At 53.4% G+C, this 72,089-nt stretch overlaps 1 protein-coding gene across 1 annotated transcript; it reads left to right on the forward strand.

Moving 5' to 3' along the window:
• Positions 1 to 23,545: 23,545 nt before the first annotated feature.
• On the forward strand, positions 23,546 to 40,806 carry LOC144736499 (uncharacterized). Its single transcript, XM_078619045.1, has 4 exons — positions 23,546 to 24,016; positions 26,462 to 26,838; positions 27,818 to 28,008; positions 29,734 to 40,806. The coding sequence occupies exon 4, from the start codon at positions 33,800 to 33,802 to the stop codon at positions 35,039 to 35,041; it is 1,242 nt and encodes a 413-aa protein (XP_078475171.1). The 5' UTR covers positions 23,546 to 24,016; positions 26,462 to 26,838; positions 27,818 to 28,008; positions 29,734 to 33,799; the 3' UTR covers positions 35,042 to 40,806.
• The last annotated feature ends 31,283 nt before the right edge of the window (positions 40,807 to 72,089 follow it).

The raw sequence follows: 72,089 nt of genomic DNA on the forward strand, positions 1-72,089 counted from the left end.
AGAATATGTAGATCTAGACAGAGCCACGTACAACTGGCCATGGTAAAATACGGGTTCATTGAGATAAATACCCACATTTTCAAAAGTCTGACCCTGCGACTTGTTGATCGTCATCGCATATGCAGGAATTATCGGAATTTATCGCCGTTTCAGTACGAAAGGAAGAGTGCCATTACTTGGAGCTAGGTCGATTCCCGGGATGAAGACGATTTCGCCTCGGTTGCATTCCAATACAATCTCTGCGATGATAAAGCTATTTTGTAATGATTTGACCATCAAACGCGTTCCATTGCAAAGGTCGTTCTTCGGGTTAAGATTTCGCAGAAGCATGATGATAACGCCTGTCTTCATTGCCAATGTGTGTGGTGGCATTCCTGAAGGCGTTTTAGCGTGAAGAAATTCTGGAGGGTAATACAATGCTTCCGCAGGATCTTGCGACATGATCGAGTCGGAGCTGTCATAATTTTGGATATCTCTGGACAGCTGTGTGATGATGTTTCTGTTCATATCGTGTGTGTCCTTGTTGGTAGGTGCCAGAATCGCTATTTTCGCAAGCTCTTCGGCAGGCATATGTTGCAAGTTTTGACCGTAATTTGCGGTGACCAGATCATCATCCGTGATCATTTGAGGTGGAATTTCAATGGAATCTAACGGCGCTCCAGATAACTCCGGCAAACTTCCCAATCCAACTTTCAGCAGCCAATTGTTATGCTCATTTTGACCATTACTCTGAAGGTTTGCCATGAGAGTCAACTTGCAAAAATACTGCCATAATACGCTGGATTTGATACAGCACTCGACGACATCAACACGGGTGCCTTTTGGTACAACCGGCAAAGTCTGTCTGAAGTCGCCACCGATAACGACGACTATTGCACCAAACGGGCGTTCAATCTGCATGATGTCGCGCAGCAGCTGATCGATGCATCGAAGGCCATGCTTTGTCAGCATCGTAATGTAATCAATTATGATGAGCGAAGTTCGTCATATCGTTTCGCCTTCTGGCGAATTAAGTCGCATCGACGAAGAAGAGGTGTCAAGGAGGGGAACTGGAAGCTTGAATTCGCTGTGCACAGTTCGTCCGCATTTTCAATAAAGTAGCTGCGATTCCAGTGATGGCAAAAGGAAGAGCGATGTGACCTTTTCCACGAACAAATGAGAGCGGCGTGGAGTACAGGAAAGTCTTTCCAGAGCCGGCAGGACCGTCTAAGTAAAAAAGTCTGTTCTGGGCATGCTCATCGTCGACAGCTCTCGTTATTGCTGTGAAAGCTTCAAAGTGTTGGTCATTAAGGGAGGAAATTCTCGTTTCCGCTTCTCGTTCTTCATGCACTGCGTCGTATAGCTGAGCTTCGATTGGATGGCCTATTGGTTGCAGAATACCAATGCGTTGATATCGTGCAGAGCCATGTTCAATGCAACATTTTCGTCATGACGCCTTAGATAATCCAACGCATTTCACTAGTAGTAATCGCATATCTGCATTTCCCATAAATATGCAAAATTCCTATTGATATGCAAATTATTTTGTCAAGGCGCTCTTCCCCCTTCCATCCCAGCTTAAATAGACGCTCCAAGCCTGGGGTGTGTCATTCAGACTCTGTCTTCTTGACAGACCTGTTCTCCACCTGAGGACGGCTGCTTGCGTTGTGGCCATTATTTTATTACGTTTTATTTTAATTATTTTATTATTTCCATTTTACGTGACTTTACCGAAAGAACCAAGAAGAAGAAAAGATCCAGCGACATGTCAAGTGAATGGTTGTCCCACAACTCGCGAGTGTTTGGCATACAGAAGCAGCAAATGTACGCAAACGTCCGTCGCATTTGATTGGGCATTTGGTATGTCGCGAACTCCTGCATGCATCGAGCCCATTCTTCGTCTCAATCCTGCAAATGACGATGGAAGGCAGCTTTCTTGAATGTGTTGTAAACGACGCCATCGACGGTTCTGAGGAATTCAAAACTGGTAGCGCCTTTGACGTGCAGAAACAGCATCCTCGGGTAGAAGTGCCCCTCATCTTTGATCCCAACAATGTACAATCTCGCAACGATCTTAGTGCCTCCTCTTTGTCGCTGCTTCCAGTTGTTGTTGACATTCACATAATTGTAGGGAATGTCGTTGTAGATAAATTATTGGACGTGTGGATCTATGACGTTTAGCTGAAACCAAGCTTCGAGCTTCGTGCGACCTGTTCGTGCGACTTCCAACACCTCTTCTTCTCGACCCTCTTGGAACACAACGCATTGCTGATGTCGCAAATGCACAGGCAATCTAATCAATGCGAGCGATCGTGCATTGGCGACTCGAGCAAACGCTACATAGCTTCTCTTGCACTGACGTATCTTGCGTTGATGAAATTTGACAGCTCGTCGTGTGCAAGTAGAGGAATCTCGCCGGCAGTGATCGTCATATTGGCGCAGTCGAATCCTTTGTAAATATATTTATAAATATATTTGACAGCTCGTAGTGACGTGCAGACCTCGACGTTGATGTGAGCATTGTACCTCAGCAGCAGATATGGATTATACGGCACCACATATCTGTTACCCATTGACGATGTACGAACTTCAGCTGAAATTCCCTGTCGCCAACGATACAGAGGATATCTGTTAACATTGTGCGCTGTCATGGTAGCCAATTCCTTCGGGAACTCCTTTGAGCACGTTCCATCTTGCATGCAGGCTGGATTCGCAGCTGCGCATGGGCCATGCATCATGCATCTTGTGACACTTTCGTGCAATCGCGGGTTTTCATCCGCAACGGGAATTTCAGCAGACACAACCTGATCGATGCGCTCAGAGCTTGTGAACTTATCATCAACTCGCAATGTTACCAGGATGTGTGCGTGAGGCAGCCTACGTTTCTGGAACTCGATGGTGTCGACGAAAGCCGTTGAGATTCCCAGAACGCCATGGACAGTGAGATCCTGCATCAACGATTTCAGTTTCAACATGAAAACACGTGCCACTAAGTCAGGTCGATCAGATGCTTGTTCACCTTGCTGAAAATTGTTGTTTATTTCTTGCCACCTTGGATTTGCAGTGAATGTAATGAAGAGATCGGGAGCGCCTTGATTTACACTTCGCTCTTTCATGTTCCGCGGTGAACCTTCGAAAGATGAAGGCAGAATAACAGGAGCTCCGGCTTTTGAGAGGCATTCTCCATGTGATCGGCAAGTCCTTGATAAAGCTCAACTCGTAATGTCTGCTGATGTTGGCGAATGTAATTACAATTATTAGCTTCAACCTGCAGGTACGAATCGACAATCCACTGTTGCGTGATCTTTCCAGCACTGATTCGTGGGTTGAATGTGCCTCTGATCGCCGTTTGCGCTGCAATATATACTGTAATTTGGAGACATTCACTCGCGTTGCATTGACTTGAGCTCCAGCATAAGCCTCACATTGCCAATTTGGTTGCCATCCAGCTTTACCAAACGGATACAACAGTGGATGGGACATTGCCTCCAAATTTGGACTCAGAATGTTGAGATTAATTAAAGGCTGTTGGGAGTCGTCAGGATTCTTTGGATATGTAATGTAGTAACTCGGCGGGAGACGACTTCACGGGTAGCACACTCTTTTATTTCACCAACTATAGTTACACGGGTGACTAACACCAGCTATAGTTACTCGGGTGACCAACACCCACTTAGTTACACGGGTGGCTAACACCAGCCTAACCCACACGGTTCTCCTGGCTACACCAACACGGGCTCTTACTCCCCGTAGCCTCTCGGAACACACCCAGCCGGGGTGTCCGTCTCGACTCTGGGTCCCACAGTCCCGACCCACATGGGCGTTGGACCACGGGTCCCACAGTCTCGCCTCCGAGCCACACAGGGCCCCGGTCCTGACAAGGACAGCGGGACTAGGGGTCTCAGGGCACTACTTCTTCAACTCCGTCTTCAATCTTCAACTGGTTAACAACAACCCCGAGTGCTCCAGCGCATCCTCTTTTATGTCCATCCTGCGGACGTCGCTGAGAGCACCCATCCCATTTGACCAATCACTGCGCGCTGCCCACGATCCCCTTTTCTCACCTCGTGTCAGCGCGCACAATCCCCTACGCCGCGCCGCCCCGTACTCACTCACTCCCGGCGCGCGCGTCCACACCACGCCCACATGCGTGCCCAACCCCGCACCCCGCGCCGCCCCGTAATCCATCACTGTCGGCGCACGTCAACACCACCACTACATCACCCCCTACCACATAGCTCGCAGCCGACCCGGCTGCTATAAAAATGTATTACTCCCCCCCCCCCCCATGTGTGCCCCGTAACACAACAACAATCACAACAACACAACAAGAACAATATGTACAATCCGGCGAGTGACAACAATAAATGTGTATGCAAGAAAATTTTTTTTTCTGACTCGTGCAGCGTCCCATTCTTTCCGAGCGCCCCTTGAACGGGACATTACCCCGGCAGAGGGGGAACGCGGCGGCGAGCTCGGGTTTGAATTTTTTTTTTCATGAAAAGTGTTGTGTCCTAGCACGAGTCCGCCTTGCCGGTCCGTCGTACGACACCCGACGCGGTTGACCGTCCGGTGGTGCCGGCAGTCCAGGAAGGCACGGGCCAGGCATCGGAGATCCGCACGTGCCGCGGGGTTCCGGTTCCCGACGGTCAACAGCCGTCAGGTCCGAGACACCTGGGGGTGGGTCAGGCGGAGACACGTGAGGATCAGCCTGCGACACATCCCTCCCCGAGTCGATGGCCACATCACACACTCGGTCGCCACGGCACAAAGTGGGGTCACGCGGTGCCGCAAAGGGTTTCAGTCGGGAGGGGTGCACGTACCAACGGCGTTTTTCCCATTTAATCTGTATACTCTGGGGTCGTGCAACACGCACAATTTCCACCGGTCCCCTCCATGGTCTCAACAATTTAGGGGACGTAGCCAACGGTGTATGTGGGCAATGCAGCCAGGTCTTATCGCCTGGTTTCCAATTGTGCGTATGCACCCTTCGTCCATGCAACCTTTCGTTCGCGATCTGCCGAGACCGCGAATTCAATCTCGCAGCCTCTCGCGCTTCAGCCAGTTTGGCGATATTAAATTTGATGTGGTCTGCCAATTTAGATTTTTCGCGTGGCTGGGAAATCCCCAGTTGGACGTCCATGGCCGGATCGGCCTCCCGCCCATACATGAGAAAAAATGGGGAAAACCCCGTCGCCGCATGAGGGGCCATTCGATAGGTCGCGAGTACCCCAGGTACCTGTAAGTCCCAATCAACCTGATCGTTGCAGACCTGTTGGCACAGCATAGAAGTAATGGTCCTGTTCAGACGTTCAACCATTCCGTCAGTCTGCGGGTGGTACGGGGAGGTACGCACTTTCTTTGTACCCAACAGGTCGCACACCTCGCGCAACAAAACACTCGAAAAATTTTTCCCTTGGTCCGTCAGCAAGCGTTCGGGGGCGCCCTTGTCCAAAACATAGCCCTGGACAAAGGCGTCCGCCACTGCCGCAGCCGAATGGTTGGCGAGTGGCCATGCCATGGGCCAACGGGTGAAGTACTCTACGCCAACCAGCAGGTACTTATTACCCCTAGGTGTAGCGGGAAAAGGCCCCAAGATGTCGAGTGCAACCAGTTCGTTTGTGCGTGAAACCTGAATGGATTGCAGCGGTGGATTAGCCGCTATCGGTGGCGGTTTTCTTTGGGCGCACCCTACACATCCTTTAAGGATGTTCGCCACGTCGTTGCCCATCCCCGGCCAATAATAGTCTCGCTGGATTAGGGCAAGCGTTTTGTGAAAACCCAGATGCATGAGTCGTTCATGAGCAGCCAGAACGACCCTACCCCGCATAGCAAATGGCACAACGAGCGCGTGACGCCGAGACATGTTGTCCCACTTCATCAAGAGGCCCTGTCTGCACACCCAGGAACCGACCCGCGTTTCCCCCCCTCCGGGAGCGTCAACCTTCCGACGTAGCGTGAGTAGGGAGCTGTCGGCCATTTGGAGACGGCCCCACTCGATGAGAGGCAACGCTAGTAACGAGTCCGTCCCCGTGGGAGTGGCGACCCCCGTAGTGTCAGTGGCTGCGAGCAAAACTTCCGCGGGGGCGGCGACAGGGGGTTTACACCGCGCCGATCCCAGCAGACATGCGCATTCCGTGCGCGGCGGCAATCGCGACAAGGCATCCGCATTCGAGTGGCGCAATCCCTTACGGTAAATCGTCGTGAATTGGTAGTCCTGAAGGACCTCCAACCATCGGGACAATTGGCCGGAGGGTTGCGCCACCCGCATAGCGTTTTGGAGAGCCGCATGGTCCGTACGAACCACAAAAGGACGGCCGTAAAGATACGGCCAGAACTGCTGTATAAAAAAAACAATCGCCAGCAATTCACGACGTGTTACGCAGTAGCGTTGTTCCGCAGGTGACAGAACTCTGCTACCGTAGGCGACCACCCGTTCGACCCCCCCGACCACCTGTGAGAGCACTCCCCCGATACCCGTGTTACTGGCATCCGTGTCGAGCAGAAACGGTTGCGTGAAATCGGGGTAACACAAGGGGGGAGCCCGCACCAAGGCGTCACGAAGGGAGCAGAACGCAGCCTCCTCTTCCGGCCCCCAGTGAAACCTCACACCCTTAGCCATCAGAGCGTGCAGGGGCCTGGCTATGGTGGCAAATTGTTTGACAAAACGACGGTAGTAGGAGGCGAATCCTATGAAGCTGCGGACTTCAGTCACCGAGGTTGGCGTTGGCCATTTGCTGACGCAGTGCGTCTTAGCAGGGTCTGTCGAGATCCCTGAACGGCTAACGATATGGCCCAAGTACCTGACCGAAGCAGGTAACATTTTGCCGGTTTAAATTTAAGTTTAGCGGAACGCATCCTGAGGAACACCGCTCTCAGTCGCTGGAGGTGCTCCTCAAAAGTCCGGCTGAAAACGATGATATCATCGAGGTAAATCAAACAGGTGTCCCATTGGAGTCCTGACAAAACCAATTCCATGAGCCTCTGGAACGTGGCGGGAGCGGAATGTAAGCCCATGGGCAATCGGTTGAATTCAAATAGGCCTCCCGGTGTCCGGAAAGCGGTTTTTGGTTTCGATTCGTCATCGAGGGGCAATTGCCAAAATCCCGAAAGCAGATCAAGCGTCGAAAAAAACTGTGCTCCCGCCAAGGCATCCAGCGACTCATCCATCCTGGGGAGCGGATATGCGTCGGCCATTGAGATTTTGTTTAGGCGGCAGAAATCGACACAGAACCGCAAGGACCCGTCCTGTTTTTTAACAAGGACGATGGGAGCACCCCACGGACTGGAAGAGGGCGAAATGATGTCGGCCGCCAACATGTCATTAACCGCCGACTGCACATGCTCCTTCTCGGCTGGGCTGAGCCGGAAGGGATTCTGTCGAATAGGGGCCGCGTCCCCCGTCGCTATGTGGTGGCGCAACAGGTCTGTGCAGCCAATATCATACTTGTGTCTGCTAAACACGTCAGCGAATTCGAGAAGCAAGCCCCTCAACGCACCCAACTGCACACTAGACAAGTTACTAGACCCAGCACACAACGAGTCCAACCACTCTGTCCCCTCCTCAATTTGAGGATGCGTATCGACCCTCGAATCTGCATGAGCAACGAGCTGTTCCTCGACGGGTAGCGGCGCCGCGTGAGCCAGCACTGTTCCCTGTGTTATTACGGCTGGCCGCGACCCCGTATTCAGGACCATAACGAACGGCTCACTGTCCGCCCGCACCATGGTCTGAGCCACCGCTAAGCCGAGGCCCCCAACAGCTCTGTTTGACGGCCCCAACAGAACTCCCTGTCCCCCCGCATCCACCCCGAGGGGTTTCCTCAATCGAAGGGGTACCAACATTTGCGATCCCGGGGGTACCCGTACAGTCTGAGTTGCCAGCGCCTGCACCGTCGCACAAACCGTGCGTATTTTAGTAGGACTCGTCAAAAATGCAACCCGCCGTCCCGATGGAAGCTCAATGCAGGCCTGATCTATGAGAATTTTGATGGGCATTTTAGCCAGAAAGTCCGTACCTAGTAAACAAGGAACTGCCAGCGATGATGATACAAAAATAGGACCCGCCAATTTGATATCGCCAATAGAAATAGTCGCCCGAATCTGGCCGATGATCCCCAAGGATCCCCCGTTCGCCACGTAAAATGGTACGTCCACCGGCAAAAGGGGTCGACATTGGACTGGAAGGATGTTATAAATAAGGCCCGAAATGATAGTGGCTGACGCACCCGTGTCCACAAGCACCCGGACCTCAACCCCGTCAATAAACCCCGTTACCACGGACGACCCGGCCGACGCAGCCACCATCCTGTGGGCCAATTCGGACCATTCGACTGCTTTCGGGCCGTGTACAAACCCCCCTCGCCGAACCGAATCCCCGGTACCCATACGCGTTCCCCCCACCGCGAAGCGGCGACCCGAGTGTGCCGTGTATGTGGACCGAGCGTGTGAGGTGCCGTGACTTGCCGGGTTTAGCTGGGACGACTTGTGGCCCTGGTCGTCGTCCGGACGTGGTCCCGTGGCGCGCTGACGCGGAGCCCGGCACCCGGACGCGACGTGACCCCGAAGGCTGCAGTTGTAGCAGACGACGAGGGACGTCGTAGGTTTCGGTTGCTCCAGCTTGCGGGATGAACGTGTGGGCGAACGACCTCCCGTTCTCCACTCCCCCGGACTTGATACGGCGAAGGCCTCCTCCCGAGCCTCAGCAGGCTGAGGCTCGGCGACCGTGGCGGCAGGTGCCGCGATCCCCGCCGATGCGCAGATGACCGTCCGCTTGCGCTTGAGGACCTCGTATGCGTGAATACTCGTGGCAATCCCCAGGGAGCAGATGTCCATTTCGTCCGCCGTATTGATGGGGACTCCCAGGTTGTGAGCCAACGCCAGCAGCTGCTCCATGCGGGGAAAAGCTGCGTCCGCCAGGGCGAGCAGCGCCGTGCGATAGGCGAGCGTTGTTTCTCCAACCACCTTGCGCCGTTCGTAGAAATGGTGGCGACAGGTCGAGGGCGGGCTGAACACCTTGGCCATTAGATGTAGCGTGGCCTGGAGCGTTGAGCGAGACGACCTTGGGGCAGATGTGAAGGCTGCAAGCGCGTCGTCGTCGAGCGTCGCTGGCAGCGCGTGTAGGGCAGTGGTGTCGGACCACCCCGACATTTCTTGATGCGCGAGGTACCTTCGTTGGAAGGCTCCCCAGTCGCCCCCGTCCGCCTTGAACGCCGTCAGCGCGGGCAATCGTTGCTGGAAGACCCGGTCGTCGGCCTCCGAGGAATGATTTTCCCGCGCGCCGCTGTGGTTATAGAAAATGTCGGCTCCGTCTGCAGGCGCATGATGGAGAGCTCTGGCACGCGCCGATGACGCGGGCTGCGCTGAGAGGAGATCTCCGCCCACGTGGTGTCCGCGCTTCCTGCCAACCGAAGGCGGACCCTCAAAAACGGCGCCAACTTCAAAACTTTTGGCGCGAAGCGCCTTCTGGCGGGATCCCTCCAGCCGCGCTCCCTCCTCCAACCCCGCAGCCGTCCCTCCGCCCGCTGAAACGGTGATGTCCGCCAAAATTGCAGCGGCGGCGAGCAGCAACTCCGCCAGGCGGGAGTGTGCGTCCAGTAGGCTGGTGTCGGAGGCAAGCGGTGCGTCGGCCATCGCCGCGAAGTGCTGCATCGGCGGCAACTCCTCGTCCTCTCCTTCCGAGGTTTGTGTCTCCGGTACGCCGTCGTCTTCCCGATCTCGCTCGTGGGTACGGGTAGTCTTCCTAGTATCCATTCTTTTCTTTGAAGACAGGTTTACTTCTGACGCCAGTTGTAATGTAGTAACTCGGCGGGAGACGACTTCACGGGTAGCACACTCTTTTATTTCACCAACTATAGTTACACGGGTGACTAACACCAGCTATAGTTACTCGGGTGACCAACACCCACTTTGTTACACGGGTGGCTAACACCAGCCTAACCCACACGGTTCTCCTGGCTACACCAACAGGGGCTCTTACTCCCCATAGCCTCTCGGAACACACCCAGCCGGGGTGTCCGTCTCAACTCTGGGTCCCACAGTCCCGACCCACATGGGCGTCGGACCACGGGTCCCACAGTCTCGCCTCCGAGCCACACAGGGCCCCGGTCCTGACAAGGACAGCGGGACTAGGGGTCTCAGGGCACTACTTCTTCAACTCCGTCTTCAATCTTCAACTGGTTAACAACAACCCCGAGTGCTCCCGCGCGTCCTCTTTTATGTCCATCCTGCGGACGTCGCTGAGAGCACCCATCCCATTTGACAAATCACTGCGCGCTGCCCACGATCCCCTTTTCTCACCTCGTGTCAGCGCGCACAATCCCCTACGCCGCGCCGCCCCGTACTCACTCACTCCCGGCGCGCGCTTCCACACCACGCCCACATGCGTGCCCAACCCCGTACCCCGCGTCGCCCCGTAATCCATCACTGTCGGCGCACGTCAACACCACCACTACAGATACACGCGAATATCACATTCAAAGGGCGGCTCACCGTCGTTGTTGACAAACACCATAGCGATCTCGTTAGCAGTTGGTGCATTGTCGCGACGCCGATCCGAATAAAGATCTCGCCGAAACACCAAATTCACAACTGGCTTCTGTTCAGCTTGATGTTGTACTTCGTGAAGCATGGCGTATGTGTTCGCGAGTGGATTGTGGATTCAATTGTAGCGGTCGATTAGATCGAGAAGCAGTGGATAGCACTGAACGTTGGCAGGATGATTTGTTCGCATTTCTGTTGCTTGTGTGTTGTCGACAACGTAAAGTTGAGCGTATTGTCTTGCTTGACCGTTAGTGGGTTCAAGATGGTTTGTCTTGTGGTAAATTTGCCCATGCACCTTGAAGACGTAAGGACCGCCTCCATGAAAGTCAACAACCTTAGCTCTCATCGAAACAAACGATAATGTGCTGTTGTATGAACGAACACAGGCACGGAAAATGTTGTAGTCAGGATGCTCAGGATGTGATAGAAGCTCACGCAGAAACTGAGGATATTGGAGCATGTCATTGGAGTCGATAGGCGTTTCCACTTTGGCAGCGAGGCGAGCTTGTGTCTGAGTTTCTTGCTTGCGTCGATTAGCTTGAGAAAGAGCGTCAGCTGCACATCGAATTTGCGTCTGACCCGGACTTTTTTGTTCTCGTCGATTTGCTTGCTTTTCAGCATCTATATATATAAAATCGCAAATCTGTCTGTCTGTCCGTCTGTCTGTGTGTGTGTCTGTGTGTGTGTCTGTCTGTCTGTGTGTCGCCGGACCATACGCATTTTCATTGGACGAAATGTGAGGGATTTGCGAGACACGATTGGTCCGTTTGGTTTTCCACGGCTGTTGCCCCTGGCAACGGGTAGCGACGCATTCGCTGTGGGGTGGACGCCATTTTTAATTCCCGTAAAAAATATGCGCACGCATTAACACGCGACTCTGAGGTAAATTCATCAAAGTTTCACGTCCTCTTCACTCCCCTCCCACCCCAATGTGTGCAATTACTATTATAGGGTCGGTAGATAATAAAATTATAGCGATTAGACAGTATTATTGTAGCGCGGGGGGGGGGGAGGGGGTAACGGCCCCTGTACCCAGCCTCAGCCGGGTGGGCAATTTAGGCGAGGCCAGAGGCTCTGCACGGTACTAGGCCTCGACACCCCACCACACTATAGGCCGTACATATTACTGCACAGCGGCCGAGGAGATCGTGCCTGTGGGGGGGGGGGGCAGGGGTAGCAGCCCATCTGTGTATATATGTGTAGTGGTGATACGCGCTGGGGGTATATGTCGTGTGCCAGCGCGTATGTACGGGTGTGTGTGTGGTGACGCGCGCTGACGGGGAGGAGCAGGCGTCAGTGCGCGGGTGGGGGTAGTGCTGCTGATTGGCTGTGTGCCGGTGACGCGCCCAGAGGGAGTGATCGGGTAGCAGCGCGGTGTGATTGGTCGGGGAGTGGAAACACGCGCTGAGCGGAACCGGATCGTAGGGATAGCGCGTGGGGATTGGGTAACTGAGGAGCGGTGCCGACGTTGAGGTCCGCATCCGCTCCGTCTCCCGGGAAGAAGGGGTATATAAGGTGATGCACAGAGGAGCAGGGGGCAGAAGTGGAACCATCTAAGAATGAAGACGAAGGTGCAGAGATAGAGCCCGGAGAGGAGAGTAATGGAGAGCAGCGAGAGAGAAAGGTCTACACGAGCTGAGTAATGTATAGTGTGTAGCCAGCGAGAGAGAAAGGTCTACACGAGCTGAGTAATGTATAGTGTGTAGCCAGCGAGAGAGAAAGGTCTACACGAGCTGAGTAATGTATAGTGTGTAGCCAGCGAGAGAGAAAGGTCTACACGAGCTGAGTAATGTATAGTGTGTAGCCAGCGAGAGAGAAAGGTCTACACGAGCTGAGTAATGTATAGTGTGTAGCCAGCGAGAGAGAAAGGTCTACACGAGCCGAGTATGCATACGGTGTAGCCAGCGAGAGAGAAAGGTCTACACGAGCCGAGTATGCATACGGTGTAGCCAGAGGGAGATGCAAAGTCTACACGAGGCGAGTGGAGAGTGTAGCAGAGGCGCAGAGTCTACACGAGGCGAGAGAGGAGTGTAGCCGAGGCGCGGAGTCTACACGAGGCACAGAGAGCCGGCAGCACAGAATCCAGAGTCAAGAGAAGCGCATTGTGAGAAGAGAGGCCACGCGTTGTATTGTTACGAGTCAAGATTTAATAAAAGAAGTGTGTTCCCGTCAAGGAGTTTCCTGCCGTCATTTTCCAATACTTCATCTGGCGTCAGAAGTGAAACGGGCTTCCAAGTATGGAGACGAGGAAGACCCGTAGGACCCACGGGATTGACCGCGAGGAAGACCTGGACGACTCGGGGCCGCTGGTGGCGGGGGGTGAGGAAGAGGACTTGCCCACGCTGCAGGGTCCGTCGACGGCGCCGGCCGAGCGACCGGGGACAGACGCCGGGCTTCGTGAGGCGCACTCCCGACTGGCGGAGCTCTGCTCGCCGCCGCGTCCATCTTGGCGGAGATCAGCTCGTCGGGAGGAGCGGGGACGGTGGGGGACATTTTACAAGGTCGCCCCGCAGATTCCCGCCAAAACGAATGGGGGATTCCCGCCATTGCGCCTGGGCCTACTTTTGGCGGGAACGGCGAGCGCCACGTGGTGGTGGGTTCCCAAGCGCGCGCATCGACGTCATCAGCGCGCGAGGGGGTCCGCCATCTTACGTCTGCTGCTGGAGCCGCCATCTTAGACACCGACGGACAGGCGGAGAGGAACCACGAGGCGGATGACTTCATTTTTCAGCAGCGCCTGCCCACGTTGTCAGCCTTCAAGGCGGAAGGCGGAGACTGGGGCCAATTTCAGCGAAGGTTTTTGGCCCATCAAGAGATGTCAGCGTGGTCCGATGCTACGGCGCTGCGGGCATTGCCCGCCATGCTGGACGACGATGCGCTCGCGGCCTTCAGGGCTGCACGGAAGTCGGACCGCTCCACGCTGAAGGATGCGCTGGGGTTGTTGGCCAGGGTCTACGGGCCTCCCTCTACGTGCCGCCATCAGTTCTACGCAAGACGGAAAACGGCCACGGAGACCGCGCTGGCCTATCGTACGGCGTTGCTGGCTCTTGCTGATGCTGCGTTCCCTCGGATGGACGAGGAGGGCCAAGACGCGATGGTTTTGGAGCAGCTGCTCAAGTTGGCGCAGGACCTGGGGGTCCCTATCAACACAGCTGACGAGATTGATATTTCTTCTTTGAGAGTCGCCACGAGTATTCAAGCGCACGAGGCCCTACAACGGAAGCAAGGCGTTGGTTGCAACGCTGCTGTCGTCGCAGCCCCGGGTTTGGTGGTCGCCGAACCCCAAGTCGTCAGCCCACGAGAGGAGGCGTTCGCCACGGGACGACCAGGGGACTGGAGGCCGGGGGCCCGGTCGCCTCTGCGATCGGGCCGAAAGTCGGAGCAACCAAGATCTACTCCGACCCTCGTCACGTGCTATAACTGCGGCCTCCGGGGCCACGTGGCGTCCGGGTGCCGCGCTCCGCGGCAGCGCGCCATGGGAGCTCGGCTGGACGACGACCGAGAGCCCAAGTCATCTCTACAATCCCCGGCAAGTCGCGGCACCTCACACGCTCGGCCTGTTTATTCGGCACACATGGGACGCCGCGTTGCGGCGGAGGAGGGCCGGTTAAGGTTCGGGGATTCGGTTCGGCGAGGGGGGTTCGGCCGGGACCAGGGAGACATTGAATGGGCGGAATTGGGGCATAGAATTGTGGCTGCTTCGGCGGGTTCGTCCGTTGTTACGGGATCTATTGATGGGGTTGAGATTAGGGTGTTAGTGGACACGGGGGCATCGGCAACTATTATATCGGACCTCATTTATAATATTCTTCCGGTCCAATGTCGTCCGCTGCTTCCAGTGGATGTGCCATTTTACGCCGCTAACGGGGGATCGTTGGGCATTATCGGTCAGGTTAGGGCGTCCATTTGCATTGGAGATATCAAATTGTCGGGACCCGTTTTCGTTTCGTCTTCTTTGGCAGTTCCGTGTCTTTTGGGCACTGACTTTTTGGCTAAAATGCCCATTAAAATTCTTATCGATCAACGATGCATTGAACTGCCATCGGGTCGCCGGATTTCATTTTTGACGGGCCCTACTGACATTCGGACGGCGTGCGCTACGATACAAGCGGTGGCGACGCAGACAGTGCAAGTGCCCCCGGGTTCACAGATGTTGATTCCCCTCCGGTTGCGGAAACCATGGGTGAGGGAGGCTTCGGGACAGAGTATGCTTTTGGGTCCTTCTAACAAGGCTGTCGGGGGTCTTGATTTATCGGTGGCTCACACTTTGGTGCGGGCTGACAGGGATCCGTTTGTGATGGTTTTGAACGCGGGGTCGCGACCAGCTGTCATTCCGCAGGGCACCGTGCTGGCTCACGTGGCGCAGGTCCCTGGGGATGATGGGTTGGTTGCGCAGGTGGGCTCGAGCCCCGCGCGGAACGTTGAGCCAAGGGAAGACCTTGAGTGGGTCCATTCGTTATGTGCCGCCTCGGACGATTTGTCGGCGGCGCAGTTGGGTGCGCTGCGCGAGTTGCTCATTGAATTCTCTGATGTATTCAGTAAACATAAGTATGACATTGGGTGCACGGATTTGTTGCACCATCACATTGAAACGGGCGATGCGGCGCCGGTCAGGCTAAATCCCTTCCGACTGAGTCCCGTGGAGAAGGAACATGTTCAGTCGGCTGTTAACGATATGCTAGAAGCCGATATTATTTCGCCCTCCTCTAGCCCGTGGGGAGCGCCTATTGTGCTGGTTAAGAAGCAGGACGGGTCCCTGCGATTCTGCGTTGATTTCCGTCGCCTGAATAAGATCTCTGTGGCTGACGCGTATCCGCTCCCCAGGATGGATAAGTCCCTCGATGCATTGTCTGGTGCGCGATATTTTTCGACTCTTGATTTGTTATCGGGGTTTTGGCAGTTGCCGCTCGACGAAGAGTCGAAACCTAAGACAGCATTTCGGACTCCAGGGGGGCTGTTCCAGTTTAACCGGTTACCCATGGGACTTCACTCCTCTCCAGCGACGTTTCAGCGACTTATGGAGCTGGTTTTGTCGGGCTTGCAGTGGGATACATGCTTGATTTATATGGACGATGTCATTGTTTTCAGTAAAACGTTTGAGGAACACCTCCGGCGATTGAGAGGGGTGTTCTTGCGAATGCGATCGGCTAAGTTGAAATTTAAACCGGCCAAATGTCACCTCCTTCGTAGGTCCGTTAGATACTTGGGTCACATTGTCGATTCTTCGGGGATCTCCACCGATCCCGCGAAGACGGATTGTGTCGGTTCGTGGCCGACACCTACGTCCGTTTCTGACGTGCGTAGTTTCATCGGGTTTGCTTCTTATTATCGGCGGTTCGTTGAGCACTTCGCCACTATTGCAAAACCCTTGCACGCTCTAACGGCGAAGGGAGTGAAGTTCAAATGGGGACCGGAGGAGGAGGCCGCGTTTCGCTCCCTCCGGGACGCCTTGGTGGGTGCCCCACCCTTGTGTTATCCCGATTTTGCCAGTCCCTTTTTGCTGGACACGGATGCTAGCAACACGGGCATTGGGGGGGTGCTATCCCAAGTCGTTGGGGGTGTCGAAAGAGTTGTCGCCTACGGTAGTAGGGTGTTGTCTCCGGCGGAGCAGCGCTACTGTGTCACCCGTCGCGAGCTGCTTGCCATTGTTTTTTTTGTGCAGCAGTTTAGGCCATATCTTTATGGTCGTCACTTTACAGTCCGAACGGACCACGCGGCGCTACAGTATTCATTGAGGGTCGCCCAGCCCTCGGGCCAGTTGTCGCGTTGGTTGGAAGTCCTCCAGGACTATCAGTTTACGACTACGTACCGTAAGGGGTTGCGACACACGAATGCCGATTGCTTGTCGCGGTTGTTGCCTTGTGATGAATGCGCGTGTTTGTCGGGATCGGCGCGCTGTAAACCGACGCTTGCGGGGGAGATGGGGGCACTGGCTGCGACAGCGGGCGCACCGATCGGGGATGATTCCACTGCCTCTCAGGGTCGGGACTCGCTGCTCTCGCTGTCGCTCAGCGAATGGGGCCGCCTCCAGATGGCGGACAGCTCGCTGCTAGCATTGCGCCGCAAGGTTGGGGGTCCCGAGGGGGACCAGGAGCGTACCGGCTCCTATGTACTTGAGCGGGGCGTGTTATTGAAATGGGACAGTTTGTCCCGGCGGAACGCACTCGTGGTGCCTTCCGCTGTGAGGGGGAGGGTTGTCTTGGCGGCACACGAACGCCTCTTGCACTTGGGAGTTAATAAGACGCTTGCCCTGCTTCAGCGTGACTATTACTGGCCGGGAATGGGAAGTGATGTGGTGCATATTCTGAAGGGGTGCGTTGAGTGCGCCAGGCGTAAACCACCGGCCGTGGCAGCTAATCCACCGCTGCAATCTATTCAGGTCTCGCGTACCAACGAGCTCGTTGCACTCGATATTTTGGGGCCCTTCCCAGTCACGCCGAGAGGGAATAAATATTTGTTAGTGGGGGTCGAATACTTTACCCGATGGCCTATGGCGTGGCCTCTCGCTAACCAGTCGGCAGCGGCTGTGACGGATGCCTTCGTCCAGGGCTATGTCCTGGACAAGGGGGCTCCCGAATGCCTGCTGACCGACCAAGGTAAAAATTTTTCGAGTAAATTGTTGCAAGAGGTGTGCGATCTGTTGGGTACCAAGAAGGTGCGTACCTCCCCGTACCACCCGCAGACTGACGGGATGGTGGAGAGACTCCACAAAACCTTGACTTCCATGCTGTGCCAGCAGGTGTGCGAGGCACATGTAGATTGGGACCTGCAGGTCCCGGGAGTCCTTGCCGCGTATAGAATGGCCCCCCATGCAGCTACGGGGTTTTCCCCATTCTATTTGATGTACGGTCGGGAAGCTGACCCGCCAATAGAAACGCAACTTGGCCTGTCCGCTCCACGAACTAATTCTAATTTGGCAGAACATATTAAGTTTAATATTCACAAGCTGACAGAGGCAAGGGAGGCCGCGCGGCTTAATTCGCGGGCTCGCCAAATTGCTAATGAACGGTTGCGGGCACGGAAGGTGTCCATGCACGAATGGAAACCAGGTGACAGGGCCTGGCTGCATTGCCCTCAGGCACCCTTGGCTACGTCGCCTAAATTGTTGAGACCGTGGAGGGGACCCGTGGAGGTCGTGCGCGTTGCACGGCCCCAGTGCGTTCAGATAAAGTGGGGAAAGCGCCGGTGGTACGTTCACCCCTCCCGACTGAAACCGTTCTCGCCTCCATATGGCCTCCCCTTGTGTCGTGATGGCCGGGCGTGTGACGTGACCGGCGACCCAGAGGGGGAAATGTCTCTGCCTGATCCACACGTATCTTCGCCTGATCTGCTCCCAGGTGTCTCGGAACTGACAGCTGCCGATCACCGGCGGCCGGATCTCCGCGGCGGGGCCGGCCCTTTCAGGCCCGTTCCGCGCCGTCTGGAGCAGCCGGAACCGCCGGACGGTCGTCAGTGTCCCGCCCCATACGATGGACCAGCCAGACGGACTCGCGCCAGGTCGTGCTACTTTGCATGACCTGCCTCGTGAGGAGTCGGGGCAGTTGGAGCGCCTCGTCACTGCGTGTAGTCGCAGGGACGTGGGGCGCGTTCGTTTCGAATTTGCTCGTATCGTGTTATTGTTGACTTTTCGGGTTCATTGTCAATCTGTACATAGTTATTCTTGTTGTTGTTGTTGTTGTGTTATGTTACGGGGCACACTCGGGGGGTTACGGGGTTTTTTTTTGTTGGTTGTCGTTTTATCGTCGCGGTTGGTTGTTGTTAGCAGCCGGGCCGGCTGCGAGCTATGTGGGAGGGGGTGATGTAGTGGTGATACGCGCTGGGGGTATATGTCGTGTGCCAGCGCGTATGTACGGGTGTGTGTGTGGTGACGCGCGCTGACGGGGAGGAGCAGGCGTCAGTGCGCGGGTGGGGGTAGTGCTGCTGATTGGCTGTGTGCCGGTGACGCGCCCAGAGGGAGTGATCGGGTAGCAGCGCGGTGTGATTGGTCGGGGAGTGGAAACACGCGCTGAGCGGAACCGGATCGTAGGGATAGCGCGTGGGGATTGGGTAACTGAGGAGCGGTGCCGACGTTGAGGTCCGCATCCGCTCCGTCTCCCGGGAAGAAGGGGTATATAAGGTGATGCACAGAGGAGCAGGGGGCAGAAGTGGAACCATCTAAGAATGAAGACGAAGGTGCAGAGATAGAGCCCGGAGAGGAGAGTAATGGAGAGCAGCGAGAGAGAAAGGTCTACACGAGCTGAGTAATGTATAGTGTGTAGCCAGCGAGAGAGAAAGGTCTACACGAGCTGAGTAATGTATAGTGTGTAGCCAGCGAGAGAGAAAGGTCTACACGAGCTGAGTAATGTATAGTGTGTAGCCAGCGAGAGAGAAAGGTCTACACGAGCTGAGTAATGTATAGTGTGTAGCCAGCGAGAGAGAAAGGTCTACACGAGCTGAGTAATGTATAGTGTGTAGCCAGCGAGAGAGAAAGGTCTACACGAGCCGAGTATGCATACGGTGTAGCCAGCGAGAGAGAAAGGTCTACACGAGCCGAGTATGCATACGGTGTAGCCAGAGGGAGATGCAAAGTCTACACGAGGCGAGTGGAGAGTGTAGCAGAGGCGCAGAGTCTACACGAGGCGAGAGAGGAGTGTAGCCGAGGCGCGGAGTCTACACGAGGCACAGAGAGCCGGCAGCACAGAATCCAGAGTCAAGAGAAGCGCATTGTGAGAAGAGAGGCCACGCGTTGTATTGTTACGAGTCAAGATTTAATAAAAGAAGTGTGTTCCCGTCAAGGAGTTTCCTGCCGTCATTTTCCAATACTTCATATGTAAGGTTATTAAGAAATATATTTTTCACCCGGGCAACGCCGGGTACTTATGCTAGTTCTCTGTAAGAATTCTGTGCAAAGTGTCTTGGCTCTGGCGAACTCTCCATCTCTGCTGTCTTTCTCTTTGCAAACGGCGTTTCTTAGCTGCGGTATCTTCGTCCTTAATGTTGTTTGGCTATCCTGGGCTGACGTATTTAGATCTTATGTATTTAACGTGCTCCAGCAGCTCGAGCACTGCAAATAAGGTTGCCCCGCGCTTTTAAGACACTGTATAGGGATAATGTGATCTGCAGATGGGCCAAATTTAGCTAACATAGAGGCAAACGGAGCATTCAAATTGGACATTTTTTTTACCAGGGACTCTTCGGTATCTTACACAATAGTAAAAGGTGAACAATCTATGTGGCTGTATAATTTAAAAAAATCCGTAACTTCACTTTAGCACTGTTTTAAAATCCCCTGAAGCTGTTAACTGACAAATGTATCTTCTCCGATGGATGTTTGATATCGGAGAGTGAAGAAAGTAGAGTGCTGATGTTGTCTGAAGTAACTTAGCAAACAACGAAGACCAAAGAGAAGCATTAGAGTTACGAATAAATTGATCAGAGTATAATTTTATCTTGTCTAAATATAATGGCAGGAAATATAAAAAAAATGTCATCAAACACTTCACTGCACTGTAGTACTGTATTAATGGCAGTGAATGTTGCACAAAAGGAAGTAATAAAACACCTGACAGCATTTGACCGCAGCACTGCATTAATGGCAGTGGTTGTTGCACGCAACTACGTCATAAAACACCTGACGTAATGTCACAGTGGCACTGTATTTGTAAGACAGCTCTTGGAGACGACTTCTGGAATCCGTCTTTTATTCACTTAGGGTACAATTACTTCCCGCTGCTGATAGGCAACGTGAAGTGGACAGATAGACCAAGAGAGACGCACGGCCACGTGGCAACTCGGAGCCCCGCTCCCGCGTGGCCCCTTCCTCCGTTCGTTCCCATTCTGCCCCCGTGTCGTCCCTCTCTACCCCTATTTAATACCCGGGTCACGTGGTACGCTTCAGCCAATCCTCGTTAGCCTGCATCGAATCTTCCAGGCTCCCTCGTCAGCTCCCGGGACCACGCCCCTGACTCATTTCCCCATTGGCTGAGGCCAAAGCCAGCAGAACCAATCTCCCTAGCTGTCACCTCTCCATCACGTCAGGGCCATGCCCCCAGGCTTCCCCCCATTGGCTGTAACCCAGGACCGACAGAGCCAATCACCATGACGAGTTGTGATACGTCAGTGAGCCGGATATAGTCTCATATTACATATTTATCGGACCTTCAATTACTTGAAATTGACTGCTCTGATACTCACTTATGTTCCACTTTCGCTCTCTGGGGTTGAAAACAATTGGAATTCGATACAATGTCTGCAAAGTAGCAGAGAAATGTTTATTGTAGTATAATTTGGAAGCATAAAGTAGACTTACCTTGTGTTTGACGAGCCGAAGAAATAAATAAAGGCACAAAATGCACTGTGATGCGGCGTAAAATTATGTATTGACTTCACTTTCTATAAAGATACGTAACATCGAAAGCGAATTTGTGTAAACTAATTTTCATAGCTGCTCGACCTTCTTCTGCGTTAGTCTAAAAATCCAGGCACACATGAAAAATAATGAGGGGGGGGGGGGGGCGGCGCATGTGGAGTGATGTCACGTGCAGGACACACATTCTTGGCTTATTATATTAGTAACAATGAGCCGGCGCGACTGACAGTCACGCATCAGCGTTTTCCTTCCTGATAGTCTTGCGCCCTTTAGACTGGTCTCGCTAATACCAATGTACTCAATGACTATTCGTAATTATGATCATAAGTCATGGTCTGCCAACTGTTGATTGAAGACCCCACCAGCATCATTACATTATAAGTCATGGTTTATCCACTGCTAGATGAAAACCTCTTCCCATGATAATTATAAGTCACGGTCTATGCACGCACGGCTGACACGATGAACCAACTGAAAGACAGAGACAGTGACCGTGACATGGAAATTATGAAGCCACTGAGACAGAAATGGAGAGACGCCCAGACCCAGGGCTCAAACCCACGGCCTCAGTGACGTGTGACACGGCCATTATGAACCCACCAGAATCGTAGCATGTGGCCCATAGTTGCATGTGAAGTATAGTAAACTACGGCGGGAAACCACTTGACGGGTAGCACACTTTATTCACACTTGGGTTGTCACAATAACACGTGTTGTCACTACAGCTCACGCTACACGTTCCACCTGACACGGGTGGTAACTACTGCTCACGCTACACGTTCCACCTGACACGGGTGGTAACTACTGCTCACGCTACACGTTCCACCCGGCTACACACACACGGGCATTCCAGCTCCGTAGCATCCGGGGGAACCTCTAGACCCACCCAAGCTTGGGTACGGATCACGACCACTGGGTCCCGCGGCCCGGTCCTCACATGGACGTCCGGCCCCGGGGTCCCAAGGTCCCGCTTCTGAGCCACACAGGGCCCCGGTCCTTACAAGGACAGCGGGACTAGGTGCCTCAGGGCCCTATCTCTTCCTCCTCCGTCTTCCGTCTTCACTGGTCACCAACTTCTCCCCGAGCGCCCGCGCACACCGCCTCATATAGCCCTCCGCTCCAAGGAGACGGAGCCTATGCGGACCGTGATGCGAGCACCCACCCTAGCCGACCAATCATCACGCGCTGCCACACGATCCCTTCTTGTGCCAGCGCACATAACCAATCCCCACGCGCTGCCACACGATCCATCACTGTCAGCGCGCGTCACCAACACACAGCCAATCACCATCACATAACCCATGACCCCGCGCTGACCTACGATCCCTCACCGTCAGCGCGCGTCACCAACACACAGCCAATCACCACGCGCTACCCCACGATCCTTACTACCAGCGCGTATCACCACTACATCACCCCCCCCCCCCCCCCCCCCCACATAGCTCGCAGCCGGCCCGGCTGCCAAACAACAACAAACCAACAAAAAAAAAACCCCACTCCCGAAGTGTGCCCCGTAGCATCCGGGGGAACCTCTAGACCCACCCAAGCTTGGGTACGGATCACGACCACTGGGTCCCGCGGCCTGGTCCTCACACGGACGTCCGGCCCCCGGGTCCCAAGGTCCCGCCTCTGAGCCACACAGGGCCCCGGTCCTTACAAGGACAGCGGGACTAGGTGCCTCAGGGCCCTATCTCTTCCTCCTCCGTCTTCCGTCTTCACTGGTCACCAACTTCTCCCCGAGCGCCCGCGAGCACCGCCTTATATAGCCCTCCGCTCCAAGGAGACGGAGCCTATGCGGACCGCGATGCGAGCACCCACCCTAGCCGACCAATCATCACGCGCTGCCACACGATCCCTTCTTGTGCCAGCACACATAACCAATCCCCACGCGCTGCCACACAATCCATCACTGTCAGCGCGCGTCACCAACACACAGCCAATCACCATCACATAACCCATGACCCCGCGCTGACCTACGATCCCTCACCGTCAGCGCGCGTCACCAACACACAGCCAATCATCACGCGCTACCCCACGATCCTTACTACCAGCGCGTATCACCACTACACATGCATCGTCACCCTTGGCCTGTCTGATGATGCTGGACAAAAGTTGCCTCTGCCTAACGGGTTCTTTATGTCTGTGCTCAACGAGTCTCGCCCATCTTGCGCATGCACACACTCAGAGTGCATTTGTCTCCCTCTCTGTGTGGACATAGGATATCTTGATGGCCCGTGACAAAAATTCTGACCTTTTCTTTTAATGATTGACAAAGCCCCATCCTCTTTCCTGTGTAGTTTTAGCAGTTACCAATACATCCAATAGTACAGCCTACACAGCACCTATGAAGGCCGGCACAGCACACAAGAGGGTGGGTGGCAAACACTGTGCCCGGCCGCCTTTGTCTCCCCAGTGGCGATGTTTACATACCGCACCAGGTACTAATTTGAGGCCGAGTCGACCTAGCGGAGGCCCCCAATCGATTCAGATCATCGTCACTGGTGTTGGCCGTGAGCGGGAACCGAACTCGGCTTACTGGGTTCGCAGCGCAGTGCTAACCACTACACTACCGCTCCCCAGAGAGCCTCCTCACACACACTCTGCAGAACAGGGGGAGAACAACAAAAAGGGCCGAGAGAAACGCCCCCGCGTCGGTAGTCAAACTTAGGCGCTTCTTGTTGTGAGACGCGCGTGGCCACACTGCTCTGGAAACCGTGCCGCCCCAACTGGATGGTGGTGACTTGGGTCACGGATTAATGAAACGAGAATTCTCCTCCGATTTGCGAGAGGAAGGCCTCTGCGTCAGAAAACTGTACTTGAACCCTGGGTGGCTATTCGGCAACTACAGAGAAGCAGGAAGCTTTCAAATTCGCAACCGTCGAAGCCTCATTTTGAGGAAGTGCCGACACGAAACTGGTTTTGGTTCCGTGTTGCCACTCTGCGTGTTTTTCACGTCGTTGTTTATTCGGCACCTCGATGTGGAGACTGCTCTCTTAGTTGCGCACAATTCTGCCTTTGGGTTAACCTTGACCCAGTCTCCACGTGACGGTGGGCGTCTCGCGTGGGTGAGAATTCGACACCGGGACGTGCTGGGGCTGCTGCTTCTGCTGCTGCTGGCGGTGGCGTGGACAGCTGAGGAGGTTTCAGGTGAGGGATGGTTTGGCATCACCGACGTTTAGCAAAAATAAATAACCACTAACACGCTTTTCTTTTGGGGGTTCCCCCCCCCATCGTTAAGAGATCAGTAAGAAGATTCATTCAATCACTCTTATTTATGTTCAAAAAACCGACTTGGTCAGATCAATTGTGAGTGGCTCAGGCCCCCTGCAGCACTGTCTACGGCGCACCTCCTGTTGTCCTTGCTCGACCTTCACAGCCACACTGAACCACGACATTACTGTGGGCTCGGGTTAGGGTCAGGGTTAAGTTAGGTTTGGTTTAGGGTCAGTGTACGGCTAGGTTTAGTTTAGGGTGGGTTACGGTCATGGTTGGGTCGTCGGAAATGCGTTGTGGCTGAGAGATAATTCATAATCCATTGATTGTACGATGCTGTCGAGAACAAATAAATCATGTGGCAATGCCACAATCCGTTACAAAACTGCAGAACTGCATGTCTTCATGTCTTGGTGTCTCTTTGTGTCTGTCTATGTGAGTCGATTTGTCTGTGTCTGTATGTCGCTTGTCTGTCTCCGTGTCTATGTGACTATAATTGTATCCGCGTGTCTGCGTCTTTGTCTCTGTCTCCGTGTCTGCATTCGTATCTGTGTGTGTCTGATTGTGTTTCGTGGGTAGCGGTAGTGTAGCAGTTAGCGCGCTGCCCTACGATCTGCTCACGGCCAACACCAGTGACAATAATCTGAAACGGTCATGGGCCTCCCCTAGGTCGAATCAGCCTCAAATGAGTACCTGGTGCGGTGTGTAAACATCGCCACTGGGGAGACATAAACGGCCGGCCGTAATGTTGGCCACCCGCCCCTCGTGTGCCGTGCTGGCCTTCATAGGTGCTCGCTCACAGCACTTGCCCCAACAGTCTGTTCAGGCTTTCGGGGGGATCTTGGTCTTTGTATTTGTCTCTGCGTCTCCATGTATATTTTCTCTGTGTGTCTGTGTAGGTGTATGTGTGTCTGTGTCACTGTCCGTCTGTATCTGTGTGAGTGTATTCGTGTGTGTGTGTCACTGTGTGTCTCCGTACCTCTGTGTCTGTCTGTCTCCATATCTGTGTGAATGTATTCGTGTGTGTGGGTGTCTCCGTATCTGTGTATCTCTCTGTCTGTATCTGTGTCGGTGTATTCGTGTGTGTGTCTCACTGTGCATTTCCGTGTCTGGGGGGCTGACGGCTGTCTGTTACCGCACTGCGTCGCAACCAATGTAGATGGGAGGGTAGGAGGTGGGGGCTTTGTGATTTGAAGGTTTATTTTACTTGATGCTACTGGCAGCATGTGTATGGGTTGAATCTACTGGCAGCAGGTGCTTGATTTGAGTCTACTGGCATTCGGTATACGAGTTGAGTCTACTGGCAGCAGATATGTGATTTCAGTCTCCTGCCTGCATGTATATGGGTTGAGTCTACTTGCAGCAGCTATTTTATTTGAGTCTACTGACATTAGGTATATGGGTTGAGTGTACTGGCAGAAAGTACATGAGTTGAGTCTTTTCACCTACGCTGGTACAGTAATACCCCAATATACGTCTCCCTTATTTACGTCGTTTCGCAAATGCGTCATCACTCGATAAATACCACCACCTGGTTTGCGTCGCCTAAACCGACACTCATGTGTCACTGACAACATCATTCGTTCTTTCTTGTATCCGTCGCCTCTCAGCCTTCACTTCTACTTACTCTGTACATCTGCTACTTTGTAACGCGCGTAAAGCAAACCGTACAGTAGAATACAATTTATATATTATTTATGTACGGTATTTTGGTGATTTTGAAAAAAATCATCGATTAAAGTCGTTTATATATTCGTCGTCACACCTTTCAGGAATGCATCCCCGACGTAAAACTGGGTTTTACTGTGCCTTACTCCGTGCCAGAGTGGGTGTGAACGTTATCGATCAGAGGTCACTTGAAGGAATCTCAGAACTAGTGAGATATCTGCTTTTTCAGGAGGAGGGGGGTTGGTTGGTGGGGGGCATTCTGTGCGATGGGGGATTGCGCTGCTCTGCGAGAGCTCCGGTGGCTCGGGGATGTTTTCTCCCTCACCTGGTGTACAGGAGGTCCTGGGTTCTATCCCGACCCTGACGATTGTATATATGGAGTCTGCATCTCCATCTCTCTCTTCCCGTGGTCACGTGGATCTTTCACCAGGTCATCCGGGTTTCCCCTTCACATTTAGAATCAACGTCACGCGTTTAGAGTATTTTGCTGCTATACATTTTCACGTGATGGTAAGCCACTTCGCTGAGCTATCATTTGTGGACAGGTCGCTTCTGCAAAAGAGCTGCATAGCTCAGTGGGCCTTACCTGGTAAGATAAAACTAGTTTAGTTAGTTTAGTTTTAAATACTTCGTCTCATGCCATGACATCAAAATCACACTAGGAATGAAATTGGGGAACATTAAATTCCCATACTTGTCTTCTCTCCTTAGGCTTCGCATTGTCATGAGTTCAATGGGCCCAGCCACGCGACTCATCACAGAGAACCGCGTGGATCTCCAGGATATTCTCACCACGAGGGTGAACAATGTTCTTGACCATTCACATCAACAACAAGTCCTGAACCACAGTGACTGTCTCACCATTCGCAGTACAACATGTCCAGTTACACAGATGCGGCATCTGATTGACTTGATTATTGGGCTGGGGGAGGTGACCTGCACCGAGTTCCTGCTGAAGGTGTTGATGCCGCTGAGATCTGACTTGCCGCGTCTGAATGAGTGGATGAGTGTAAAGGCAGAAGAGTTGGCCCAGCTGGGTGCCCCAATGAATCGAGTTGGAGCCTTGGACCCCATCGGAGTTTCACCCGGTAAGTGTGGGAATGTTATAGTTAAGAACTGGCATCACACCTACACGATCTAACTCAAAATAATGTCAGTATGCATGATATTGGTTGTAAAAGCCTACGTACACCATATTTGTGCAATGTTTGAGTGGTGCATGTGCGTGTGTGAAAGAGTGTGACGATCCGAGTTCGATTCTTGCTCACGAGCATTAACAATGGCGAATAACTGTCCTGGGCCTCCCCTAGGTCGACTCGGTCTTAAACGAGTATGTGGTGCTGTGTAAACATCGGCACTAAGGAGACAAATGCAGCCGGGCATGGTGCTGGCCACACCACGCCTTTATGTGCCGTATTGACCTGAACAGTTGCTTGCAAACAGCGCTTGCTCCAACAGCCTGTGAAAGGATCTTTGTCTTTTTGATAGTGAGTGAGTGTGTTTCCATGTATGTGCTCTCCCTGATTTGCATGTGTCTCCTCTGGGTTCTCCAGTTTCCCCCCACGGCTAAAACACACACAAAAGCTTCCAATATTATTGGTTTTGGACAACAAAACACCGAATGCTGTAAAATTACACTGGAAATAATGAAATTGGGATGACATAAAGACACATTAACAGGAGCCTTCTACCCTGGCTCGCTAGGAGAGGGCAGTACAGCAAAATTGTGGACTCCACTTGTTCCATCTGTAAGGGAAAGTGTGTTTCCCCTTGCGCACCTGGGGTTTCACCAGGTGCTCCGGTTTCCTTCCACATGGTATAAACACTCCTTAATTGGTCAACAGCATCTTAATATGTCGAGGATCGCGGACCTTGGATAATCTTTGGTGCTGGCTCATCATGTGGCTGTTGCCTTCCTGCTTGTCTTTGGTTCTTCGCCCCTCAAATTAATGATCTCCCTATAACAGTATGCGAATACCGTGCGGCACGTTATAGTTTAAATATATACATTGCAGAAATCAAATACACAACTGCTATTTCACAAACCGTCATTTTTGTTCCTCTTAGGGAGGCAACCAGCGCATGGATCCGGTGCTCGGAATGGACCTCGTCCATGGACTCACAGCATCTCCACCGAGGAGCTCTTCCAGAAAATCTGCAGAGAGATGCCAACGTTAGTGGAGGCATTACAAGGAAACCTGACGCCTCTACTCATTGAGTTTTTATCAACAAATATTTTAACGATCGCAGAGATTGGGGTGAGTGTTTTCCACATGTTTCTAATCTAATTTAACTCAGGGCGCTCGACATAATGGAATGATGTAGTTGGCAGGGGCGTGCTCTGAGGATTGAGGAAGGAGTGACAGTTATAGAGGGTTCTTAGGGACGATGAAAGGGTAGGGGAGGGACTGTAAGGAGTGATGGGGCACGGGCAGGAAAGGGGAAGATAATAGGCAAAAGAAAAGAGGTGACGATATAAGAGAGGAATGGAAAGATGTTCAGAAGGGGGGCGATTAATGTACAGAGGCAGCGTTGAGTCTAGGGGTAGTGTTGAGTCTATGGACACTGCAGAGTTCATGGGCAAAGTTGAGTTTGAGCAGTGTGAGTTTATGGGCAGTGTAGATGCTATGGGTCTCAGTGTTGAGTCTATGGGAAGTGCTGAGTCTATTGCCAATGTTGAGTCTATGGGTAGTGCTGAGTCTATAAGCAGTGTGAGTCTACAGTCTACAGTCACTGTTGAGTCTGTGGGCAATGCAAAGTATAGTTGACGGTGATGAGTCTATGGACAGTGTGAGTCTATGTACAGTGCTGAGTCTATGTGCATTGTTGAGTCTATGGGTCCCAGTGTTGAGTCTATGGGCAGTGTTCAGTCTATGTGCAGTGCTGAGTCTATGGGCCGAAGTGTTGAGTCTATGTGCAGTGCTGAGTCTATGTGCATTGTTAAGTCTATGGGTTCCACTCTTGAGTCTATGGGTAGTGTTGAGTCTATGTGCAGTGCTGAGTCTATGGGCCGAAGTGTCGAGTCTATGGGCAGTGCTGAGTCTATAAGCAGTGTGAGTCTACAGTCACTGTTGAGTCTGTGGGCAATGCAAAGTATATCTGGCAGTGATGAGTCTATGGACAGTGTGAGTCTATGTGCAGTGTTGAGTTTATGGGTCCCAGTGTTGATTCTATGGGCAGTGTTCAGTCTACAGGCAGTGCTGCTCAATGTACAGGGGAAGTTGATTCCAGTGAAGGGGTGCAAGGAGGGAGGAGTGAAAACGGGATTGGGCACAGGGAGAAGAAGGGACAGAGAGAACATTGGGAATGAAGGGGACGAGAGGGGAGAAGAATGAGATGAGAGAGGCTAGATAAGGTGGGGCCAGGGTATAAAGAGATGTAAAGACTCATGGCAGGTATTTTAAAATACAGTGGTGTAGTGAACAGGAAGCAAGTGGAGAGGCGAAGTGTGATAATTAAAGGGCAGATTGAAAATAACTCGTGCATAAACAATTTTTGATTTGTTGTACGGGAGTGAGGGCAGAGGCAGGGAGAATATTAAGAAGAGAATTCCGGTATTCCAGACAAATAAAGATCAGGAGTTTGGCGGCAGAATTTGAAATTATATTGTGACGTGCCATATGCTTGACCGTGTACATTAAATATCACATGATGTAGCTTGAAATGAGTAGGCCATTGTGTTCCGGTGTCACGGTCCACATTTTCCAAATTTTTAAAATGACTCCTCAAATGATCCATTTGGGATTCCACACAGCAGCAACGTTGGACCATAGCTGTTGCAGACTGAAACATAGCGCCTTCGTAATAGCCTCGCACGATACAAACAGCATGCATTCCAGATGCGCTCATGATTTAAATGATATTATGATGACACAAGACACCAAACTGTCTGTACACAGGTGACACACGGTGCCACGTTCCAATTGCTAGATTTACCTTGCATCACCTTAATGACAAACGTCTGTGTGATTCCATGCATGCAGGAAGTGACAGCCAAGTCGTCCAGTCAAGGAGGCTATGAAGCTGCCAGCCACCTGATCCTTCGGCTCCTGCAGAAGGACCACAGGATCTCCGTGGCAGTGTGGGAGGCGCTCTGGAAAACCCGCAGCACCTATCAGAGGCTGCACGACCTCCTGCAAGACGTCTTCCCCAACAGAGCCTAACTACCAAGGGCCTGGCTGAACACTCTCACTAGCAGTGTCGAGCAGGGCTGGGGAACCCTTTTTTCTTACTGGGGGATCAACAGGACTTTAAAATACCTTTGGTGGGCAACCACAGCTTGACATATGGCTCAGCGGTCGCGCCTTTTGGTATTTGTTGTGAAAGTTCGCGGTTCTCATGCGAAATGCCGCCCCAGTGATGACTGTACTGCGTCTGCTTCACTCACAGTGGACGTCCATTCAAAATGAGTAGCCAATTGTGGTCCGGAGCCACGTTCTGAATTTGGACAAAATTTGAAATAATACACGGCAAAGTACTCAATTTGGAATACATAATAGGAAGAATCATCACCCTCCCAACCTTGAAATTACTGCAGACCGTGTCTGTGAAACACAGCGGTATATTCCTTGGTGAGAGCCTTGCGTTATAAGAATTAAAGCGGCAAATAGCCAAAGCAATATATTATTAATTAATTATTACAACACGCAACTTTGTCAGCTCCTGTCAGATTCAAGGGGCCCTTGCGGTAACAGAAATGACTTTGTGTGCTAAAGTAGGAACACATCTTTGTATGTTGTATGTATGTTGAAATTCTTTCGCACTCTACATAGCCAACCGTGATAATCAACAAACTTAATACAAAAATCAGTTTTAAAGATATGAGTTTAAAATTGCATAGCTCCAGTGGCTTCCTAATATTGGAAGGAAGAGCAACATCGTCGCTGTCATATCGTCAAAAACATTCTCCTCTAATACCTGATTAAGATGGCCAAGAAGCTTTCAGTGAAGGACCCATCATGTTTGCAGGTCTTTTCTCAAAGCATGAGGTCACATTTGGCGGTGGACTGCTATTCACGCACATACTTCACCACGCTTGTAGTAAGCGCATGCTGAACAAGAGGTGGTGGGAGCCCAAAACTGGTCCAGTCACTGCATCCCACGGCGCTTTCAGGGGCGCTTTTACGGCCATCTGTATCGCTCTTCCATTATTAAGTAGTCACTGGAGCTATGTACTTTTAAATAATCTAAATTGATAAGCTAATTTCTTTAGAACGGCTTTTTGTGTTTGGATTGTCCTTCCATCACACCTCATATTAGCATGGTTGTCTTATGTAGGGTGCAACAGAAGTTCAACATACATACACCATTTAACATATAGGCTTTCGCTACCAATATTATTCATAATATAGGTTTTTGGGTCAGATCGCGTTATTTATAAATGTGTCGTAACCCTCCACCACCTGACACGGCCAAACAGTAAAAAAATGTCACGTTTTTCAAAGGACAAAATAATTCACTTCTTTAAGCCCACCAGTGTGTTGAACAGAGAATCAACAGCATTTTAAAATTTGAGTACGCCGTTTCGCTGATAATTACAATCAGCTTCATCGGGCAAGAATGGTGAAGCTCTCCTGTTGCTTCCGGTCTTAAATAGAGCAGCAGCAGGATGACGTCATCATTTAATTCAATCTGGTGCAGTGATTCGAGGCAAAGAGGGGGAGGGTTTTGTAATTATATAGATTGGTAATCATGCAATTGCTATTCATTGGTATTCAAACAATTAAAATACCATACATCTCAGGAGTAACTGACAAATTAGCCCGGGTTTAGCAAAAGCAAAACATTAAAATAAGATTTGGTACAGTACACAAAATTCAAAAACTGGTATCTGGCACTAAAGACGAATTGTCTAAATTATTAACAGAAGGTGTATATCGGATTAATTGTTTATGTGGCAGATGCTATATTGGACAGACGGGACGCAACATCAGCATAAGACTAAAAAGAACACCAAAGAAACATTAAATTATCTCAAACACAACTGTCGGCAGTGGCAGAGCATGCTTGTCAACAAGGACACTCAATTGATTTTGATAACGTTGAAGTGTTGTGTAAAACTAATTATTACTGGCCGAGACTAATTAGAGAATCCATTGAAATTGAGAGAAACAGAAATAACTTCAATCGCTCTGACAGCTACAGGCTTAGTGCGGCCTGGAAGCGTATTATACTGGTAGGAACGAAGTGGAACAGCCTACAATAGATTATATCGTCCGTCCGTCTGTCCGATGTCCGATTACGTGTAGCAACATCGCCCCCTACTGAAAACACTTGGCATGACCCTACAAAAACCTTTAGATTCTGTGAGGCTTTCCTGGCTAAACAAGTGTAACATTCCCTTATAATTCCCTCAGAGAGCTTTTAATTAAAACATTGAAATTAATGAGGCTTTCCTGGCTAAACACGTGTAACATTCCCTTACAATTCCCTGAGATAGCTTTTAATTAAAACTTTGAAATTAAATAAAAAACTCACAGCGCCTTAAAGCTTACAGCTAGGCCTAAAGCCTAGAACTAGGCCTCAAAGTCTCCCTTCGTATCGTACCTCCGCTTGTGTGAAAGGGAGTTAATGTTTAACAATGTTACATTCCCTGATGTTTTAAAATAGAAACATTTACATTTAAAGCTTTTATATTAATAATTAAAACATTTAAATTATACATTAATAATTAAAACTTTTAAATTAAAAATTAACTCACAGCGCCCTAAAGCCTACAGCTAGGCCTAAAGCCTAGAACTAGGCCTCAAAATCTCCCTTTGGATCATCCCATTAGGTGTACCAACATCGCCCCCTACTGCAAACACTTGGCAGGACCCTAGAAAAACCTTTAGACTCAGTGGGGCTTTCCTGGCTAAACAAGTGTAATAATACATTATGTTTATATTCTTTGGTTATTCGTTCCTACCAGCCCACCCCGCAGGGTCCTGTTTAAATAAATACAATTACAATTCCTTATAAGGGAAACAAATACCAATAAATAACAATTTAATGATTACCAATCTATATAATTCCAATACCCTCCCCCTCTTTGCCTCGAATCACTGCACAATATTGAATTAAATGATGACGTCACCCTGCTGCTGCTCTCTTTAAGCCTGGATGCAACAGGAGAGCTTCACCATTCTTGCCCGATGAATCTGATTGTAAATATCAGCGAAACGTCGTACTCAAATTTTAAAATGCTGTTGATTCTCTGTTCAACACACTGGTGGGCTTAAAGAAGTGAATTATTTTGTCCTTTGAAAAACGCGACACTTTTTTTACTGTTTGGCTGTGTCGGGGGGTGGAGGGTTACGACACATTTATAAATAACGCGATCTGACCCAAACACCTATTTTATGAATACTGTACATACACCATGTTAGCCGCGTCCAGGAATCGAACTCGGGTCACTGCGTTCACAGCGCAGTGTGGCTAACTGCTGAACCACTGCTCTACTGCTCCAATGCTCTATCAGCCCGATCCACATATACATCTGGCTTATGGAACCATGCTGCGAGAGTAAAAACAACTTTGCTTGATAAATTATGATCTTTGTTGATTTGATGTCGAATACAATTGTAATGCGGGCGTAAACGGCTTCGCGGATATGACGTCATGGGGGGAGGAGTTAGGTCACGTGTGAGAGAGGGGTGAGGTCTTAAGGGAGAGATACCGGAAGAGACGGGGAGAGTGTGGGAGACAGAGTTAGAGTGAGGCCACGCAGGGCGGAGGTCGAGGAGTGGCGAGATCGCCACACACACAGGGGAGTAAGACTTGGCACCGTCGGCCAGCGGTGACCAAGCGCGGAGGAACGACGGGCAGCGGTGGAGCTGCAGTGAGGGCAGCGGTGGAGCTGCGGTGAGGGCAGCCGGAGGACTGCACAGGAGATCTGCAGCGGAGCTGCAGAGGTGTGGAGGCTACGGGAGCGAGAGCAGCTATGGAGCTGCCAAGGGGAGAGCTCTGAGCGAGAGCCGTGTGGGAAAAGTGTAAGAACCCGAATAAAGGACAACGGAGACAGACCCAGGATCGAGTCCTTTATTATACTGGTGTCAGAAGTGAAACGGCATGTCAAAACAGCTCAGAAGAAAGAATATTCCTGCGCCATCATCTGCTACGTCATCCGACGATGACGACCTTCCTCGGGCGGTCGACCTGCCTGCGATGGAGGAGGAGATCCGTGCGGGAACAAGTGCGGGTCCGGGAGTCCAAGATGTCGCCGCGTCGGTGGACCCATCTGCACCAGAGGACGCGGATTGGCGATGGACACAGATGGCGGCGCAGCTGGAGACACTGAAAATCGTGCTCGCGCAATTGTGCGAGCTCGTCACGCCGAGGACGGCGTTGGGGAGAGCCGATGGAGGTCCGCAGGTCGCTGCCTTGCCTCCGCTGTCGGCGCCATTGGCCACGCGGCAAGAAGACGCCATCTTGGGCGTGGCAGGAGAAAAACGGCGGGAAGCCGCCATCTTGCGCTCTCCGCGGCGAGAGGCCGCCATCTTGAACACGTTGCGATGCGACGCCATTTTGAATATGCCGCCTGGTGACTCATCGGCTGAGGACGGTGCAACAAGGAGTCGCAGTCGTCATCTCACGACCGTCAAAGAATTCTCCATCGGGGGCGATTGGAGTGCTTTCGCCTGCAGATTTCTGGCGGCGGTACGCTCAGCAAGATGGACGGACGCTGAGGCATTGGAGGTTTTACCGACTCTTCTCGATGACGAGTCGGTGAGATTCTTCCGCTCTATAAAGGCCGAGAAGAAGAAAACATTGAGAGGAGTTTTCGACGAGATGGCAGATGCATATGAGCCACCGGATGATGCTCATCGCCGGTTTGTTCAACGTCAGCGAGCACCCGAGGAGTCGCCGGTGGCATACAGGGGTGCAGTATTGGAGTTGGCCATGGCTGCATACCCGGAGACGGAGCCTGACCTGCTCGAACCTCTCATCTTGGGTAAGATGCTCGAGCTGTCCCGGGATTTGGGGATTCCTATGCCGGTGTGTGGCCACGAAAAGCTTACGTCCCGGGCAGCCGCTAAATGTCTTGATGCCCAGTTCAACCTGCGCCGTTGGAAGCAAGTCACGGCGTGGACGGGGGGGCCCATCGTCGAGGGAGATGCCGCGGGTTGGGATCCCAAGAAGGCGGTGTACGTTCCTGACGGGGGGGGGCCCGCAGGAGCTGACAGCCGCCTCTGCTCAGTGGTCGGCCCGCAGTACGCCGGGGCCGCGATCTGCGCCACCGCCATGGGAGCGTCGGGATGGGGTGCCTGCGGCGTGGTGCAACAACATCGACTGCTTACGCTGCGGCCGTAAAGGCCATTACGCCAGGGACTGCTGGGCCCGCGTCCCGGGTCCGCCCCAGCAGGAGGCCTCGTCAGCGGACGTGCCACGGAAGGATCCTCCAGGACAGGCAAGTCGGTGCGCACCAGACACCCGGCAAGGCTTGACACCTCACTCATCACCGTTGTCGTGCGATCCGGGTGTTGTTAATAACGGGGGGAGGCCATCGACTGGGCCACCTCGCTCGGTAACGCAGTGGCGTAAATTGGCACGGCGGGTCGTCGCGGCAGCTACTGGTTCGTCCACTGTACCTGGTTCTATACAAGGGGTGGACGTACGTGTGTTAGTGGATTCCGGGGCGTCCGCGACCATTATATCGGATGTCATTTTCCATCTGTTGAACATCCCACCTGAGGCCGTGCGTCCGGTTTACGATTCCTGCGTCGCTGCCAACGGGGGTAGCATGGGCATTGTGGGCCAGGTGGACGCTACAATATCTATCGGGGAAGTGTCGGCCTCGGGAATTGTATTAATTTCGAGGTCCCTCGCGGTTCCTTGCTTGTTGGGAACTGACTTCCTGGCCAAGATGCCCATTCTAATTCGAATTAATCAAAACTGCATTGAATTACCGGGTGGGCGAAAAATTATATTTCTACCGTCGCCCTGGGGGCGACCTGCTCCGGTCGCTCAGGTGCAGGCGCTGTCCGAGGTATCTGTTGATATTCCACCTGGCTCACAGATGCTTATCCCCTTGCGATATCGGAAGCCTGTACCTGGTCGTCAGGGTGCAATTGGGATTTTGTTGTCGCCCTCCGCCACTATAACGGGCGGAGCGGCGCTCGTTGGGGCGCAAACTATTGTCCGGCATGACCAGCAGCCGTTTCTGCAGGTGCTTAATGCAAGTTCCGAAAATGTGTGTGTGCCGGCTGGTACGGTTGTGGCACATGCCACTACGGCGTTCACGGCACAAGATCATCTGGGCAGCCAGGTCGTGGTTGGTGGTGTTTCAGGTCTTAGTGCCGCTGATAATCGCTGGATCGCCGAATTGTGTGGGGAAAATTCTTCCCTTTCCGGTGAACAACGTTGTGCGCTTCGTAAATTATTATTGAGTTATTCTGATGTGTTTAGCTCCGACGATTTGGACTTGGGACGCACCTCGTTGCTTTACCATCATATTGACACAGGGGACGCTGCCCCTATTCGGTTGAACTCGCATCGGATGAGTCCGGCGGAGCGAGATCAGGTTCGAGGGGCATTGGATGACATGTTGGCTGCGGACATAATATCTCCATCTAACAGCCCATGGGGCGCGCCTGTTGTTTTGGTTAAAAAGAAGGATGGCAAATTGCAATTTTGTGTCGACTTTCGAAAATTGAATAAAGTGTCTGTGGCAGATGCGTACCCCCTGCCGCGTATGGACGACTCCCTCGATGCCTTGTCGGGGGCGAAGTTCTTTTCAATGCTAGATCTCTCTTCGGGATTCTGGCAGCTTCCCTTTGACGAGCCCTCGCGGGAGAAGACTGCTTTCCGTACGCCGCAGGGGTTATTCCAATTTAATTGTCTTCCGATGGGGCTGAATGCTGCCCCTGCCACATTTCAAAGGTTGATGGAGTTGGTGTTAACGGGGTTGCAGTGGGAGACATGTCTGATATATTTAGATGATATTATCGTCTTCAGCCGCACATTTGATGAGCATTTACTGCGGTTGGAGGCGGTGTTCGCCAGGATGCGTTCCGCAAATTTGAAATTTAAGCCTAAGAAATGTCACCTACTGCAACGGTCCATGCTCTATTTGGGGCATATCGTAAGTGCGGACGGGGTGGCCACGGATCCGGACAAGACAGCATGCGTCCGCGACTGGCCAACCCCGGCCACGGTGGGGGATGTACGTCGCCTTTTGGGGTTTGCCTCATGCTATCGGAGGGTTGTTCCGGATTTCGCGACGATCGCGAGGCCCTTGCACCTCCTTACGGGTAAAGGAAGGAAATTTGCTTGGGGACCGCCGGAAGAGGCGGCGTTTCAGGGCCTGCGTGATCGACTGGCTACGGCACCGACGTTAGATTATCCTGATTTCGATCACCCCTTCATTCTGGATACGGATGCGAGTGAAACGGGCATTGGGGCCGTGTTGTCTCAATCAAAAGGTGGTGTGGAATGCGTGGTGGCGTATGGTAGCCGGGTTTTGTCTCCCGCAGAAACTCGCTACTGCGTCACACGCAGGGAACTTTTGGCTATTGTTTTCTTTCTCCGCCAATTTCGACCATATCTCTACAGTCGTTCGTTTATTGTTCGCACGGATCATGCGGCCTTGCAGTATGCTCTTAAGATGGACCAGCCATCCGGCCAGTTGGCGCGGTGGTTGGACACGCTCCAAGAATTTTCCTTCCAAATTCACCATCGGAAGGGGGTGCGTCACGCGAATGCGGACGCGCTTTCTAGGTTGCCGCAGTGATCCCCTTGCGCGTGCGCGTCGGGGACGCATAGATGTGCGCCGATTTAGCAACCCCCTCAGCCTGTTGCGTTGGCGGTCGACGTGCCGGAAGCTCCAAAGGAGCCGGGACCGGCTGATGGGATTCTGAATCTTCCAAGGGCTGTGTGGATTCGGGAACAAATGTTGGATGGTTCATTGGTCTCGTTACGGAATCGGACTGCGAAGAAGAGTGGGGGACTGGGTACGGGGGGTATGCCAGAAACCGCTCTCCGCGATGGTCTGCTGATGTGGAGGGAAGGGTTACAGGAACGCTGGCGTCTGGTTGTACCGGCATCCTTGCGGTACGAGTTGATTAGGACTCTGCATGGGGACACGCTTTTACATCTGGGGGTGCAGAAGACCCTATTGACGCTGCAGTGAGACTATTGTTGGCACGGCATGACAACGAATGTCGTCGGTCACGTTCGAGCGTGTCCCGATTGTGCCCAGTGAAAACCACCTAAACAACCATATGTGCCGCCCATACAGTCTATTCAGGTGTCTAGAGTTAACGAATTGGTGGCGTTGGACATTTTGGGACCCTTCCCGCCATCCGCTAAGGGAAATAAATACTTGCTAGTTGGGGTAGAGTACCTCTCCCGCTGGCCGATGGCCTGGCCTTTGCCTGACCAGTCAGCGGCGTCTATCACAGACGCCTTTCTATTCCGGTACGTTATGGACAAGGGGGCGCCGGAGAGGCTCCTCACAGACCAAGGCCGTAATTTTTCTTCTAAATTGTTGGGGGAGGTGTGCGCGGCTCTTGGAACTAAAAAGATACGGACATCTCCCTACCATCCGCAAACGGATGGTATGGTCGAATGGCTAAATCGGACATTGTCCGCCATGTTGTGTCACACCGTGAGTGAAAAAAAATCGGATTGGGATTTGCATATCCCTGGGGTACTTTCGGCATACCGAATGACGCCGCATGCGGCTACAGGATATTCGCCGTTTTTCCTTATGTACGGTCGCGAGAACGTGCCGCCAATGGATGTGCAGTTGGGAACTGGAGTGAGGGGACCTGCTAAGCCTCTTCCTGATTACATTCGGGATACCGTTCGCCGGGTTACTGAGGCACGGGAGGGGGCCCGCATGGCTACTGCCAAAGCCCAGGCCCGGAACGAGCGGTGTGCTCGACGCTCGAAGGGGGAGTGCCCCTGGAAGGTGGGGGACATCGCATGGCTCTATTGCCCGCAGGTGCGGCCAGGTACCTCTCCTAAATTACACAAACCATGGCAAGGGCCGGTCCGCCTCATCGAGGTTCCCAACCCACAGTCTGCGCGTGTTCGGTTTGGATCTCGGCGTTGGTTCGTTCACACGTCGCGCTTGAAACCATATGTGGCCCCTCGAGACGATGCGTCATCTCCCGATGTTGCCTTGCCGGGGTCTGTGGCTGCCGACTCATCCTTGCCTGTGCCTGTTCACCCTGCAAGAGAGCCTGTCGTGCCTTTTACAGACAAGCCGGCCGTGACGTTGCTGGAGACAGGAGACTCTGCTCGGGGTGTGCCTACCACGGCTGCGGGGACTCCGAGCCCCTCCGCCCTTCCGACCCCGTCGCAGACACGATCGCGACGCACCCCCGACGCTGGGCCTTCAGGGACATGGGACCGGGACGTTGACGGGCCTCCAATAGCGACAGGAGGACTTCAACCTGTCGCTCCTAAAACCCCGTCACGTTCCCGGTCTGCAGGAGGGCCGCCGCCCGTCCGGGACGGACCGGCGACCCGAACGCGCTCAAAGTCCCTTACATTTCGTTAAATTTTACTGTTGTGTTTTGTTGTTGTTGTTATATTTATTGTATGCTTCGTTGTCCTTGAATGTGTGATGGTTGTGTTCGCTCGCATTACTTGTCTCGTTATTGTTCAGCTGAGGTCGGCTGGATTTTCTCTACGGGGGAGGGTGGTGTAATGCGGGCGTAAACGGCTTCGGGGATATGACGTCATGGGGGGAGGAGTTAGGTCACGTGTGAGAGAGGGGTGAGGTCTTAAGGGAGAGATACCGGAAGAGACGGGGAAAGTGTGGGAGACAGAGTTAGAGTGAGGCCACGCAGGGCGGAGGTCGAGGAGTGGCGAGATCGCCACACACACGGGGGAGTAAGACTTGGCACCGTCGGCCAGCGGTGACCAAGCGCGGAGGAACGACGGGCAGCGGTGGAGCTGCAGTGAGGGCAGCGGTGGAGCTGCGGTGAGGGCAGCCGGAGGACTGCACAGGAGATCTGCAGCGGAGCTGCAGAGGTGTGGAGGCTACGGGAGCGAGAGCAGCTATGAAGCTGCCAAGGGGAGAGCTCTGAGCGAGGGCCGTGTGGGAAAAGTGTAAGAACCTGAATAAAGGACAACGGAGACAGACCCAGGATCGAGTCCTTTATTACACAATGAAACTGTTTTTAAAGTAAAGGGGCAGGACGGTTCTTGCTGTGAAAGGCAAGTGCCACCACTGCACCACCACCTTGACGCCCCGCATATATACAGATTAACGATTTATATTTTGCTTAAGTTGTAGCTCTTGCAGTTTGGTTTAACCAAACCTGTCCTATTTAACTTAACATCGCTATTAGACTCGCCGATAGAATGCTAATTTCAACTGCAGGCGCATACTTATGTGGTATTATTTTGGGCTGTTATATGTTCGGGTTTTGAATTCAGTGGTTTATATACTCTCACCATCTTCATTACGAAATCCCTTTTTATTCAAGCTGATATTTTCTATCGCTATTTTTTTAATGTAACATCTTTTCAACGTGTATTACTTTAAAAGTCACTGCATGCTAATTTAAATGTCATCAGACGGTCACTGCATTACGCGCTTTCAGATGCGCTTCTGAGGCCGTCTGACATACTCTTTCTTATAATATTAGTGTAATGTGAGAATATATCCGGGTTGCTGATAGATCACACCTCGTTACGATGATTGGCTCTACCGGTCCTGACCCATAGCCAATGGGGGGAAGTCTAGGGGCGTGGCCCTGACGTAATGGGAAGGTGACATCTGTTAGTAGAGGATTGGATCTGCTGGCTTTAGCCACAGCCAATGGGGGGACGAGTCAGGGGCGCGGTCCTGGGAACGTACAATGGAGTCTAGAAGATTCCATAGAGGTTAACCAGGATTGGTGGAAAGGTACCACGTGACCCGGGTATTAAAAGTGGTGGAGACGGACAGCAGGTGGTCAGATCTGGAACGAACGGAGGGTGAGGCCACGCTGGAGCGGGGTCCAGGCTACCACGTGGCCGCGCGTGTCTCTCTCTCTCCCTCTCACGTTGTCTGTCAGCAGTGTGAAGGAGTAAGATAGGAGTGTTGTGAACGAAAGACAAATAAAGACCGGATTCCAGAAGTCGCTTCCACGACCTTTATTACATTAGTAAGCCGCTGGGAGTTCTGCACTTTTAAATCTACATTGAAAACCCATTTATTTAAAACTGCTTTTTGTGCTTAGCTTCTTGTCCTTCCCATTAGCACAGTTGGCTACGTATGGTACGAAATAAGTTCAACATACATACAAAGTGTTTTACTTGCCAAGCATCTTGAGAATGTAGTTTAATTAAACGCCATAGAGATTGAGTGTGATGATTTCTGAACAACCAACTGATAGAACAGATGAAGACATGCGGGTACTTAATTCTAGATTTGAAGCTTTCGTGACTGCAAGGGTTCATATTCTTAGGTTTTTTCGGTAAAGTCACGTAGGTAAAACATCAAAATTAATAAAAGTAAAATAAAACAAAATAAAAATCACGACGTTTCGGAGGCAACACAAGCTTTCGTCTTCAGGTGGAACCGTCACAGCCACGACAAGTGCGGGTACTTGTTTGTGCTCATCGATTATCAAAGGTGAGTGGTGTGCATAGGAAATACAATCAAGGACTGGTGGCGAGAGGGTCGTTCATCGAGGAGAGGAGAGAGTTGCTGACAGCAGCGATGAGTTAAATTAAAAACGGAGACCGTCGAAACGAAGGTAGCATTGCCATGGAGTGGAAACCTGCACGATGAGAAAGGAGGAATGAGACAGTTAGAATGCATATAACCTTCTCTTTCCTCCTTTCTCATCGTCCTGCATTCACTCTGCATCTTTCTCCATATCAAGGTAGATATGGATAAAGATGCAGAGAGTGAACAGGGCAGAGACGATGATCAACGAATACATTTAAAGGCAACCACTAAATAAGAGATCCCATAGATATAACTGCTCGACCCGAGCTATAAATGCTCCGAAACGTGCATTGTCTTTGTGCTGTTCGCTTTTTGGCATTCTCTGGCCTAACACTGGTGAGACTAGGTCATAAAGAAGGCTGTCTTTAGTGTAGGCCAATCTGTTACAAAGACAATGCATATCTTAGCAAAGCATGTTTTCATGATTTTCCACGAGTTTGTGTGGTTAATGCAGACGATGTCTTGCCAATAGGTGTATTTATTTGGTGTTTGAACATCTTAACACCTGTTTTATTGCCCGAAAGGGTAAAACCCATTCTTATTTTTTTAAATATTTTTTGAGACTGCCAAAAAGGTCCCATAGATAAATATATAAAGAAGAATGATAATGGAAGTCATCAGAAGGAAGACATAACTGGGCTGGACACATTCTACGAGGGGATGGTTTTATGCATCTTATTTTGTACTAGCGGTCAGTACCCGGCGTTGCCCGGGCGAAAAAGGCAGACACACATGGACTTACACACAGACATCGACCCACACACAGAAACACATTGACTCACACACACAGACATCGACTTTAGACACACATGTAGTTATACAAATCGACTCGCACAGACACATAGACTTACACACACATATCGACTCACAAACACATAAATAGACTCAACAACAACCATTCGCCACTAAGTGGCGGTGACGTCACCACAACGCTTGTGTCAGGCTATGTGCACCTTAAGGCCACGTGAAGTGTCGAACGCCCACTCACGGGGCAGACCCAGATGGCACAGGTCGACTGACTAAGATGACTGGTTGATGCACCACCTGTGCCCCCTACTGTGGCAAGTTGCTGTGCTTTAGCCATGCGGCGCTCCGCTCGTTGTTGTGAGCGTCGTTCCTACGCCCTCCGTTGTTGCTGGAGGGCGACTGCCTCCAACTGCCCAGTAGCGTCCTTCACGAGCCTCCTCCACAGAGGCCGGTCTTGACACGACTGGTACCAGTTCACTCAGCTCCACGTCCTCCTGTACCACATCAGTCCATCTCTTCTCTAGCCCGTGCTGCGCCCGTTTAGCCCCCTCGATGCGGCCGAACAAAAGATGTGTAGGCATGCGGTGGCTGGGCATGCGGGCTACATGACCCAGCCAACGCAGCCTTACCTGCCGGAGGAGCTCACCGATGGGACTTTATCCACATCTTTGAAGGGTTTGTGAGCTCCTCACACAATCCAGCCTGGTTAAACCCAGGATGGATCGTGGGCAGGCCATCCTAAATGTTTCTAACCGGCAAAGAGGTTCCATTAGGGGGGTCCAAGTTTTGCAAGCGTAGAGAAGGGAGGGAATGACCGTGGCCGAGAAGACCTGAAGCGTCGTGCGGAGTGATAGACTAGGTAGCTTGCACACAGAGTTACGCAACCGATGAAAAGATAATGCCGCTCGACTGATTCGGAGTGAGACATCTGCTGTTAAACCGGAGCTGGTTATTAGCACACTGCCAAGGTATGGGAAACTTTCCACTCTCTCCACAACTGCCACATCACCAATTGGGAGTTGTGGGGGTGGAGTGTCCGATTATTTTATTTTATTATATAATATTATTTTATTTTTTATTAATTTTAATTATATTTTTTAGCTACTTGACTTTACCGAAAAAACCTAAGAGTATGTCCGATGGTACATAGACTCACACACACATTGACCTACACACACACATATGGACTTACAAAGACACACATCGACTAAGACACACACACACGGACTTACACACACACATGGATCCACGCACACACATCGACTTACAGACACACATCGACTCACACACATACATACTCACAGACATATGCACTTACACACACACATATCGACACACACACACACACACATGGACTGTCACACACATACACACATTGTCATACAACAACAACAACCGCCATTCGCCACTAAGTGGCGGTGACGTCACCACGACGCTTGTGACAGGCCATGTGCACCTTGAGGCCACGTGAAGTGTTGAACGCCCGCCTGCAGGAGGTCCCGGGGCAGACCCAACAGGTGACACGGGTCGACTGACTGAGATGACTGGCTGGGCTGATGCACCACCTGTGCCCCCTATTGTGCCAACTTGCTGTGCTTTAGCCACCCGGTGCTCCGCTCGTTGTTGTGAGCATCGCTCCTCTGCCCTCACTACACATACGCTCTGCACTTCCCATGATTCTTTCCTTTCATCGAATATCTACCCTAACACTACCCATAATTAAACTGATGGAACATATACTGTATCAAATTGTTTATGATTAATTGTTAACAGAAAACAGTTACTTTCCGAATGTTCCTTTACTGTGCATTAGGCTCGGCTTAGACTTCTCCGATCACTGTTGGCTGTGACCATAAGCAATTGAAGTGTGATCGTGTTAAATAAAGTAATACAATAAATAACTCATGAAATATAATTAAAATTAACGAAGTTAGCAATATAAACATGGGGGGTAATGATAGATCTAAGTGTAGTGGTGGTGTTGACGTGCGCCGACAGTGATGGATCACGGGGCGGCACGGGGTGCGGGGTTGGGCACGCGTTGTGGGCGTGGTGTGGACGCGCGCGCCGGGAGTGAGAGATCACGGGGCGGCGCGGCGTGAGTGGTGAGGCGCGCTGACACTGTGGGAAAAGAGGATCGTAGCCAGCGCCCAGTAATTGGTCAAATGGGATGGGTGCTCTCAGCGACGTCCGCAGGAGGTGTATAAAGGGTGGCGCGCGAGAGCACTCGGGGTGTTGTTGTTAACCAGTTGAAGATCGAAGACGGAGTTGAAGAGGTAGTGCCTTGAGACCCCTAGTCCCGCTGTCCTTGTTGGGACCGGGGCCCTGTGTGGCTCGGAGGCGAGACTGTGGGACCCGTGGTCCGACGCCCATGTGGGTCGGGACTGTGGGACCCAGAGTCGAGAGGGACACCCCGGCTGGGTGTGTTCCGAGAGGCTACGGGGCGTAAGAGCCCGTGTTGGTGTAGCCAGGAGAACTGTGTGGGGTAGGCTGATGTTAGCCACCCGTGTAGCTAAGTGGGTGTTAGTCACCCGAGTAACTAAGTGGGTGTTAGTCACCCGAGTAACTAAGTGGGTGTTAGTCACCCGAGTAGCTAAGTGGGTGTTAGTCACCCGAGTAACTAAGTGGGTGTTAGTCACCCGAGTAACCAAGTGGGTGTTAGTCACCCGAGTAACCAAGTGGGTGTTAGTCACCCGAGTAACTACAGTGGGTGTTAGTCACCTGTGTAACGAAGTTGGTGAATAAAAGAGTGTGCTACCCGTGAAGTCGTCTCCCGCCGAGTTACTACATTACAACTGGCGTCAGAAGTAAACCTGTCTTCAAGAAGAATGGATACTAGGAAGACTACCCGTACCCACGAGCGAGATCGGGAAGACGACGGCATACCGGAGACACCAACCTCGGGAGGAGAGGACGAGGAGTTGCCGCCGATGCAGCACTTCGCGGCGATGGCCGACGCTCCGCTCGCCTCCGACACCAGCCTACAGGACGCACACTCCCGCCTGGCGGAGTTGCTGCTCGCCGCCGCTGCAGTTTTGGCGGAGATCTCCGTTCCAGCGGGCGGAGGGACGGCTGCGGGGTTGGAAAAGGCGGCGCGGCTGGAGGGATCCCGCCAGAAGGCGCTTCGCGCCAAAAGTTTTGAAGTTGGCGCCGTTTTTGAGGGTCCGCCATCAATTGGCGGGAAGCGCGGACACCACGTGGGCGGAGATCTCCACTCAGAGCGGCCCGCGTCATCGGCGCGCGCCGGAGCTCTCCATTATGCGCCTGCAGACGGAGCCGACATTTTCTACAACCACAGCGGCGCGCGGGAAAATCGTTTCGACGACGTCGACGACCGGGTCCTCCAGCAACGATTGCCCGCGCTGTCGGCGTTCAAGGCGGACGGGGGCGACTGGGGAGCCTTCCAACGAAGGTTCCTCACACATCAAGAAATGTCGGGGTGGTCCGACACCACTGCCCTGCGCGCGCTGCCAGCGATGCTCGACGACGACGCGCTTGCAGCCTTCACATCGGCCCCTAGGTCGTCCCGCTCAACGCTCCAGGCCGCGCTACACCTAATGGCTAAAGTGTTCGGGCCGCCCTCGACCTGTCGCCATCAGTTCTACGATCGGCGAAAGGTGGTTGGAGAAACAACGCTCGCTTATCGCACGGCGCTGCTCGCCCTGGCGGACGCAGCTTTTCCCCGCATGGACAAGGAGGGGAAGGACGCCATGGTGACGGAGCAGCTGTTGGCGTTGGCTCACGGCTTGGGGGTCCCCATCAATACGGCAGACGAAATGGACATCTGCTCCCTGGGGATTGCCACGAGTATTCACGCATACGAGGTCCTCAAGCATCGGAGGGGAACGCGGCAGTGGCTGCCACGGTCGCCGAGCCTCAGCCTGCTGTGGCTCGGGAGGAGGCCTTCACTGTATCGAGACCGGGGGAGTGGAGAACGGGACGTCGTTCGCCACCACGTTCATCCCGCAAGCTGGAGCAACCGAAACCTACGACGTCCCTCGTCGTCTGCTACAACTGCGGCCTTAGGGGTCACGTCGCAGCCGGGTGCCGGGCTCCGCGTCAGCGCGCCACGGGACAACGTCCGGACGACGACCGGGGCCACAAGTCATCGAAACTAAATCCGGCAAGTCGCGGCACCTCACATGCTCGGTCCCCATACACGGCACGTTCGGGTCGCCGCTTGGCGACCCGAACGGTTCGGTTCAGCGAGGGAGGTTCGTACACGGCCCGAAAGCAGTCGAATGGTCCAAATTGGCTCACAGGATAGTGGCTGCGTCGGCCGGGTCGTCCGTGGTAACGGGGTTCATTGACGGGGTTGAGGTCCGGGTGCTTGTGGACACGGGTGCGTCGGCCACTATCATTTCGGACCTTATTTATAACATTCTTCCCGTCCAATGTCGACCCCTTCTGCCGGTGGACGTACCATTTTACGCGGCGAACGGGGGATCCCTGGGAATCATTGGCCAGATTCGGGCGACTATTTGTATTGGCGATATCAAATTGGCGGGTCCTATTTTTGTATCATCATCGCTGACCGTTCCTTGTTTACTAGGTACGGACTTTCTGTCTAAAATGCCCATCAAAATTCTCATAGATCAAGCCTGCATTGAGCTTCCATCGGGACGGCGGGTTGCGTTTTTGACGAGCCCTACTAAAATACGCACGGTTTGTGCGACGGTGCAGGCGCTGGCAACTCAGACTGTACGGGTGCCCCCGGGATCGCAAATGTTGGTACCCCTTCGGTTGAGAAAACCCCTCGGGGTGGATGCGGGGGCACAGGGAGTTTTGTTGGGGCCGTCTAACAGAGCCAAAGGGGGCCTCGACTTAGCGGTAGCTCAGACCATGGTGAGGGGGGACAGTGAGCCGTTCGTTATGGTCCTGAATACGGGGTCGCGGCCGGCCGTAATTACACAGGGAACGGTGCTGGCTCACGCCGCGCCGCTACCCGTCGAGGAACAGCTCGTTGCTCACGCGGATTTGAGTGCCGATACGCATCCTCAAAGTGAGGAGGGGACAGAGTGGGTGGACTCGTTGTGTGCCGGGTCTAGTAACCTGTCCAGTGTGCAGTTGGGAGCATTGAGGGGCTTGCTACTCGAGTTTGCTGACGTGTTTAGCAGTCACAAGTACGATATTGGCTGCACAGACCTGTTGCGCCACCACATAGCTACGGGGGACGCGGCTCCTATTCGACAGAATCCCTTCCGCTCAGCCCAGCCGAGAAGGAGCATGTGCAGTCGGCGGTTAATGACATGTTGGCGGCCGACATCATTTCGCCCTCTTCCAGTCCGTGGGGTGCTCCTATCGTCCTAGTTAAAAAACAGGACGGGTCCTTGCGGTTCTGTGTCGATTTCCGCCGCCTAAACAAAATCTCTATGGCCGATGCGTATCCGCTCCCCAGGATGGATGAGTCACTGCATGCCTTGGCGGGAGCACAGTTTTTTTTCGACGCTCGATCTGCTGTCGGGATTTTGGCAATTGCCCCTCGATAACGAATCAAAACCTAAAACCGCTTTCCGGACGCCGGGAGGCCTATTTGAATTCAACCGATTGCCCATGGGCTTACATTCCGCTCCCGCCACGTTCCAGAGGCTCATGGAATTGGTTTTGTCGGGCCTCCAATGGGACACCTGTTTGATTTACCTCGATGATATCATCGTTTTCAGCCGGACTTTTGAGGAGCACCTCCAGCGTCTGAGAGCGGTGTTCCTCAGGATGCGTTCCGCTAAGCTTAAATTTAAACCGGCTAAATGTTTTCTGCTTCGGGAATCGGTCAGGTACTTGGGCCATATCGTTAGTCGTTCAGGGATCTCGACAGACCCTGCTAAGACGCACTGCGTCAGCTCATGGCCAACGCCAACCTCGGTCACTGAAGTCCGCAGCTTCATAGGATTCGCCTCCTATTACCATCGTTTTGTCAAGCAGTTTGCCACCATAGCCAGGCCCCTGCACGCTTTGACGGCTAAAGGTGTGCGGTTTCACTGGGGGCCGGAAGAGGAGGCTGCGTTCTGCTCCCTTCGTGACGCCTTGGTGCAGGCTCCCCCCTTGTGTTACCCCGATTTCACGCAACCGTTTTTGCTCGACACCGATGCCAGTAACACGGGTATCGGGGGAGTGCTCTCACAGGTGGTCGGGGGGGGTAGAATGGGTGGTCGCCTACGGTAGCAGGGTTCTGTCCTATGCGGAACAACGCTACTGTGTGACACGTCGTGAATTGCTGGCGATTGTGTTTTTTATACAGCAATTCAGGCCGTATCTTTACGGCCGTCATTTTACGGTTCGTACAGACCATGCGGCTCTCCAGTACGCTATGCGGGTGGCGCAGCCATCCGGCCAATTGTCCCGATTGTTGGAGGTCCTTCAGGACTACCAATTCACGACGATTTACCGCAAGGGATTGCGCCACTCGAACGCGGATGCCTTGTCGCGGTTGCCGCCGCGCACGGAATGCGCATGTCTGCTGGGATCGGCGTGGTGTAAACCCCCTGTCGCCGTCCCCGCGGAAGTTGTGCTCACCGCCACTGATACTACGGGGGTCGACGCTCCCACGGGGAGGGACTCGCTGTTAGCGTTGCCTCTCATCGAGTGGGGCCGTCTCCAAATGGCCGACAGCTCCCTACTCACGCTACGTCGGAAGGTTGACGCTCCCGAGGGGGGGGAAACGCGGGTCGGTTCCTGGGTGTGCAGACAGGGCCTCTTGATGAAATGGGACAACATGTCCCGGCGTCACGCGCTCGTTGTGCCATTTGCTATGCGGGCTAGGGTCGTTCTGGCTGATCATGAACGACTCATGCATCTGGGTTTTCACAAAACGCTCGCCCTAATCCAGCGAGACTATTATTGGCCGGGGATGGGCAACGACGTGGCGAACATTCTTAAGGGATGTGTAAGGTGCGCCCAAAGGAAGTCGCCACCAGTAGCGGCTAATCCACCGCTGCAATCCATTCAGGTTTCGCGCACAAACGAATTGGTTGCGTTTGACATCTTGGGGCCCTTTCCCGCTACACCTAGGGGAAATAAGTTCCTGCTGGTTGGCGTAGAATACTTCACCCGCTGGCCCATGGCATGGCCACTCGCCAACCAGTCGGCTGCGGCAGTGGCGGACGCCTTTGTCCAAGGTTATGTTTTGGACAAGGGCGCCCCTGAACGCTTGCTGACGGACCAAGGGAAGAATTTTTCGAGCGTTTTGTTGCGCGAGGTGTGCGACCTGTTGGGTACAAAGAAAGTGCGTACCTCCCTGTACCACCCGCAGACTTACGGAATGGTTGAACGTCTGAACAGGACGATTACGTCTATGCTGTGCCAACAGGTCTGCGACGATCAGGTTGATTGGGACTTACAGGTACCGGGGGTGCTCGCGGCCTATCGAATGGCCCCTCATGCGGCGACGGGGTTTTCCCCATTTTTTCTTATGTATGGGCGGGAGGCCGATCCGGCCATGGACGTCCAACTGGGGATTTCCCAGCCACATGCAAAATCTAAATTGGCAGACCACATCAAGTTTAATATCGCCAAATTGGCTGAAGCGCGAGAGGCTGCGAGATTGAATTCGCAGTCTCGGCAGATCGCGAACGAGAGATTGCATGGACGGAGGGTGCATACGCACGATTGGAAACCAGGCGATAAGGCCTGGCTGCATTGTCCACATGCACCGTTGGCTACGTCCCCCAAATTGTTGAGACAATGGAGGGGACCGGTGGAAATTGTGCGGGTTGCACGACCCCAGAGTATACAGATTAAATGGGAAAAACGCCGTTGGTACGTGCACCCCTCCCGACTGAAACCCTACGCGGCACCGCGTGACCCCGTTTTGTGCCGTAACGACCGAGCGTGTGATGTGACCGTCGACTCGGGGAGGGATGTGTCGCAGGCTGATCCTCACGTGTCTCCACCTGACCCACCCCCAGGTGTCTCGGGCATGACGGCGGTTGACCGTCGGCAACCGGTACCCCCGCGGCACGCGCGGATCCCCGATGCCTTGCCCGTGCCTTCCTGAACTGCCGGCACGACCGGACGGTCAACCGCGTCTGGTGCCGTACGACGGACCGGCAAGGCGGACTCGGGCTAGGACACAACACTTTTCATGAGAAAAAAAATAATAAAAAAATAATAATAAAATGTTTAAACCCGGGCTCACCGCTGTGTTCCCCCTCTGCCGGGGTAATGTCCCGTTCAAGGGACGCTCGGGAAGAATGGGACGCTGCACGAGTCACTCGCCGGATTGTACATATTGTTCTGTTGTTGTGGTGGCATTTGCTGATTTTTGCGGATGGCGGTGTTCGTGTTGTGTTATGTTGTTATGTTGTTGTTGTGTTACGGGGCACACATGGGGGGGTAGGGGGTGTTGTATATTTTTATAGCAGTCGGGTCGGCTGCGAGCTATGTGGTAGGGGGTGATGTTGTGGTGGTGTTGACGTGCGCCGACAGTGATGGATCACGGGGCGGCACGGGGTGCGGGGTTGGGCACGCGTTGTGGGCGTGGTGTGGACGCGCGCGCCGGGAGTGAGAGATCACGGGGCGGCGCGGCGTGAGTGGTGAGGCGCGCTGACACTGTGGGAAAAGAGGATCGTAGCCAGCGCCCAGTGATTGGTCAAATGGGATGGGTGCTCTCAGCGACGTCCGCAGGAGGTGTATAAAGGGTGACGCGCGAGAGCACTCGGGGTTGTTGTTGTTAACCAGTTGAAGATCGAAGACGGAGTTGAAGAGGTAGTGCCCTGAGACCCCTAGTCCCGCTGTCCTTGTTGGGACCGGGGCCCTGTGTGGCTCGGAGGCGAGACTGTGGGACCCGTGGTCCGACGCCCATGTGGGTCGGGACTGTGGGACCCAGAGTCGAGAGGGACACCCCGGCTGGGTGTGTTCCGAGAGGCTACGGGGCGTAAGAGCCCGTGTTGGTGTAGCCAGGAGAACCGTGTGGGGTAGGCTGGTGTTAGCCACCCGTGTAGCTAAGTGGGTGTTAGTCACCCGAGTAACTAAGTGGCTGTTAGTCACCCGAGTAACTAAGTGGGTGTTAGTCACCCGAGTAGCTAAGTGGGTGTTAGTCACCCGAGTAACTAAGTGGGTGTTAGTCACCCGAGTAACCAAGTGGGTGTTAGTCACCCGAGTAACCAAGTGGGTGTTAGTCACCCGAGTAACTACAGTGGGTGTTAGTCACCTGTGTAACGAAGTTGGTGAATAAAAGAGTGTGCTACCCGTGAAGTCGTCTCCCGCCGAGTTACTACATTACATAAGCACGGAAAATAAACAACTATATAATGCTACAAAGGAAAATAATTACGTGTAATACGAGAGTTCACCGATGAGCGACGATCAGTGGATAGGCTCCGCCGCTTGGGCCATCACCCAATCAGAGGGATGGGCCGAGGTTTGGGGCGGAGCTCAAAGGGGAAGTAACCATCTCGAAGGTTCGTGAGGGGCGTGGCTGTAGGCGGGGATTGGTGACCGTAGGCCAAGGGATATACAGTGAGGGAAAAAAGCGTTTGATCCCCTGCTTATTTTGTACGTTTGCCCACTGACAAAGAAATGATCAGTCTATAATTTTAATGGTAGGTTTATTTGAACAGTGAGAGACAGAATAACAACAACAAAATCCAGAAAAACGCATGTCAAAAATGTTATAAATTGATTTGCATTTTAATGAGTGAAATAATCTGACGACCGAGTAGTAAGAGCAACTTTTATTTGGACACTAGCGGTAAGTACCCGGCGTTGCTCGGGCGAAAAAGGCAGACACACACATGGACTTACACACAGACATTGACCCACACACATAGAAACACATCGACTTAGACGCACACACACACATATATGGTTAAACCCAGGATGGATCGTTTGCAGGCCAGCCTAAATGTTTCTGACCGGCGAAGATGTTCCATTAGGGGGATGCACGCTTCGCAAGCGTATAGAAGGGAGGAAATAACAGTGGCCGAGAAGACCTGGAGCTTCATACGGAGCGAGAGACCAGGTAGCTTCCACACAGCGTAATGCAGCCGATTAAAAGACAATGGCGCTCGACTGATTTGAAGTGAGATCTCTGCTGTTAATGAGCACACTGCCCAGGTATGGGAATCTCGGCAATCTCTCCACAACTTCCGCATCACAAATTGTGAGCTGTGGGGTGGATTGTTCGATGGTACAAAATACCCAGGCAGGTGCTTAGTTTTGGTGGGGCTGATGGTAAGGCCCCACCTCTTAGTGGCAAGCTCCAGGTTCAGCAGCAGTGAGCAGCAATCACCAGAGCATCGGCATACATAACATGGTTGAGCAATAGGGAGGCATCCGTTGACCGCACCCGGGCATCAATCAGCCTCCCATTGTATCTGCACCATATGGTAATTCATCGGGTACAGCCATTGAAGGCTTCACGAACTACGTGGTCAAAAGATATGTTAAATAATGTAGAGCCAGAGGACATCCCTGTCACACCCCAAGGTGTAGAGGGAATGGCTCTGACTGACGGCCACGTAGTTTGACGCGGGGCCGCTCACCATCATGAAGGTCCTTAAGGATCGTGAGCAAAGTTTGAGGGACTCCGAAAGCATGAAAAACAACCAAGAGGCCATGCCTACTGATGGTATCATAGGCCTTGAGCAGGTCAATAAATGACATAACATCACTCACACGCACACATGGACCTACAGACACGCAAAGAAATGGACTTACACTGACTGACATGGAGCCATGCACACAAAGCGACTAACACAGACACCCATGGACTGACACACACAGACATATCGACTGACACACACAAACACATGGATTTACACACACACATACATAGACTGACACACATACAACGACTCACACACACACATCGACTCACACACACACGCATTCACTTAGACACACACACATCGAGTGAAACACACACGTATGGACTTACATACACATGTGGACTAACACACACACAGCGACTGATACGCACACAAATGGACTGACACACACACACACACACAAACACTTGTACGTACACACACACATGAGGCGTTGTCCATTTGAAAAAGACAGACACACACATAGACTTACACACAGACATGGACCCACACACATAGAAACCCATAGACTTACATGCACACAAACACATATGGACTCACACACACAGACATCGACTTTAGGGACACACATATAGTTTCTGCACACAAACATTATCATTGTAAAATTTGTAAACTTATTTGTTTAACAATAGTAAACAATAAACCTGAGTTCTTAGCAAAAGATTCAAGAAAATTGTACTTTACATTGGCGTGTTGACGCGTCGTCCCGTGCAGAGCCCGCGGCCTCGCCTACATTGGCAAGCCGGAGGAGGTGAGACATTGCCAGGCTGTGGGCTGGGCCGCTACCCCCCCCCACCATCCCCCCGCCCGAGGCAGAATAATACCATGTAAGCGTTGTCATACTATTCATTAATATGTAAGGGCTTTATAGCAGTAACTGCACGCATTGTGGTGGGGGTGGGGAAGAGGACATCACACTGTGAAGAGAAATCGGGAGTGTGATGTGGATATTTATTCCATGTTAAACACGTAAAATAAAATGTCCCCCGTGAGCTGGAGCGAAGGCGCATCACTTGGCAGGGTCCGCCCCCCCACGCAATTGGCGTGAGTTGGTACGGTAGATGTCGCGCAAAAAGTAAATAATTAAAATAAGAATGCCACAAATTCGTTAATTAAACGACTTTAAAATTTACGGATATGAAAACGGAATAGCCTATTCCCACCATGGGGCTTAGGGCGTGCCGGCTGGCAAATTATTTATGTCTTAAACCCCACCGTCCGAGAGCCAAATCCCCCGCAAGCGCGAGCGCGCGGAGACTTTTATATATAAGAAGAAGACGAGCAGAAGTACCCGGCGTTGCCCGGGTGAAAAATATATTTATTAATAACCTTACATATATATACAGATACTAAGGTATTGTCAAAGCCCATACTCACCACTCACACTCACCACTCACCCTCTCTGTCTCCACTCACCCTCACCCTAACCACTCACCCTCACTACTCACTAATCACCCTCACCACTCACTACTCACTAATCACCCTCACCACTCATCCTCACAACTCACTACTCACCTTCACCACTCACCTTCACCACTGACCCTCACCACTCACCCTCACCACTCATCCCCACCACTCACCCCTAACCACTCACCCTCACTACTCACCATCACCACTTACCCTCACCACTCACTATTCACCACTCACCCTCACCACTCACCCTCACCACTCACCCTCACCACTCACCATCACCACAAACTCTCACCACTCACCCTCACCACAAATCCTCACCACTCATCCTTACCACTCACCCTCACCACTAACCCTCACCCTCACCACTCACCCTTACTACTCACCACTCAACCTCACCACTCTTCGTCACCACTCACCCTCACCACTCACCCCTCACCATCACCACTCACCCTCACCACTCACTACTCACCATCACCACTCACCCTCACCACTCACCCTCACCATTCACCACTCACGCTCACCACTCACCCTCACCACTCACCCTCACCACTCACCCTCACCACCACCAATCACCCCTCACCACTAACCCTCACCACTTACCCTCACCACTCACCCTCACCACTAACCTGCTATGATTACAGCAGTGCATACTGACTGTGGTGGTAGATACTATCATTACAGCAGTGCATACTGACTGTGGTGGTACATACTATGATTACAGCAGTGTTTACTGCTGTGGTGGTACCTGCTATGATTACAGCAGTGCATATTGTGGTGGTATCTGCTATGATGAGAAGAGTACATATTGTGGTGGTGGAACCTGCTATGATGACAGCAGTACATACCGAGTGTGGTGGTACCTGAGATGATGACATCAGTACATACTGTGGTGGTGGTACCTGCTCTGATGAGAGCAGTACATATTGTGGTGGTGGTACCTGCTATGATTACAGCAGTGCATATTGACTGTACTCACCACTCACCCTCACCATTCACCACTCACAGCTCACCCTCACCACTCATCCTCACCACTCACACTCACCACTCACTACTCACCACTTACCCTCACCATTCACCCTCACAACTCACCACTCACCAATCTCCCTCACCACTCACCCTCACCAATCACCACTCACCCTCACCACTCACCACTCACCCTCACCACTAACCCTCACCACTCTTCCTCACCACTCACACTCACCATTCAACTCACCATTCAGCCTCACCACTCAGCCTCACCACTCAACCTCACCACTCACCCTCACCACTCACTCTCACCATTCAACTCACCATTCAGCCTCACCACTCACCCTCACCACTCACCACTCACCGTAACAACCACCACTCACCCTCACCACTCACCCTCACTACTCACCACTCATCCTAACCAATCACCACTCTAAACTAACCCTCACCACTCAACCTCACCACTCACCCTCACCACTCATCACTCACCACTCACCCTCACCACTCACCCTCACCACTCACCACTCACCCTCACCACTAACCCTCACCACTCTTCCTCACCACTCACACTCACCATTCAACTCACCATTCAGCCACACCACTCAGCCTCACCACTCAACCTCACCACTCACCCTCACCACTCACTCTCACCATTCAACTCACCATTCAGCCTCACCACTCACCCTCACCACTCACCACTCACCGTAACAACCACCACTCACCCGAGGCCTCCTGTTAGGGCGAACCTGGGACACGGGCCCAGCAGTCCCTGGCGTAATGGCCCTTACGACCGCAGCGGAAGCAGTCGATGTCGTTGCGCCGCGCCGCAGGCCCCCCGTCCCGACGCTCCCGTGTCGGCGGCGCAGATCGCGGCCCCGGCCTACTGCGGCCCGACCACCGAGCAGAGGCGGCTGTCAGCTCCTGCGGGCCCCCCCCGTCAGGAGCGTACACCGCCTTCTTGGGATCCCAACCCACGGCACCTCCTTCGACGATGGGCCCCCCCGTCCACGCCGTGACTTGCTTCCAACGGCGCAGGTTGAACTGGGCATCCAGATATTTAGCGGCCGCCCGGGATGTCAGCTTTTCGTGGCCACACACCGGCATAGGAATCCCCAAATCCCGGGACAGCTCGAGCATCTTACCCAAAATGAGAGGTTCGAGCAGGTCAGGCTCCGTCTCCGGGTATGCGGCCATAGCCAACTCCAATACTGCACCCCTGTATGCCACCGGCGACTCCTCGGGTGCTCGCTGGCGTTGGACAAACCGGCCATGAGCATCATCCGGTGGCTCGTATGTGAAGTATTGAATGACGGCAGGAAACTCCTTGACGGGTAACACACTTTTTATTAAATCTTGACTTGTCACTATACAGCGAGTGGTCTCTATTCCTCAGACTACACACACTTCACTTGACTCGTGTAGCATCTATTCCTCCGGCTACACACACTTCACTTGACTCGTGTAGCATCTATTCCTCCGGCTACACACACTGCACTTGACTCGTGTAGCTTCTATTCCTCCGGCTACACACACTGCACTTGACTCGTGTAGCTTCTATCCCTCCGGCTACACACACTGCTCTTGACTCCGTAACGTCCGTGAAGCCTACAGGCCCACCCCGGCTTGGGCGTGGGCCACAACCTCCGAGTCCCACGAGCCGGCTCTCTCACGGACGTTCGGCTCCGGGTCCCAGGGTTCCGCCTCTTCCTCCGTCTTCCGTCTTCGCTGGTACTCTTCTCTCCCCGTGCGCCTGTGCGCATCCCCTTATATAGTCCCCGCTCACGGGAGACGGAGTGTATGCGGACCTCGACGTGAACATCGCTCCTTAGTTGACCAATCACGCCGCGCTGTTCCTACGATCCGTTTTCCCCAGCGCGTGTTACCACTACACAACCAATCACGCCGCGCTGCCACACGATCACTCCCTCTCAAGCGCGTCACCGGCACACAGCCAATCACCACCACACAACCCATGACCCCGCGCTGACCCCTGATCCCCCACCGTCAGCGCGCGTCACCAACACACACAGCCAATCACTACGCGCTGACACACGATCCCTACCCCAGCGCGTATCACCACTACATCACCCCCTCCCACATAGCTCACTGCCGGCCCGGCTGCTAAACAACAACACAAGAAACCCCACCCCCCTAGTGTGCCCCGTAACGCAACAACAACAACACAACAATAAAAACAACTTATGTACAAATCGACAACCAACGCAATAAAAGTCAACAACAACAGCTAGATAATAAGCTATGTACAGCCCTACGAACAACACAATAAAAGCGAATTCCAGAAAATGAACGCGTCCAGTGTCTCTGCGACCACATGCAGTGACGAGGCGCTCCGGCCACCTCGACTCCTCAATCGGTAGGTCATAACAAGTAGCGCGACCTAGCGCGAGTCCGCCTGGCCGGTCCGTCGTATGGAACGGGACGCTGACGACCGTCCGGTGGCTCCGGCAACTCTGGACGGCGCGGATCGTGCCTGGAAGGACCGATCGCGCCGTGAAGATCCGTCCGCCGGTGGTCGGCAGCTGTCAGTTCCGAGACACCTGGGAGCGGATCAGGCGGAGACACGTGAGGATCAGGCAGAGACATTTCCCCCCTTGGGTCGTCGGTCACGTCACATGCTCGGCCCTCACGACACAAAGGGAGGCCATATGGAGGCGAGAACGGTTTCAGTCGGGAGGGGTGGACGTACCAACGACGCTTTCCCCATTTTATCTGAACGCACTGGGGGCGTGCAACCCGCACAACCTCCACGGGTCCCCGCCATGGCTTCAACAATTTAGGCGACGTAGCCAAAGGTGCCTGAGGGCAATGCAGCCAGGCCCTATCACCAGGTTTCCAGTCGTGCACGGACACCTTCCGTGCACGCAACCGCTCGTTTGCAATTTGGCGAGCCCGCGAATTAAGCCGTGCGGCCTCCCTTGCCTCTGTCAGCTTATGGATATTAAATTTAATATGTTCAGCCAATTTCGAATTTGTTCGTGGTGCGGGCAGGCCCAGCTGCGTTTCCATGGGCGGGTCGGATTCCCGACCGTACATCAGATAGAATGGGGAAAATCCCGTTGCTGAATGGGGGGCCATTCTATACGCGGCGAGGACCCTCGGGACCTGCAGGTCCCAATCAACATGTGCCTCACACACCTGCTGGCACAGCATAGAAGTCAAAGTCCTGTGGAGTCTCTCCACCATCCCATCCGTCTGTGGGTGGTACGGGGAGGTACGCACCTTCTTAGTACCCAATAGGTCGCACACCTCTTGCAGCAATTTACTTGAAAAATTTTTCCCTTGGTCGGTCAGCAAGCGTTCGGGAGCCCCCTTGTCCAGGACGTAGCCCTGGACAAAGGCGTCCGTCACAGCCGCCGCCGACTGGTTGGCGAGTGGCCACGCCATAGGCCACTGGGTAAAATATTCGACACCCACCAACAGGTACCTATTACCCCTAGGCGTGACTGGAAAAGGCCCCAAAATATCGAGCGCAACGAGCTCGTTAGTGCGCGAGATCTGAATAGATTGCAGTGGTGGATTAGATGCCACGGGCGGTGGTTTCCGTCTGGCACAATCAACACATCCCTTTAGAATATTTACCACGTCACTCCCCATCCCCGGCCAATAATAGTCACGCTGAAGCAGAGCAAGCGTTTTGTTTACTCCAAAATGCAAGAGGCGTTCATGTGCGGCCAGGACAACTTTCCCCCTCACAGCGGAAGGCACCACAAGTGCGTTCCGCCGGGACAAACTATCCCATCTCATTAATAGGCCTTGCTTACGTACCCAGGAGCCAGTTCGCTCACGGCCCTCCTCGGGGCCCCCCACCCTGCGGCGCAACGCCAGCAGGGAGCTGTCTTCCATTTGGAGACGGCCCCACTCAATCAGCGACAGTGAGAGTAGCGAGTCCTCTCCCTCAGGGGTAGCGGGAACATCCCCGATTGGTGCACCCGCAGTCGCAGCCAACGCCCCCACACCTTCCCCAACTGTCGGTTTACAGCACGCCGATCCCGATAAGCACGCACATTTGTGACAAGGCGACAATCGCGACAGGGCATCGGCGTTTGTGTGGCGCAACCCCTTACGGTATGTAGTCGTGAACTGATAGTCCTGGAGGACTTCCAACCACCGTGACAATTGGCCCGAGGGTTGGGCGACCCTCAATGAATACTGAAGCGCCGCGTGGTCCGTCCGGACTGTAAAGTGACGGCCATATAGATACGGTCTAAACTGTTGTACAAAAAAAACAATAGCAAGCAGCTCACGACGGGTGACGCAGTAGCGCTGCTCCGCCGGTGACAATACCCTGCTACCATAGGCGACCACCCTTTCGACCCCTCCAACGACTTGCGAGAGCACCCCCCCAATGCCCGTGTTGCTAGCATCCGTGTCTAGCAAGAAGGGACTCGCAAAGTCAGGATAACGCAAGGGTGGGGCACCCACCAAGGCGTCCCGGAGGGAGCAGAACGCAGCCTCCTCCTCCGGTCCCCATCGGAACTTGATTCCTTTTACCGTTAGAGCGTGCAAGGGTTTTGCAATGGTGGCAAAATGCTCAACAAATCGGCGGTAATAAGAAGCAAACCCGATGAAACTGCGCACGTCAGAAACTGACGTGGGCGTCGGCCATGAACTGACACAGTCCGTCTTCGCGGGATCGGTAGAGATCCCCGAAGAGTCGACAATGTGGCCCAAGTATCTAACGGACTTACGAAGAAGGTGGCATTTGGCCAGTTTAAACTTTAAATTAGCCGATCGCATTCTCAAGAACACCCCTCTCAATCGCTGGAGGTGTTCCTCAAACGTCTTACTGAAAACAATGACATCGTCAAGGTAAATCAAGCACGTATCCCATTGCAAGCCCGACAAAACCAACTCCATAAGGTGCTGAAACGTCGCGGGAGCGGAATGAAGTCCCATGGGTAACCGGTTAAACTGGAACAGGCCCCCTGGAGTCCGAAACGCTGTCTTAGGTTTAGACTCGTCGTCGAGTGGCAACTGCCAGAATCCCGATAATAAATCAAGAGTCGAAAAATATCGCGCACCAGACAATGCATCGAGGGACTCGTCCATTCTGGGGAGCGGATACGCGTCAGCCACAGAGATTTTATTCAGGCGACGGAAATCTACGCAAAATCGCAAGGACCCATCCTGCTTTTTAACCAGCACAATAGGTGCTCCCCAAGGACTGGAAGAAGGCGAAATAATGTCGGCTTCCAGCATATCGTTGACGGCCGACTGAACGTCTTCCTTCTCAGTAGGACTCAGTCAGAAGGGATTTTGCCTGACCGGTGCCGCATCGCCCGTTTCAATATGGTGGCGTAACAGGTTCGTGCACCCAATGTCATACTTATGCTTACTAAACACATCAGAAAACTCTATCAGCAACGCCCACAGCGCACCCAACTGTACCGTTGACAAATCGTTCGAGTCCGCGCACAGCGAATCGACCCATACAAGGTCCTCCGTCGCTGTAATGTTCCCCGTGGGGCTCGGATCAACCTGCGCAACCAGCCGCTCTTCCGCAAGGATCCGTGCTGCGTGAGCGACCCAGCGTTTAAAACCATCACAAACGGGTCCTTGTCAGCCCGAACCAAAGTGTGAGCCACCGACAAATCGAGACCCCCGCTTGCCCTATTTGAAGGACCCAACAGCATGCCTTGTTCCGAGGTCTCCCCCACCCACGGTTTCCGCAACCGGAGGGGAATTAACATCTGTGAACCCGGGGGCACGTGCACGGTCTGTGTCGCCAACGCTTGTATCGTAGCGCACGCCGTCCGAACTTCAGTAGGGTTCGTCAAAAATGAAATACGGCGACCCGATGGTAGTTCAATGCAACGCTGATCGATGAGAATTTTTACGGGCATTTTAGCCAAAAAAATCAGTGCCCAATAGACAAGGAACCGCCAAGGAAGAAGAAACGAAAACGGGTCCCGACAATTTTATATCTCCAATGCAAATGGATGCCCTAATCTGACCGATAATGCCCAACGATCCCCCATTAGCGGCGTAAAATGGCACGTCCACTGGGAGCAGCGGTCGACATTAGACGGGGAGAATGTTGTAAATGAGGTCCGATATAATAGTCGCCGACGCCCCCGTGTCCACTAACACCCTGACCTCGACCCCATCAATGAATCCCGTAACGACGGATGATCCCGCCGAGGCAGCAACTATTCTGTGCCCCAACTCCGACCATTTAATGTCCCCCTGGTCCCGGCCGAACCCCCCTCGCCGAACCGAATTTCGGAACCCTAACCGGCTCTCCTCCGCCGCAACGCGACGGCCCATGTGTGTCGTGCCCGTAGGCCGAGCATGTGAGGTGCCGCGACTTGCCGGGGTTAGTAGGGACGACTTGGGGCCTTGGTCGTCGTCCAGCCGAGGTCCCATGGCGCGCTGACGTGGAGCGCGGCAACCGGACGCCACGTGGCCCCGGAGGCCGCAGTTATAACACGTGATGAGGGTCGTCGGAGATCTCGGTTGCTCCAGCTTGCGGGCCGATCGCAGAGGCGAACGACCACCCGACCTCCAGTCCCCCGGTCGTCCCGTGGTGAACGCCTCCTCTCATGGGCTGACAACCTGGGGTTCGGTGAGCACCGGGCCCGGAGCTGAGGCCACGGCAGCATTGCAGACGACCCCCTGTTTACGTTGAAGGACCTCGTGCGCCTGTATACTTGTTGCGACCCGCAAGGAAGAAATATCGATCTCGTCGGCCGTGTTGATGGGGACCCCCAGGTCCTGCGCCAACTTGAGCAGTTGCTCCAAGACCATCGCGTCCTGGCCCTCCTCGTCCATACGAGGGAACACGGCGTTGGCGAGAGCCAGCAACGCCGTCCGGTAGGCGAGCACGGTCTCCGTGTCTGCCTTCCGCCTTGCGTAGAAATGATGGCGACACGCCGAGGGAGGTCCGTAGACCTTGGCCATGAGACCCAACGCGGCCTTAAGCGTGGAGCGGTCCGACCTCCGTGCTGACGTGAAGGCCGCGAGCGCGTTGTCGTCCAACATGGCAGGCAGTGCCCGCAGCGCCGTAGCGTCGGACCAGGCGGACATCTCCTGATGCGCCAGAAATCTGCGCTGGAATTGGGCCCAGTCCCCGCCATCCGCCTTGAAGGCTGACAATGTTGGAAGGTGCTGTTGAAAGATGAAGGCGTCCTCTGCCTCGTGGTTCCTCTCCGCCGCTCCGTCGGTGTGCGAGATGGCGGCCCCAATGGCGGGTGTCTGATGGCGGTCCGCAGCGCGCGTCGATGACGTAAGCGGGCGCGCTTGGAGAACCGCCGCCACGTGGTGCTCGCCGTTCCCGCCAAAAGATGGCCGCGCAGTAGAAAGGGCGGGAATCCCCCAGTCATTTTGGCGGGAATCCCCGGGGCGACCCTGTTGAAAGTCCACCGACGTCCCCGCTCCTCCCGACGTGCTGATCTCCGCCAGGATGGACGCGGCGGCGAGCAGCAGCTCCGCCAGACGGGAGTGCGCCTCGCGGAGCACGGCTTCCGTCCCCAATTGCTCGTCCGGCGCCCTCGGCGGATCCTGCGGCGTCGGCATTTCTTCTTCCTCACCCCCCGATGCCAGCTAGCCCGAGTCGTCAAGGTTATCCTCGCGGTCAATCTCGTGAGTCCGACGGGTCTTCCTTGTATCCATGCTTGGAAGACTGTTTCACTTCTGACGCCAGTTGAAGTATTGAATGACGGCAGGAAACTCCTTGACGGGTAACACACTTTTTATTAAATCTTGACTTGTCACTATACAACGAGTGGTCTCTATTCCTCAGACTACACACACTTCACTTGACTCGTGTAGCATCTATTCCTCCGGCTACACACACTTCACTTGACTCTTGTAGCATCTATTCCTCCGGCTACACACACTTCACTTGACTCGTGTAGCATCTATTCCTCCGGCTACACACACTGCACTTGACTCGTGTAGCTTCTATCCCTCCGGCTACACACACTGCTCTTGACTCCGTAACGTCCGTGAAGCCTACAAGCCCACCCCGGCTTGGGCGTGGGCCACAACCTCCGAGTCCCACGAGCCGGCTCTCTCACGGACGTTCGGCTCCGGGTCCCAGGGTTCCGCCTCTTCCTCCATCTTCCGTCTTCGCTGGTACTCTTCTCTCCCCGTGAGCCTGTGCGCATCCCCTTATATAGTCCCCGCTCACGGGAGACGGAGTGTATGCTGACCTCGACGTGAGCATCGCTCCTTAGTTGACCAATCACGCCGCGCTGTTCCTACGATCCGTTTTCCCCAGCGCGTGTTACCACTACACAACCAATCACGCCGCGCTGCCACACGATCACTCCCTCTCAAGCGCGTCACCGGCACACAGCCAATCTCCACCACACAACCCATGACCCCGCGCTGACCCCTGATCCCCCACCGTCAGCGTGCGTCACCAACACACACAGCCAATCACTACGCGCTGACACACGATCCCTACCCCAGCGCGTATCACCACTACATCTGCATCTGCCCTCTCGTCGAAAACTCCTCTCAATGTTTTCTTCTTCTCGGCCTTTATAGAACGGAAGAATCTCACCGACTCGTCGTCGAGAAGAGTCGATAGAACCTCCAATGCCTCAGCGTCAGTCCACCTTGCAGAGCGTACCGCCGCCAAAAATCTGCAGGCGAAAGCACTCCAATCGCCACCGATGGAGAATTCTTTAACGGTTGTGAGATGACGACTGCGACGCCTTGTTGCGCCGTCCTCAGCCGATGACTCATCAGGCGGCATATTCAAAATGGCGTCGCATCGTAACGTGTTCAAGATGGCGGCCTCCCGCCGCGGAGAGCGCAAGATGGCGGCTTCCCGCCGTTCTTCTCCTGCCACGCCCAAGATGGCGTCTTCGTGCCGCGTGGCCGATGGCGCCGACAGCGCAGGCAAGGCGGCGGCCTGCAGACCACCATCGGATCTCCCCAACGCCGTCCTCGGCGTGACGAGCTCACACAATTGCGCCAGCACGATTTTCAGTGTCTCCAGCTGCGCCGCCATCTATCTCCACCGCAAGTCCGCGTCCTCCGGCCGCAGACGGGTCCACCGACGCGGCGACATCTTGGACTCCCGGACCCGTACTCGTTCCAGCACGGATCTCCTCCTCCATTGCAGGCAGGTCCACCGCCTGAGGAAGGTCGTCGTCGTCGGATGATGTAGCAGATGATGGCGCAGGAATATTCTTTCTTCTGAGCTGTTTTGACATGCCGTTTCACTTCTGACACCAGTGTAATAAAGGACTCGTTCACTGTGTCTGTCTCCGTTGTCCTTTATTCGGGTTCTTTACAACTTGTCCCACACGGCCCTCGCTCAGAGCCTCCCCGCTTGGCAGCTCGACAGCTGCCGTCGCTCCCGTAGCCTTTCTCCACTCCGATGCAGCTCCGCTGCTGGTTCCCTCATGCAGGCCTCCGGCTGCCCTCACTGCAGCCCACCGCTGCTCCCCGTTCCTCCGTGCTCGGTCACCCCTGGCCGACAGTGCCGAGTCTTACTGTGTGTGTGGCGATCTCGCCACTCTCCAACCTCCACCCTGCGCGGCCTCACTCTGTCTCTATCTCCAACTCTCCCCCATCTCTTCCGGTATCTCTCCCTTAAGACCTCATCCCTCTCTCTCACGTGACCTAACTCCTCCCCCCGTGATGTCATATCCGCGAGGCCGTTTAAGCCCGCATTACACAACCACCACTCACCCTATTCCTATTTAAAATTAACTTGCTTATGTGTCGCCAAATGTACACCACTCACGCTCACCGCTCACCCTCACCGCTCACCCTCACCACTCACCATTCACGCTCACCACTCACCCTCACCACTCACCCTGACCACTCACTAATCACCACTCACAACCGCCACTCACAACCACCACTCACCCTCACCACTCACGCTCACCACTCACCCTCACCACTCACGCTCACCACTCACCATTACCACTCACCCTCACCACTCACTAATCACCACTCACCCTCACCACTAACCCTCACAACAACCACTCACCCTCACCACTCACCACTCATCCTCATCAATCACACCCTAACCAATCACCACTCACCCTCACTGCTCACCCTCACCGCTCACCACTCACCCTCACCACTCACGCTCACCCTCACCACTCACCCCTCACTAATCACCATTCACAACTGCCACTCACCCTCACCACTCACCCTCACCACTCACCCTCACCATTCACCCTCACCACTCACCCTCACCACTCACCAATCACCACTCACCCTCACCACTCACCCTCACCACTCACCTTCACCACTGACCCTCACCACTCACCCTCACCACTCATCCCCACCACTCACCCCTAACCACTCACCCTCACTACTCACCATCACCACTTACCCTCACCACTCACTATTCACCACTCACCCTCAACACTCACCCTCCCCACTCTCCCTCACCACTCACTCACCATTCAACTCACCATTCAGCCTCACCACTCACCCTCACCACTCACCACTCACCGTCACAACCACCACTCACCCTCACCACTCACCCGCACTACTCACCACTCACCCTCACCACTCTCCACTAACCCTCACCACTCAACATAACCGCTCAACCTTACCACTCACCCTCACCACTCACCCTCACCACTAACCAATCTCTCACCCCTCACCACTCACCCTCACCACTCACCCGCACTACTCACCACTCACCCTCACCACTCTCCACTAACCCTCACTACTCAACATCACCACTCAACCTTACCACTCACCCTCACAACAACCACTCACCCTCACCACTCACCACACTCACCACTCACCCTCACCACTTCCCCTCACCAGTCACCCCCGCCACTCACCCTCACCACTCACTAATCACCACTGACAACCGCCACTCACCCTCACCACTCACTTTCACCACTCACCATCACCACTCACCCTCACCACTCACCCTCACAGTAACCACTCACCCTCACCGCTCACCCATACCACGCACCCTCACCACTCACCACTCATCCTCACCAATCACACCCTCACCAATCACCACTCACCCTCACTGCTCACCCTCACTGCTCACCATCATCGCTCACCCTCACCACTCAACCTCACCACTCACGCTCACCCTCACCACTCACCCCTCACTAATCACCACTCACAACCACCACTCACCCTCACCACTCACCCTCACCACTCATCCTCACCAATAAAACCCTCACCAATCACCGCTCACCCTCACCACTCACCACTCACGCTCACCACTCACCCTCACCACTCACTAATCACCACTCACAACCGCCACTCACCCGCACCACTCACCCTCACCACTCACCCTCACCACTTACCCTCACAACAACCACTCACCCTCACCACTCACCCTCACCCTCACTAATCACCATTCATCCTCACCAATAACACCATCACCAATAACCACTCACCCTCACTGCTCACCCTCACCGCTCACCCCTCACCCTCACCACTCACCCTCACCACTCACGCTCACCCTCACCACTCACCCCTAACTAATCACCACTCACAACCGCCACTCACCCTCACCACTCACCCTCACCACTCACCCTCACCCTCACTAATCACCACTCATCCTCACCAATCACACCCTCACCAATCACCACTCACCACTCACCCTCACCACTCACCCCCACCACTCATGCTCACCACTCACTGCTCACCCTCACCACTCACCACACTCACCACTCACCCTCACCACTCTCCCTCACCACTCACCCTCGCCACTCACCCGTCACGCTCACCCCTCATGCTCACCACTCACCCTCACCAATCACCCTAACCACTCACCACTCACGCTCACCCTCACCACTCACCCCTAACTAATCACCACTCACAACCGCCACTCACCCTTACAACCACCACTCACCCTATTCCCGTTTTAAAAAAAAACTTGCTTACGTGTCGCCAAGTGTACACGACTCATGCTCAACGCTCACCCTCACCGCTCACCCTCACCATTCACGCTCACCACTCACCCTCACCACTCACCCTGACCACTCACTAATCACCACTCACAACCGCCACTCACAACCGCCACTCACCCTCACCACTCACCCTTACTACTCACCACTCATCCTCACCAATCACACCCTCACCACTCACGCTCACCACTCACGCTCACCACTCACGCTCACCACTCACCATTACCACTCACCCTCACCACAACCACTCACCCGCACCACTCACCACTCATCCTCATCAATCACACCCTCACCAATCACCACTCACCCTCACTGCTCACCCTCACCGCTCACCACTCACCCTCACCACTCACGCTCACCCTCACCACTCACTCCTCACTAATCACCATTCACAACCGCCACTCACCCTCACCACTCACCCTCACCACTCACCATTCACCCTCACCACTCACCCTCACCACTCACCCTCACCACTCACCCTCACCACTCACCACTCACCCTCACCACTAACCCTCACCACTCTCCTTCACCACTCACCCTCACCACTCACCCTCACCACTCCGCACTCTCCCTCACCACTCACTCTCACCATTCAACTCACCATTCAGCCTCAGCACTCACCACTGATCGTCACAACCACCACTCACCCTCACCACTCACCCGCACTACTCACCACTCATCCTCACCAATAACCACTGACCAATCACCACTCTCCACTCACCCTCAACACTCTCCACTAACCCTCACCACTCAACATCACCACTCAACCTTACCACTCACCCTCACCTCTCACCTTCACCACTAACCAATCTCTCACCCCTCACAACTCACCCTCACCACTCACCAGACACGCTCACCAGTCACGCTCACCACTCACCCTCACCAATCACCCTAACCACTCACCACTCACCCCTAACTAATCACCACTCACAACCGCCACTCACCCTCACAACCACCACTCACCCTATTCCCGTTTTAAAAAAAACTTGCTTACTTGTCGCCAAGTGTACACCACTCACGCTCAACGCTCACCCTCACCGCTCACCCTCACCATTCACGCTCACCACTCACCCTCACCACTCACCCTGACCACTCACTAATCACCACTCACAACCGCCACTCACAACCGCCACTCACCCTCACCACTCACCCTTACTACTCACCACTCATCCTCACCAATCACACCCTCACCACTCACGCTCACCACTCACGCTCACCACTCACGCTCACCACTCACCATTACCACTCACCCTCACCACAACCACTCACCCGCACCACTCACCACTCATCCTCATCAATCACACCCTCACCAATCACCACTCACCCTCACAACAACCACTCACCTTCACCACTCACCACTCATCCTCATCAATCACACCCTCACCAATCACCACTCACCCTCACTGCTCACCCTCACCGCTCACCACTCACCCTCACCACTCACGCTCACCCTCACCACTCACTCCTCACTAATCACCATTCACAACCGCCACTCACCCTCACCACTCACCCTCACCACTCACCCTCACCATTCACCCTCACCACTCACCCTCACCACTCACTCTCACCACTCACCACTCACCCCTCTCCTTCACCACTCTCCTTCACCACTCACCCTCACCACTCACCCTCACCACTCCCCACTCTCCCTCACCACTCACTCTCACCATTCAACTCACCATTCAGCCTCACCACTCACCACTCACCGTCACAACCACCACTCACCCTCACCACTCACCCGCACTACTCACCACTCATCCTCACCAATAACCACTGACCAATCACCACTCTCCACTCACCCACAACACTCTCCACTAACCCTCACCACTCAACATCACCACTCAACCTTACCACTCACCCTCACCACTCACTTTCACCACTAACCAATCTCTCACCCCTCACCACTCACCCTCACCACTCACCCTCACAACAACCACTCACCCTCACCGCTCACCACTCACCCTTACCACTCACCCTCACCACTCACCACTCATCCTCACCAATCACACCCTCACCAATCACCACTCACCCTCACTGCTCACCACTCACCCTCACCACTCACGCTCACCCTCACCACTCACCCCTCACTAATCACCACACACAACCGCCACTCACCCTCACCACTTACACTCACTATTCACCACTCATCCTCACCAATCACACCCTCACCAATCACCACTCACCCTCACCACTCACGCTCACCGCTCACCCTCACCGCTCACCCTCACCACTCACCAATCACCATTCACAACCGCCACTCACAACCGCCACTCACCCTCACCACTCACCCTCACCACTCACCCTCACTACTCATCCTCACCAATCACACCCTCACCAATCACCACTCACGCTCACCACTCACGCTCACCACTCACCCTCACTACTCACGCTCACCACTCACCATTACCACTCACCCTCACCACTCACTAATCACCACTCACAACCGCCACTCACCCTCACCACTCATCACTCACTCTCACCACTCACCACTCATCCTCATCAATCACACCCTGACCAATCACCACTCACCCTCACTGCTCACCGTCACCGCTCACCACTCACCCTCACCACTCACCCTCACCACTCACCCCTCACTAATCACCACTCACAACCGCCACTCACCCTCACCACTCACCCTCACCACTCACCACTCACCCTCACCAATCACACCTTCACCAATCACTACTCACCTTCACCACTCACCCCCACCACTCACGCTCACCACTCTCCACACTCACCCTCATCACTCTCCCTCACCACTCACCCTCCCCACTTACCAGTCACGCTCACCACTCACGCTCACCACTCACCTTCACCACTCACCCTCACTACTCACCCTAACCACTCACTCACCCTCAACACTCACCCTCACCACCACCACCCCTTTTCCCGTTTTTAAAAAAACTTACTTACGTGTCGCCAAGTATGCTTAACATTTCTTACAGACATACACATTCACTAATTTAGCTTTTGACATTACACATCCAAAACGTCAGCTTGTACTACTGTCATGATAGCATGTACCACCACCACAGTAATGGTGATTGGTGAGGGTGAGTGGTGAGCGGTGAGGGTGAGTGGTGAGGGAGAGTGGTGAGGGTGAGTGGTGAGGGTAAGTGGAGGTGAGTGGTGAGTGGTGAGTGGTGAGTAGAAAGGGTGAGTGGTGAGGGTGAGTGGTGAGAGTGAGTGGTGAGTGGTGAGGGTGAGTGCTGAGTGCTGAGGGTGAGTGGAGAGGGTGAGTGGTGAAAGTGATTGGTTAAGGTGAGGGTGAGTGGTGAGGGAGAGTGGTGGTGGTGAGGGTGAGTAGTGAGCATGAGTGGTCAGGGAAAGGGGTGAATGGTGAGGGTGATTGGTGAAGGAGAGTGGTGAGGGTGAGTAGTGGTGGTGAGGGTGAGTAGTGAGTGGTGAGGGTGATTAGTGAGTGGTGAGGGTGAGTGGTGAGCGTGAGTGTGAGGAGTGAGGAAGAGTGGTGAGGAAGAGTGGTGAGAAAGAGTGGTGAGGGTGAGTGGTGAGCATGAGTGGTGAGGGAGAGGGGTGAGTGGTGAGGGTGAGTGGTAAAGGAGAAGGGTGAGGGTGAGTATTGAGCGTGAGTGGTGAGAGTGAGTGGTGAGGGTGAGTGGTGAGGGTGAGTGGTGAGGGTGAGTGGTGAGGTGGTGAGTGTGAGTGGTGAGTGTGATTTGTGAGGGTGAGTGGTGAGTGGTGAGAGTGAGTGGTGAGGGGTCTGTGGTGAGTGTGAGTGGTGAGTGATGAGTGGTGAGGTGGTGAGTGTGAGTGGTGAGTGTGATTTGTGAGGGTGAGTGGTGAGTGGTGAGAGTGAGTGGTGAGGGTGAGTGGTGAGGGTGAGTGGTGGTGGTGAGGGTGAGCGGTGGTGGTGAGGGCGATGATGATTGGTGAGGGTGAGCGTGAGTATTGAGGGAGAAGGGTGAGTTGTGAGGGTGAGTGGTGAGAGAGTGGTGAGGGAGAGTGGTGAGGGTGAGTAGTGGTGGTGAGGGTGAGTCGTGAGGGTGAGTAGTGAGTGAGTGGTGAGGGTGAATGGTTAGGGTGAGTGTGAGTGATTGTGAGTGGTGAGTGTGAGTGGTGAGTGATAGTGAGTGATAGTGAGTGGTGAGGGAGAGTGGTGATGATGAGTGAGGGAGAGTGGTGAGGGAGAGTGTTGAGGGTGTATCAATTTTTTGCCTATGATGACAGCAGTACATGCTGATTTTTTGTATGTTAAATGTAAAAGCTAAATGTGTGAATGTGTGTGTCGGAAATGTTAAGCAAACGTGGCGACACGTAAGGGTGATTCTAAAGGAATCTACAACCTTCGATGATACCTTTGCGCGATTCAAAGAATCGATTCCTGGCGCGTAGGAGGTTTCCATTTTAATTACAGAGTTTTATTTTCATTGGTATGTTATGTTTGAAAGTTTTCAGGAGTTTTTAGTTATATTTTTGCCCCGGTCAACGCCGGATATTTCCCATTCGTAGCAGTTTATATCGACTCTATAACAAACTTATATTAAACGGGAATAGGGCGATTCTAAATGAATCTACAACATTCGATTCCTTTTCGCGATTCAGAGAATCGATTCTTGGCGCGGTCGGGTTTAGAATTTTAATTACACAGTTGTATTTTCATTGGTATGTTATGTTTTAAAGTTTTCACAAGATTTTAAATGTATTTTTCCCCCCGGTAATGCTGGGTATATCGAGTTTATACCAAAAAGTCGTCGCCTGAGACGTGTGGGGTGTCGAGGCCTAGTACCGTGCAGAGCCTCCGGCCTCGCCTAGATTGCCCACCCGGCCGAGGCTGGGTGTTGTGGCCGTTGCCCCCCCCCCCCCCCGCGCTACAATAATACTGTCTAATCGCTATAATTTTATTATCTACCGACCCTATGATAGTAATTGCACACATTGGGGTGGGGGGGGGAGTGAAGAGGACGTGAAACTTTGATGAATTTACCTCAGCATTGCGTGTTAATGCGTGCGCATATTTTTAACGGGAATTAAAAATGGCGTCCACCCCGCAGCGACGGCGTTGCTGCCCGTTGCCAGGGGCCAACCGCCCGTTGCCAGGGGCCAACCACCCGTTGCCAGGGGCAACCGCCTTCGCGCATGCGCAACGGCGTGCTTCGTTACGTGCTGGTCGGCAATAG

The sequence above is a fragment of the Lampetra planeri genome, chromosome 61 (genome assembly GCF_965212315.1).
Source record: "Lampetra planeri chromosome 61, kcLamPlan1.2.h2, whole genome shotgun sequence".
NCBI lineage: Eukaryota > Metazoa > Chordata > Hyperoartia > Petromyzontiformes > Petromyzontidae > Lampetra > Lampetra planeri.

Coding starts and splice junctions, on each gene's coding strand:
- LOC144736499 (XM_078619045.1), top strand. CDS start 33,800: ATGTCAAAACAGCTCAGAAGAAAGAATATTCCTGCGCCATCATCTGCT.